At 42.7% G+C, this 72,089-nt stretch overlaps 1 protein-coding gene across 4 annotated transcripts; it reads left to right on the forward strand.

The window, feature by feature from the left end:
* Window positions 1-19,042: 19,042 nt before the first annotated feature.
* LOC121286957 (erythropoietin-like) lies at window positions 19,043-55,819 on the forward strand. Of its 4 annotated transcripts, none has more exons than XM_041204315.1 (5): window positions 19,043-20,105; window positions 20,413-20,540; window positions 33,960-34,040; window positions 38,609-38,773; window positions 52,596-55,819. In XM_041204315.1, exons 1-5 carry the CDS (start codon window positions 20,093-20,095, stop codon window positions 52,746-52,748), a joined length of 540 nt encoding a protein of 179 aa, XP_041060249.1. In that variant the 5' UTR covers window positions 19,043-20,092; the 3' UTR covers window positions 52,749-55,819. The 4 variants fall into 4 exon arrangements, with proteins under 4 accessions (XP_041060249.1, XP_041060258.1, XP_041060268.1 ...); XM_041204324.1 differs by having other exon boundaries at window positions 20,431-20,540; XM_041204334.1 differs by having other exon boundaries at window positions 19,043-19,927.
* The last annotated feature ends 16,270 nt before the right edge of the window (window positions 55,820-72,089 follow it).

Genomic DNA, 72,089 nt, shown 5'->3' on the forward strand with positions numbered 1-72,089 from the left:
CTCCACTAAATTCCCAAACCAGCCCTCAATGAGCTCTCAATGAGCTCCTTAACTACATTAATTGGCCTTATTCCAGAATCAGGCGGGTTGCCAAGTCCTGCCTTTCCCCGTCCTGAGGAAACTTGCTGGCAGCAAGAATGGCGATAGGAAACCGGCATGCCAGCTGATGATGCTTTTTTAGCTCCCAGCCTCCTCCATACCCACTCCCAACAAAACCTAAAAATCCCGCCTCAAGTCTCACATCCTGTGCAATTCTGTATCAGTTTTTTATGATTAGGCTTAAGTAACAATCTGCTTTTTCTCTAGCTTTGTTTATGTTCCAAAATTTAGCTATAGAGAGGACAAATCCTCGATACAGCACTAAACACAGAAAAATAGCTTATCAGCATTTTCAGTTGGAAGTGGCTTATTATATAAATGCATTGATTACTTCTACTAATGTTACTGAACAGAGGAAAAGGTTATATAATGTTTTTATCTACCAACTAAGTATTTCCATTATTTCAAGATTAAAGGTTGTCCACCATAAAGATAAGGGTGCATCAATAGTAGTTAATGAAATTATAGGTCCTCCACAATGGTGGCTAGCAGCTGTGACCATTTCTTTTCTTCAGTTTTGTAATAAGAGCTGAGAGGACACCTCAAGATGAAGACTCTTTCCTTTACCTGCAACAACAGGCTGCAGCTCCCTCAGCCTTGAGGGATTTCCTGTTGGCCCATCAGCTTCAAGAGCATACCCACTGTTCTTAATTGGCGAGCATGGGCTCTGGTCACTAACTAGCCAATTCTGCAAAAATCTCTGTCGGGTGATGCAGGGCCGAGATCCACATTTGATCCTGACATTGCTGACATTGGGATCCTGATTCCAAAAAAATCCTGTCCTTCAATCTAGTTTTCTGCCATGTTATGCCATTAATGAGCGTACCCCATGTCAAAATCACTTTTAGCACCTGCTCCAGCCACGTTGCACCTTCTCTTTTGGTGGTGCAGGCTGGCTTTAAGTCAGCAGGCCAGCTTTAATTTGTGCTATCTTCTCACAATTTTGAGCCCCCAGTTCAGGCATGCACCCACTCAACATTGCAGTTGGCGCTGGCTGCATGCTGCTATTATTTAAATTAGCTAAAAACACAAAGTTTGCATGCTGCATGCATCAGAAACAACGGGTGCAGTGTAATCCCCCATTGCAATCCTTGTCCCTGCTTCTGGCCTGTGTCCAATTTTGTGGGCAATGTTTTTATTTAGGAGGAGACCAGTATTTGGTTTATGGTAGGATAGATACAGAGGCCAAGATTTTCCCCTTGGTGATTTGGGGGCGGGGCCCGGTCGCCGAAGGTAAAATGACACGGGATGACATCAGGAGGAACCCCTGATATCATCCCGGTCCATTTAAATTTTTAGGAAGGCAGGCAGACAGCAAAATCAGCTGTCCATCCGCCGACCTGTCAATGGCCAACTGAGGCTATTAACAGGCTAATTAAAGTAATTAAAGACCTGCCCGGCCAAGCTTAAGGCTGGCGGGCAGGCCAGGAGACCCAGCGGGCTCCAGATTATTCATGAAACTTCATCCACTGGCGGGATGAAGTTTCATGTCCGTTTTGTAAAAAATTAATAAAGTTTATGTGTTCTTTATTAACATGTCCCATTTCGTATGACATTGTCACATGAGGGGGACATGTTAATAATTTTTTAATGTTTCTATTTTTAAAGTTTTTTCCACTGTCAGCATTCTCCCTGAGACAGGACTTTGCCTCAGGGAGAAGTGCACTCTTTGACAGATGGGGATTCTCTCTCCCCCAGAACAGGAAGCACATAGCGTTTCCTGTCGGGGATGTCGCTTAAATGGCGGCGGGCCCCATTTCAATGGCGGGGGTCGGCTGGGCATCCGCTGCCAAACCGGTGGGGACCACACGCCATCTGAGGGCAAAATTCTGCCCAGAGAAACTGTTTCCTCAGTCGGGCACTGTGATAAAGTGGAATACCATGTACTTTTAAGAGAATGCAAGTGGACTAACCATGTGACAGTACTGAACAATCAATGTTAGCACGGGCTGCTGGTTAACTGTCAGCCTAGAGCCGGAGGTGGTTGTGGGAGCATGCAAGGACTTAATGCTCTGCCCTCTGTTGCAATAAACAATAACAATTTGTTCCTATGTCGGTCTCTCTCTGTTATTGATAATGAGCATTAGCTAACAAGTATATATGAAGGCATGCAATTCAAGTTTACTCGACTAATGAACTCATAGACTAAAGACATAAAACTGGTGACGAGGATGAACATAGCAAAATTTTAAGATCCCTGAGTGAGAATCTACAAATCAAGTGAGCAAAACATTAGGAAGAGAATCTACTTTAGTTGTAAAATAGACAGCAATCAGAGCAGAAAGCAGTGCTGCAGTTTTAAATTTGAAAAAAAGAGAAAAGAAAAAAATCCCTGCAAAATCGTGATCATGGGGATCCCACCAAAACTCAAAAAGTGCAAAACCCAGCACAGAAAAGCCAACAGCTGCAGAAATGGAGCTTAAAAAAATGGTGACTGCTCTTAAAGTGGCAATACATTTAAAGAGTTACATGCAAGAAAATGACTATGGACAGAAAACTATAAGAGACCCCAGAGAGAGGGCAATTCTGTAGAAGGCAAAACAAGAAAGCCAAACACCTGAATTCGTCCTTAACTGGGGAGCCAGCGGAAACACATTCCCCTTGCAGTCATTCACATTGCCGCAGTTTGGGCGTGTCGATCCATTCAACCCCATTTCAGATGACTAGTCTCAGTATGTTTTGCAGTACATGGGTTGCCGGAGGTCCTTGTGTCCGACAAAGGGACCGCTTTTACCAGCGGGGTGTTCCACAGGTTCACGACCCTTAACAGCATTACCCATACCAAAACCTCACCCTACTAACCAGCATCAAATGGCATGGCTGAGCGGGCAGTCGAAACCTTTAAATCTGGGATGAAAAAGATGGAAGGCGATTCCACCAGCATGAGATTGTCCTGGTTCTTGTTCATGTACTGGACAATGCCACACACAACGACCAGCATTGCCCCTGCAGAACTATAATGAAGAGACATCTCCGCACCCACCAGACCCTTATCCAGCTGAATTTAGAGGGGAGGGTGGAGAAAAGCCAAGAGGTGCAGAAGTCCAAGCACGATGGTCATGGTCGCAAAAGAACTTGCACGGTGGGAGATGCGGTCCTCGTGAAGAACTTTGGAAATGGGTCCAATCGGCTGTTAGGCGAGGTGAGTGCAGTAACTGGGTCCCTCTCCTATAATATGTCGGTAAATGGCCGAATAATTAGATGACACTTGGATCACCTCTGCAAAAGAACACCAGTCACATAAGAAGAAATGCAGTCTTCATCTACACTTGAGTCTGTGCCACACTTAAGAGATAGAAGCTGGAGTAAGTCATGGTTGATCGTCTATCTCAATTCTACTTTTCTGCCCGATCCCCATGTACATCAACTCTATTTACTCATCTTTTTTTCTGTATCCCTTCACATCCTTACCCACCAAAATCTATCCATCTCATTTCTAAAACTTTCATTCGGCTTTATGTTCACAGCTATTTGGGAAAACAAGTTCCAGGTTTTCATCATCCTTTGTGTAAAGAATGTCATCTTGATTGCATTCCTAAATAGCTTAATTCTATTTTTTAATTTTGGAAGTACCGGTGGGGCCTGTGGGACCCGAGGGGGTCAGGGAGACAAACCTGCCAACTTCCACTGAGGAAGCTAGTCGACAACTGTCCCCTGAAAAGGAGGTCTCAGAAAAACCAGGCTGTTGAACTGTGACGCTCGACACGTCCAAGAAAGCCTCCTGAGAGAATTGATTTGTAAATAGTTATTAGTGTAAATAGTTCACATGTTATTAAGTTTGTCAACTATATTTTTTAAATAAAGGGGGAGAAATGTGGTAAAGTGGAGTACCATGTGCATTTAAGAGAATGCAAGTGAATTAACCATGTGACAGTACTGAACAATCATGGTACAGCACGGGCTACTGGTTAACTGTAAGTCTAGAGCTGGAGGTGGTGTAGGAGCACACAAGGATTTAGTGCTCTGCCCTCTGTTGCAATAAACAATCACAGTTTGTTCTTATGTCAGTCTTTCTCTGTTATTGATACCGAGCATCAACTAACAAGTGTATGTGAAGGCATGTAATTCAAGTTTACTCGACTAGTGAACTCATAGACTCAAGACATAAACGGCATAATCTTAAAAAATAGAATTAAGCTATTTAGGAGTGCACTCAAGATGAAATTCTTCACACAAAGGATGATGAAAACCTGGAACTTGTTTTCCCAAATGGCTGTGGACATAAAGCTGAATGAAATTTTTAGAAATGAGATGGATAGATTTTGCTGGGTAAGGATGTTAAGGGATACAGAAAAAAAGGTGAGTAAATAGAGTTGATGTACAAGGGGATCGGACAGAAAAGTAGAATTGAGGTAGACAATCAACCATGACTTACTCCAGCTTCTATCTCTAATGTTCTTATGTTCTTAGACAAGCCATAATCTAAATTGAATGGCAGAACAGGCTTGAGGGGCTGAATGGCCTACCCTGTTCAAATGGTGATAAATCATTTACATCAATTGAAATTGAATATATTGCTTTAGAAAATAAACTCCCAATCATTCTTTCTCTAGTATAAATTATGATCAGTACCTTAGACATCCTTACTCTAGCTCAGAAAAGCAAAAAGTTGGAAGAATAAAAAACAAAAGTTAAAAAAAAACCTGAATCAAACCATGTGGTCAAATTTCAGACACTGGATCCAAACATCTTGGAAGAATTTTCACACACCACAAAAGTTTGGCAAAAATAATGATCTCTATATTTTTAATATTTATTGAAATAGCATTCATTGTAACATCATTGTACAGTAGAGCTTTTGAACTCCAAATTTTCTACCTTACATCTGATAGAAAAATATTGATATTGTCTCATGACTATACTTATAAGTACACTGTTGCAACAGGGATGAAGTCAGCTCCACTCCCTGTTCTAAAATCCTTTAAGTATCTAGGAGACCAATGTCTATCCAAGAAAATTGACTCAATCATAATAGGGATGTTTGAAGGGAAGCCATTTTGGTCAATTTTAAAATATGTCTTATCTGTTTAGAAAACATTTGCTAGCCACGTTTAACTGAAACCACATCAATGGCACCGCGTTTATATAGTTAAAATTAGAACCAAGTGCTCAGGATGAAAGACAGAAGGCCACACAAAAATAATATACTTTACATGTGGTTCGTTTCAGTTCACCAGTTAGTTCATTGGAAAAGATTCTGCGCAGAAAGAAGATCTTTGTTATACAGTACATTTAAACAAATGTGACACGTTCCATCAGAGGCAATTAAATAATTATCACAGGAAACTGAATGTCAAAACCAGCTAAAAAATATAGCAGCATATTTTCTGAATCATGATGTAACCACTTAAAAAATAAATTCTTCCCGCTCATAAAAGATATGTAAATAATAAAAGCAGAAAAATAAAAATAGGGGCTTGTTAGCCACTTGTTCCTCTCTTACTGAACATTTTAATACAAAAGTGTTGGCTTTTTCTTCAAATTGGAAACACTTTGAAGAGGGTAAAACTCTCATCTAGTCACATTGCCTCTGATTTATGAGGCGCTGAATCTCTCCACGAAGTATCTTTCTATGGAAAGTAAAACAAGAATATCTTACTAAACTGACATTGTAAACCAACAGCAATTTAACTAAATAATGTTGATTTCTGTGCACACAGGAAATGTACCACCCTATCCCAGCGGGCCACGATATCTGAAGCAGTGTTTCTAATGTTAGAGAATGGAGGTGAACATCACACTATCATTATCAACATGACCTTTACATTCACACACGGCCCTGCAATGAGTTATGGTGTTAGTGCTCAGACCCCAGCTGGCTCAATGGAACAGCAGATAATCAAATGATCCAGATGTTAGTGTATGTTCTCCTGGGAAAGCTTCGACTCTTGCCATAATAAGATGTTTATATGTCAATTTTTTTTTTGTTGGAAGCTCACTTATTGTAAATCACCCTGTTGATCACAAACCATCACTGGACTCTTCTGCAATATATAAAAACCATAATCTGTTCAACAAGTGATGTCATGTAAAGGAATTGTACAATATGTCTAAACTGTTCTTTAGGTTATACATCCATATACTTCTATTGCTGAAGCCCTTCACAGCAACGTTATCAAACGGAATTTGACACCAAGCCACATAAAGAGATATGATAGGTGACCAAAAGCTTGGCCAAAGAGACCAAGAAGCAACTTTAAAGAAGCAAAGGAGGAGAGAGTTAAAAAATTGAAGAGGTTTAGGGAGGGTACTCCAGAGCTTAGGGCTTAGACAACTGAAGACATGGGCGCCAATGGTGGAGCAATGAAAATCGATGATGTGCAAGATGCCAGAGATAGAAAAGTGCAGAGAACTTGGAATGTTGTAGGGCTGCAAGAGATAACAGATATAGGGTGAGGTGAGACCATGAAGGGCTTTGAACGCAAGGATGAGAATTATAAAACTGAGACTTTGCCTGACTAGGGACCAATGTCAGTCAGGGAGTACAGGGTATTGAGTGAACAGGACTTGATATGAGTCCGGATACAGGCAACAGAGTTTTGAATAAGTTTAAGTTTACAGAAGTTGAAAGGCGGGTAGTTGACCAGAAGTACATTTGAATCTGGAAGTAACAAAGGCATGGATGAAGGTTTCAACTGCAGACGAGCTGAGGCAGGGGCAGAGATAGGTGATATTGCAGAAGGGTAATAATGTGATTTTGACATTTGAACAAAGTATTGCCACTTTAGTGTGTCAGAATTTTTTCAGCTTATCCTTAAGAATTACCATTCTCTTCTTCATTTGGGCAACATATCCATATTTGATGCATACAATAGCTTGATACATTTTTTTTCTGATTGGAAGGAATAGTGTTTATCAATAACAGCTCGCATTTATAAAATGCACTTAAAATAGAAAGATGTCCCAAGTTTCCTCACAGAAGTGTAATCATAAATAAATGAATCTTGGATAATTGATGGCATCCACTATGGATATGGTCATGGTGAATTATCCTTTCTTGTCCTCTTAATCTTTCTGTAACATTGAATTTAGGAGATCTCATAATTCTTCTAAATCACTTCTCCTCCACTCTCTAGCTACAATGGACTACACAAGTGGTTCCACTTCTATACATCTGACCATAGATAGCACATCTCCAAAAATGGCATTCTTTCGCAGCCCCACACCATTATCTCTCATGACTAGTGCTCAAGGGTAAAACATGAGCTACCTCCTCTTCCTCATTTGCATTCTATTCTCATAAATGACATCATCTACAGATACTGGGTCAGCTTCAATCTGTGTGTCAACAACATCCAGTTAATAAACTTCATTTTCAACATAAATAAAAACAAAAAACTACGGATGCTGGAAATCCAAAACAAAAACAGAATTACCTGGAAAAACTCAGCAGGTCTGGCAGCATCGGCGGAGAAGAAATGAGTTGACATTTCGAGTCCTCATGACCCTTCAACAAAACTGATTGAATGTTAGAAGAGGGGTGAAATATAAGCTGGTTTAAGGTGGTGGTGGGGTGGGGGGCGGAGGGGGGGGCTGGTGGGAGGAAGAGAAGTGGGGTGGGGTGTGGGGTGGTGTGGTTGTAGGGGCAAGCAAGCAGTGATAGGAGCAGATAATCAAAAGATGTCACAGACAATGGAACAAAGAAGTGTTGAAGGTGGTGATATTATCTAAACGAATGTGCTAATTAAGAATGGATGGCAGGGCACTCAAGGTACAGCTCTAGTGGGGGTCGGGTGGAAAGACTAGCCAGGCATACAAGATTTAAAAATAATGGAAAAAGTTGGGAAAAGAAAAATCTATATAAATTATTGGAAAAAACAAAAGGAAGGGGGAAGAAATGGAAAGGGGGTGGGGATGGAGGAGGGAGTTCAAGATCTAAAGTCGTTGAATTCAATATTCAGTGCGGAAGGCTGTAAAGTGCCTAGTCGGAAGATGAGGTGCTGTTCCTCCAGTTTACATTGGGCTTCACTGGAACAATGCAGCAAGCCAAGGACAGACATGTGGGCAAGAGAGCAGGGTGGAGTGTTAAAATGGCAAGTAACGGGGAGGTTTGGGTCTTTCTTGCGGACAGACCGCAGGTGTTCTGCAAAGTGGTCGCCCAGTTTACGTTTGGTCTCTCCAATGTAGAGGAGACCGCATTGGGAGCAACGATGCAGTAGACTAAGTTGGGGGAAATGCAAGTGAAATGCTGCTTCACTTGAAAGGAGTGTTTGGGCCCTTGGACGGTGAGGAGAGAGGAAGTGAAGGGGCAGGTGTTGCATCTTTTGCGTGGGCATGTCGAGGTGCCATAGGGAGCACCTATTGAGGAGTAGGGGGTGATGGAGGAGTGCAACACCTGCCCCTTCACTTCCCCTCTCCTCGCCGTCCAAGGGTCCAAACACTCCTTTCAAGTGAAGCAGCATTTCACTTGCATTTCCCCCAACTTAGTCTACTGCATTTGTTGCTCCCAATGCAGTCTCCTCTACATTGGAGAGATCAAATGTAAACTGGGCGACCGCTTTGCAGAACACCTGCAGTCTGTCCGCAAGAAAGACCCAAACCTCCCCGTTGCTTGCCATTTTTACACTCCACCCTGCTCTCTTGCCCACATGTCTGTCCTTGGCTTGTTGCATTGTTCCAGTGAAGCCCAACGCAAACTGGAGGAACAGCACCTCATCTTCCGACTAGGCACTTTACAGCCTTCCGCACTGAATATTGAATTCAACAACTTTAGATCTTGAACTCCCTCCTCCATCCCCACCCCCTTTCCATTTCTTCCCCCTACCTTTTGTTTTTTCCAATAATTTATATAGATTTTTCTTTTCCCACCTATTTCCATTATTTTTAAATCTTTTATGGCCTGCTAGTCTTTCCACCCCACCTCCACTAGAGTTGTACCTTGAGTGCCCTGCCATCCATTCTTAATTAGCACATTCGTTTAGATAATATCACCACCTTCAACACTTCTTTGTTCCATTGTCTGTGACATCTTTTGATTATCTGCTCCTATCACTGCTTGCTTGTCCCTACAACCACACCACCACCACCACAAGTTCTCTTTCCCCCCCTCCCCCCCCACCCCCTCCCCACCACCTTAAACCAGCTTATATTCCACCCCTCTTCTAACATTCAATCAGTTCTGTTGAAGGGTCATGAGGACTCGAAATGTCAACTCTTTTCTTCTCCGCCGATGCTGCCAGACCTGCTGAGTTTTTCCAGGTAATTCTGTTCTTGTTTTTCATTTTCAACATATCTAATCCTGGCAGGCTCCCAATTCAAAAAGTAAACCAGAATTCTGAATTATTTGCCCAAAACTGTAAAGTACAATTTCATGTTAGATCATAAGAAATAAGTGCATGTTCATGCCCTAACTATATAGTACTGTCAGTACTATAGTCAGATCATACATTGAGTGCTGCATCTACCTCTGGTCACCGAGACACTAGGAAGAAGTCAAGCTTTGGAGATGCTTCAGAGAAGAACAACAAGACTGATCCCAAACATCAGCATACCAGAGCCCTGAGTGACAGACCACAATTTCGGGGTTTCTTCATTAATTTGCATAAACACAATATCCTGAAATGCGGTCAGTTTCAGAGAGGCATTGACAGCTGATACAACTTAACACAGAGAAGTATGATGCGATGCATTTTGGTTGAAAGAATGAGGGAGAGGCAATATAAACTAAATAGTACAATTTTAATGGGGTGCAGAAACAGAGACCTGGTTGCATGCACACAAGTCTTTAAAGATGGCAGAATAAGTTGAGAAGGCTGTTAAAAAGGCATCCTGAACCCTTGATTTTATAAATAGAGACAGAGTACAACAGCAAGGCAATTGGGCTAAACCTTGATAGATAAACAGTTAGTGAGGTATTGTGTCCAGTTCTGGGTGCCAAACTTTAAAAAGGACATCAAGGCCTAAGAAAGGGTGCAGAGATTTACTACCAGGGATGCAGGACTTCAGTTACATGAACAGACAAGAGAAACTGGGATTGTTCTCCTTAGATCAGAGAAGGGGAAGGGGAATGGAGGAGCTCAAAAACCATGAATGATTTTGGTTGAGTGAGTACAGAGAACCTGTTTCCAATGGCAAAAGGGTCGATAACCAAAGGTCACAAATTTAAGGCAATTGGAAAAAGAACCAAAGGTGAGATGTGAAGAACTTTTTTACACAATGAGTTGTTATGACCTGGAATCCACTATCTGAAAGGATGGTAGAAGCAGATTTTAAAATAACTTTCAAAAGGGAATTAGATAAATACTTGAAGGGGAAAATTTCCAAGGCTATGAGGAAAGGGTAAGGGAACAGAACTAACTGAATACCTCTTCCAAAGAGCCAGCAAAGGCATGATGGACTGAATTGTCTCCTTCTGAGCTGTATCATTCTATGATGCTATAATAATCTCTGGTACTATTCGAAAAAGTGCATAAATCTATGAAAAATCTAATTCAAATTTCAACCCTAGTAGATTGAAGAGACTAATGGTGAATGTTCGGACTGGAGGAAGATAGAAATTGAGGTTGCTCAGGGATTGCTATTAGAACCACTGCTTTTAATGATCTGTATTAATTCAATTTGCAAGGCAAGATTTAAAAATTTGCGGATGACACAAAACTTGGAAGTATAATGGACTATGAGGAGGATAGTGATCAGCTTCAAGAGGTCTTAGACAGGCTGGTGGAATAGGTGGACATGTGGCAGATGAAATTTAATGCAGAGACTGTGAAGAGAAGGTCAAGAGGAGATTTGATAAAGATGTTCAAAATCATGAGGGGTCAAGAAATAGTAGATAAGGAGAAAATGGTGAAACTGAGAAATTGGCTGAAGGATCGAGAATTGGAGGGCACCGATTTAAAGCGAATAGGAAAAGAACTAAAGGCGACATGAGGAAAAATCTTTTTACACAGTGAGTGATTAGGATCTGGAATGCATCTCCTGAAAGTGTGGAGGACACAGATTGAATCATGGCTTTCAGAAGGTTATTGTATAGTTATCTGAAGAGGAAAGATTTGTGGGGCTGCGAGGAAAAGGTAGGGCTGTTGGACTTGCTGAGTTGCTCTTGCAGAAAGCTGGAATGGATATGACAGGCCAAATGGCCTCCTTCTGCACTGTAGCCATTCTATGATTCTAGCCTTCCTACTTTTCTGCTTTAAAATGTATTTAAACAATATCCAGAAGTAATATTGTACAAGAAAATAGGACCATCAAGTGCCTTTCTGCAAAGCCTTAAGTAATATTGAATAATACTTTCCAGTTTAGACAGTGGAAAAGCTCATAAGTTGTCAAAGCCCTTGTCCAAAAACATTGATTGCTGGAATAATAAGACAGCCCCCAACCTTACCCCAGACACTCTTTGACTACATCGGTCTAGCCATTAGTTTTCTTGCTAAACTACTTCAGTTAACAATGTGTCACTCAAATCTTTGGGACCTTGCCTCTGGAAATCTCCTCAAGGCTCAAGGCTCCTGGCTGAGCTCACGTGAAGAGCTGCCAGAATTTAATCAATCCAGTACTTTGAAACAAGCCGACTGTAAAACAGAAATATTTAGCCTGAGTGTGCAACCAGATGTGGATCTTTGCATAAATGAAGTCTGGCTATGCTTTCAAGCTGATTTCCTATGTACAGTCACTTCTTGCTACACTCTGTAAATCCTTTTCTCCAACTTCAGCACTTACTCAGTAATATCATTTGCATGGCCAACCATGTTACATGACAATTCAATACATAGAAAGTTTGCCATGCTGGTCCACAGTTAAATCTGGAACGCCAGCTAAGGTTTTTGCTGTGGTTATTGTCAAAGTTCGACCAAGGACAAAGGCTATTATTTGTGTCTTATGCCATCTGGTGGATAGCCTTTAAATAGAAAAATCTGTACGGCCATCACACACAAACAGAACCATACAAAATGCATGTGGTGTACCATGTTTATCTTCGTAAACCAACAAAAACAGCAAGGCATTTCTCATGCCTGATGAGTTTAGCCAATTTGAGACCAAGCATTTTCTGATGACTTGGGCATCAGTGGCCATTATAATGAAAATGATAGTGCAAAGGGAATTCCAGCCTTAAAGCAATATAGTGTGAAGGATGTTGAGGAGCACCAATGCAAGTTTCAGTCAGAGAATAGTGCCTCTTCATAGGGTTTTCGTAACTTGACACTGGTACTTTTTAACCAAAACTATTGACACTATGAGATTGTGTGCACTTACACATTATTTGCCACCAAGGGATGTTAGTTCCTCGGTGCAGCTGATCTCGTATAATGTCTTATTAACTTCATGTTAAGGATTGGAAATTTTCAGCATTAATGTAGTGGGCACTAACCTTTGTCCAAACTTATGAAATTGTTCCTGGAAATAAAATATAAATACATACGTTGAAGCATTAATCTTTGATTGGTTGTGTTTGCTTCCCAGAAGGTAATTTAATAGTTTCTTCCTAAATTCCTGAGGATCACTTTTAATGGAAATGTATCATTGATATCTGTCCTGATAGGTTCTTGATTGGTAAGGGGATCAAAGGTTATGGGGAAAAGGTGGGAGAATGGGGTTGAGAAACTTATCAGCAATGACTGAATGGCGGAGCAGATTCGAAGGGCCGAATGGCCTAATTTCTGCTCCTATGTCTTATGGTCTTATGGAAGGAATCAGCAAAGGAGAAGTCAAGGCAATTATACCGTGTTTCGACCAGTGAGGACACATTTCAGGATTCGACCTTTCTTTCCCACTCCTCGGTTGATCATAACATGTTTTTGGTAATTTATAAGGATGAAGGTATTTATTCACTATCTGTACTTAATCATTTATGTGTTGATTGCAAAGTACTCAGTCCGACAGGCTTTCTTGAATTTAAACACAAAGGGGTTAGTTTTTATTGTGTTAAAAACACACCCAGTTAAAGATATAAAGATATTAAAAAAAGGTTAATACACATCCCAAACTTTGTAACACACACACATTCACAAGCATGTAAAATTACAAATTAAGATTCAATGATAAAAGGTTAAAAAAAAGAGATCACAACATGTGTCCTTTGCTGTTGTTCGTAGCTGAAACATTTTTTTTTGTGGTGGTCTTGAAATTCCAACGGTTTTGAGGACAACGTAAATTTCAATTTCTGGAGACAGCCTCTTTTAAACCACAATCCGTCTTCCTCAAAAGTCAATGCTATTGTACCTGAGGTTACTTTTGATTGAAATTCTCTATCTCGGTGGTGGGTTCCAAAATGTAACAGAGATAGGGCTCTGAATTTGAAAACAGGGAGAGAGAGAGAGGGAGGGAGAGAATGTTTTACTGCTCCATTTGCAGATTCTTTCTTCTAGACTGCTCAAAAGCAACCAGGGTTTTGTAATAAAAGACATTTCAAAAATGGTTATTCTGGTCACATGACCTCTCTCCCATAATGAGTTGGGTATTCCATAGATGGTAACTGATTAGATAATGTCTGGACAGATCTTGGCTATTGTTTTATTGCCTAGGTGATTAATTTCTTTAATGTCTAAGATATAACTCCTGAATAGACCATTCTTCTCTGTGATGAGCTAGGAAGAACACCTTCTACATAGTTACTATGTAGACACTCTGTCTCTGCCTGAAAGTTAGCTTTCTAGAAATACAAATGGTAAGAGCCAGTTACAAGTTTCAGTTCATCTTTGAAGTAATTCTTGACATCAGGGGGTGTGATATTTCATAGGAGGTTTGCCTTGAATGCTTGTAATCCACCTTGGAAACTTCTAGAAATTGACCAACTTGTAATACCAGATATATCAGGTCATCTGTGACAGCCCTTCTTATGTCAGTGCCTTTGCTTTAAAAAAAGTATTTTTAAAGAAGTTAAATATATATTTATTTGACCAGCCAATGAAATTAAAGATTAATATAATACATGCACACATCATCATGACAATGGAATGGCAAGGTTAGTCCAGAAAACCTCAGGCCAAATTGATGCACTAGCCACACCAAAACTCAACCAATGCAAATCTTGAAGATAAAAGTTGACATTTTTATGCTAGAAGAGTATTAACTACTCTGTCAGTATTCTGGGAGGGGGAGCTAACTAAGGAAGCTAACTAAGGTTCCCTCTTTTGAACGCTATCTAGCAACTTCTGCTTTATACAATAAGGGAGTTGTGCCCTGTCTACTCTTTTGGTTTGTCTACTTCTTTGGCATCATCACTGGCAGATATGCTTTCAGTTGTACAGGTCCGAAACTTTGGCTTTCACTCCCTAAACCTCTCCATCTTTCTCTTCTCCTGTGAGACCTTCTTTAAAACCTCTTTGACCAAGTTTTTAGTGAGTCCTCCTAATATTTCATTCTTTGACTCAATTTTTGCCTGATTCCGCTACTTTGTAGTGCCTTTTGATGCGGTGTCATTTTTTTGATAGCTAAAGATCTTTCTCTAACTGTCCCTAGAAATGAGGAGGATGCTTACTATGGAACCCTTAGCAAGTACTTACATATGGAGTTTTTTAAACATGGGTAGTAGCACTGCAGCTACCACATAGTTCTGGCTGACCAGAAAACTCTCCTGCTCTTGCCACCTGCCATAGGCATATTGGAAGAATTTACAGTTTGCTAATCAACTTGCCTGGCCATGCCATGAACACACCATCTGTGGTTATCAAATCCTCATGGTGGACTTGAACCCAGAGCTTCTGCCTTACAGCTGGTATCCTTAATGTCCCTATCCACTGCGCCACAAGACCACCATGTGACCTAAAGAGCACTCCTATTTTAGCTGTTAATTTACATGATGGAATATTTTCCTTACCTTCTGCTACGTTCTACAGAAGATGGAATCAACACTGGTTTGGATGGTAATACTATCTCTGAATTATTGATTTGTATATGAACTTGGTGAGTGCGTAACCCTCAGCCACCTATTGCTATCCTCCTTTACCTCTAAAACAACAATGGACGCTTCATGCCATTAAACACCCTTTGCGCTATGACTTTCAGCCACGGTTTGGAATTTTCTGATCAACTCAGCCAACTTGGCAGCTGGGAACAGTAGCATAGTGTTATGTTACTAGACTAGTAATCCAGACACACAATGATCTGGGGACAGAGGTTCAAATCCCACAACAACAGCTGTGGACTTCAAATTCAGTTAATTAAATAAATCTGAAATTAAAATGCTATTATCAGTAACGGTGACTGTCTAGCCACCAGGTTGTCATAAAATCCCATCTGGTTCACTAATGTCCTTTAGGGAGCAAAATCTGTTATCCTTACTCAGTCTGGTACCTATTTGACTCCAGACAATGTGGTTGACTCCTAAATGATCTCTGAAACAGCCTAGAAGCCACTCACTTATCAAGCAGGCAACTCACCACCAATTTCTCAAGGGCAATTATTGGGCAATAAATGCTGGCCAGGCCAGAAATGACTACTTCCTGTGAATGCACATAAAAAATTCTGAACAAAGTAACTTGTTTCCAATATTTAACTGTGGTTCTACTATTTGTTCATTAAACTTCACCAAGCACTCCAATATGTTTTTGACCAAATAATTCCTCCTTAGACCTGGATTTTCCGGCCACGCATGGGGATCGGCGGGCCAGCCAAAAGTCCATTCACTTCATCAGGACTGGGCAATTCCGGCAGCAGACAGGGCTGGAAAATCTTGCCCCCTGATCTGGAAACGTGATCCATTGGTTAGTCATCCAAGGTTTGAGTGTCATTTGACTGTTAAACAATGCTGCTTTATTTATACAGTTCTTCATCAGTAGTATTCTCTAAAGCTTTGAGGGTCATCATGCATATACAAGCACGTATGTGTAATTGTTATAAAGACAAGTACATAGGTGGGATCTTCCCTGAATTGCACTAAGTGTGGTAGCAGGCATAAAAATTGGTGTTCTTCCTGCCAGCCGCAATGGTGGATTTTCATGCTGAATTGTCCACTTCCCACCTCATTAATTATGCAGGAACAGGAAACATGTTTTATAACTGGCGGGCAGCCTCTGATTCACCTGCCACGCCATGACCTCACCTCTTTCTCACTCTAGGTGCCACATTTAAACTGTAGCCGTGTGCAAAGTTCTCAATGTCTGCAGCCCAGGACTACTTTACTCAAGACATGGCCCCGAGAGCTTAGAAGATGGCAGCACCAGTGTTCAGTGATGCCTCACTGGTACAACTTTTGGATGCCGTGGAGGCCCACCACAATGTCCTCTGCCCGGCTTTGTCTGCAGGAGGTCCACCAACCTCACCACAAAGGCTTGGGAGGCAGTGGCAGCAGTGGTCAGTGGAGACAAGGGGCACACACTGTGGTGATATGGAAGCACACTACTTTGACAAGAGACCCATGATAGCAACATGTGCGACATGTGAGGGGGATGGACAATGGTGTGTCACCTGAATGACTGCGACACAGCTCATCATAACAAGAAGGTGTACACAAGAGATGTGGGATTAGTCTCACATGAATGAGCATCATTGCTTCACTTTCCTGATTCCCTGCACTGTCATTGAGAGGTTCCTAATATGTCTCAGCTCTGCCTCTCTCTTCATTTGGGAGGGCACAGTTCAGTTGCATGTCAATGTAATCAGCCTCACCAATGCATGCATCTGCCCTTCAATCCACCTGCAAAGCCCGCATCAGCTTCTCCCCATTTTAATTTTGCACTGTGCCATCACTGCAGGTTGGAAGACGATGGTGCAGAACTCTCACTGCCAGGCCAGTTTGGACCCTCCATATGTGAGTATGGAAACCCCTCCCATCATTCCGGAGGTTTCCCTCAGGTTTCTCTCCCTTACTGACCTCCTCATCCACACCCTGTATTCCTCGATCCCATCATGCTTCTGCTACATGTCTGTTTGTTAGCCCCTGAACATTTTGAAGTGTATGTGCCTGTGGCCCGTGTGGACCTCGCCCATCCCCATCTTGAGGCCACTTACACTGTTGAACATATACCTTCCACTCACCATCCCCCCCCAGTCATGTGTACGAGTGCAAGCTTCCCCACTCAATACTCCCAGTACAGGCCTAACCCTGCAGCCCATTAAAACCCACCCCCACCTTACCACTGGTCTAGTAGGTAGAGACTTGCCTATGACACCCCCTGAAAGTGATATGGTGCTGCCTGTGAAGCCTGGCACTGATTCCTGTGAGTGCTGTGTGATGCAAGGTAGACAAACTAACCTTGAAGTAACAAGCGAAGTGCCAGGTGCAGGTCACTTATATCCTGTTGTAAAACACATCGTTCTAATTGCACAGCAACATGGCCTGATGATCCAGCATGGGGGGATGATTCTGGCAAGCAGGGCTTATAATGTGATGCAAATGAATTAAAATGACATTCCCAAAGTGCCGTGGTAGGAAACAGGGACTGTCATTGATGGGTGGAACGCACAATCGTAAACAATCAAAAAGCAATTTATGGCCCTCTTGCCATATTTTCTGCTCCCACCCAGCATGAATAGAGGCGGGGGTGGGGGGGTGTTGCGGGGCAGGGGGGGTGGAAAGTCCCAGCCTATTTGTAATGGCAGGCTAATTTTGAAGAAAATTTGAGTGCCCCATTTGTATAATCTGGATCACAAAACAATGCACACATTTCAATCTACTTATCAGTATTAATCCAATACCTGGGCTGGGGTGGTGGTTGGGAGGTTGAATTCATGCAGGTTGGATGGGCCCAGTTTAATGTGTACTATGATACTGTGTGTATTGTATTTAATACTGTTGCTGCCTCCAGCTGTCACATTGGAACTGCAGCCTTGCTGCTGCAGACCCCTGGAAACAAAGTTATCATGTAGCGGATTTTCATTTATTTGATGCAACAATAAAACCATAATATGACAAGGGCATCGATTTCTATAGTTTTGTTGAAGATAATTCCAAGCCAATATTACTGGTAAATGTACAATTCTGCGGAGTAAGACATCTCTAATTGCTACTGCTCAAATTCTGCTTCAACATACACAATTCTGAGTGGGGTATGACACAAAAACTCTTCGACATTTGGTACAAATTGTCAAACTCACTCAATGAGGCCGCAATGATGGCCATCTTGGAAAATAGGGGAGAAAGAAGATACAATCTGAAATCAAAACTCTGGTGCAATAAAGGTGGTCTTTGAGATTTGGGGTCAAATAACATTGCTGGGATTTTGTTGCACCTGTTCCGAAAGTGTTTGTTGCTACCATTAGGTGCCTAATTAGGTCCCACACAGTACTATCTTACAAGAAGAAAACACAGTAATCAAATTTTAAAAACACCCAAAAACAAAATTCAGGCAAAGTAATTTGATTATATTCAAAAATGTTAAGTTTAATCATGCACTAAGCTTCTTTATGGCTTGGTTTCCCTGCAAGTACTGGTAGTGCAGATATTAATTAAGCTACTATGTGTGAAGTAAATTAGAATGTTTACAAATGTAATATATCCTTCAATATTGCCTTCAAATGAAAAACAGATTGATTAATAGGAATGTAATGCAATCCATGAAATATGAAAATGTCATCAATAGATGCAGTCTAGAAGTCTGAAAAATTCTGAATATTTTAGGGAGAATAACTTCCAAGCTGCATATATTGAGTGATTTGGCACATCACAACATTTTATAACAAATCCCATGAATTTATATACTAACCACGGGTAGGGTGATTTGCAGCTCAACCACTGTAATTTTATAGAAAAGTCCTGGAGACAATTAAAATAATGGTTTATTTCCAGATCTAAGTGATTGGGAAAACACGCAATAAATCATTTGCCCTACTTTCTACATACAAACCATTTAAAAGAGTAATTTTACGCCAAATTTAGAATTGTTGTGAAGCGGTTTTTTTTTCAATGCTGAAGATCAAACATAACCAAGATGTCAGATCGGGAAAGTGAAACTCCCAGTTGCTGAGATTTCAAACCCAAACTGCTGAGTACTGACTATTGCGCACATGTAGGTGGTCAGCAGCAGTAGACGTTCCAAAATCCTAACCCCAGAAGACGGAGCATCAAAGCCTTGAAAAGCAGCATTACATAGAAATTACCGCCAGTCCATGTTGATGTTTGTATTTCACATGTGCATTAGTCCTAATCTCATGTGCTCACCTCAGTGAAGATTTCCACAGCAAGAACAAGCTTATCTTGCTCACCAGCGGATGTTCGCAGGATTCCGACTCTATGTGAAACGTCAGGAAGAATGTTTACTGTTTTACTAACTACCAGAAGTTGGAGATAACATTTTCTTTATTTGATTGGCAGTAAACAAGATGTAAATATAACATTTTGGTGCCATGGTTTGGATTTTTAGCTTCTTTCACCCAACGGGCTAATATTGAAATCGATTTATTCGTTCTTAGACCGAGGTGTCAACTTGAAGAACAAAATGACAAGCATTTGTCTTAATGACCTGCAGCGAACTGAACTCTTAACTCCGACAACAAGTCGCTTCCTTGGTAAAGAATTGATTTTCATAAGGAGTCGCTGAGGCAGACAACAGTATTTTTGGGAGAATACAATGAGCACGCTATATCGCGCCTTGGACGCCACATCTTTTCGCCCAGTCCAAGATCCCCCAGTATATTAAACCTATGTGTTATTGTGTGGAACAAATGTTGTAATGAGCTTTACAGTGCTATTAAACCCTGAAGAGACTGGCGTGCGGCACACTGCAGTGCTGAAATGAACTGCAGTTTTCTTCAGAGAACTGCTCCAGCCTGTAAAATATTAAATTTGTCCGTTTAGCTTCGGGATGTACTTGCACCATATAAATTGGAACGTCTTTCATCTCTGCTCTTCTCCTGACGTTGCGGAAAGTTAGTGAGATCACGGAGTTTGTTGAGATGTCACTCGGTTCAGATATGCAGAACAATTTAATAACCGGAAGTCTAACAATTTATTGTAAGTGATAAGATAAAAATCGCCTTTCCAATTTTGAACGCGAAAGTAAAACAAAATCCTGCGAAATTTTGGGGCTCTTCCTATCTCTCACACTATATAAATGGAAAACAGATTCAGACATGTGGGATCAAGGCGTGTAAAAGAAGAGTGTAGAACCCGCTGGTTATGGATTTAAGTAGTAAGTACCTGGAGAATGTTTTAACGATTAAAAATGAAGCATTTCATTGTTTGCTCTCGTTACTAGGTTAAGCTGCATCCAGAAAATTAGATTTTGCTAATTAATCATTTGAATAATGCACTTTCTCACCACTAAGTAGAGGAAGCGCATGGATTTAATTCAGATCGTTAATGTTGCCTTCGGCTCTATCAGAGACATTGTAACGTTTGAATGTATTATTTTGAAAAAAAAAACTAAGCTGAAAGTGCACTTTGCGTGGATCAAGGGCTACTAACTACCCCTTGTAACTTAATATACTGATTTGCAGGACTTTTGCTCCTCTTAGTATGCCTTGTACAGACCAGGCTTGCAAAGATGATACCGTTACGCCCTCTGTGTGACAGTCGCGTAATGGACAGATACATCAGAGAAGCTAAGGATCTGCTGAATGCACCGGTAAGAGCACTCTTAAGTTTTTGTACTGAACTGGATGCTGTATATTTTCAGTCGCCGCCGCTTTTCGAGTTTCCTATTCGTTTTCTGCAAGAAACCGAGCCAAGCCTGCTCACAATGATATTGGAGTCAAAAAAGAAAAAAAATGCAAAGTGAAGAGTAACTGTTATGTACCACACGTTGCACAGAAAGTGCTCATTAAACTGTTGGTTGTGGCCAGATTTCAAGATTTTAATTAGTCTGCCAACCGTTTAAACGTTGGCTGCGTAAAGCCGGGTAGGGGGCGACATAGGGACTTGATAAAGCAATCGGTATCCAGGACCTATCAACGAAAGCCCAGATAAATAAACCGAAGCGGTGTGATTGTTGGAAGTGCCCAGGGGTTCGACATTCCTTTTCTCGAACGTAATTGCCAAAATAAATATGATTTTTAGTGTCTGTAAAATATATGAAATGTTAGAAACGGCCAGCTGGTAAAATGCGAACCAGGTGAGGGAAGCATGAAATATGTGGTCGGATCGGACACGTCCTCAGATTTCAGTGAATTCAAGATGTGCTTGGGGGAAACAAAGGGAATCACTTCTAGTGTGGCCGGTCAGAGTGACACATGCAGCCTGTCCTTTCAGTGAACACATCTTCCCCGTTTGATCCGTTCGTGCGCCGTTTATTTTTGTCTTGTAGAATCGAACTTTTTATGTTGGGATATAAATACAGTGTGACGCGAAAGCATCAGTCAGAACTGAGTAAGACAGATTTGCTAGTTCAGCAATATTTGTTCAATTAACTCAATAATTCCCGGTTCGAGCGGTTTTCCTATTTCCACTTAAAATGTTTCCTGTCTTACATGGTTTTAATATTTTGATCTCTAGAAGTATTTCCAGATTCGGACATTTTTTTTCAATTATTCGTTCTCCTGACGCTGATTCTTGCTGGGGTGAGAGATGCATCAGCGTCCTCACACTTCTTGGCCGAAATGAACACAGACTGTGCCTCCAGAACCTCCATCCTGTCATCGCTCCCATTTATCCTTCAAACAGCATCACTGAAATAGATGATCGCGTTATTTATTTCATTGCTGTTACTGGGAGCTTTATTGTGCTGCGTTTGCTCAGTGGGTAGCATTCTGGCCTCCTAGGCAGAAGGATATGTGCTGGAGTCCCATTTCAGAGAATGGAACACAAAAATCTCTGCTGACACTCCAGTGCCGTACAGAGGGAGTGTTCCCCTCTCAGAGCTGCGTTCCTTCTGATGAAATATTAAACTGAGGCCAGATCTGTTCTTTCAGGTGGGTGTAAAAGATCCCATGGCACTGTTTGGTAGAAGTTATTGGCCATTACTTACCCCTCAAACAATATCGCAAAAATTATTTGATCATTATCACGTTGCTGTTTATGGGAGCTTGCTGGTTGCCACCTTTCCTATATTGCAACAGTGACCACAATTCAAAAGCTCTTAATTCGTCCTAAAGTACTTTGGGATAACTGGAGATTGAGAGATTCAGGAAGGATTCTAGGAAGGGGATAAACCAACCATAGTTAACCAAGGAAGTTAAAGATAATATCAGATTGATAGAAAATACATACAATGTGGCAAAGATTAGTGGTATGCCTGAGGATTGGGAATGTTGTAAAAACCAACAAAAGATGACCAAAAAAGAGAGAAAATAAACTTTTGAGGGTAAGCTGGTAAGTAATATAAAAATGGACAATAAAAGATTCTTTGAATATATAGAAAGGAATAGGGAGGTCAAAGTAAACATAGGCCTCTTAGAGAATGTGGCAGGGAGAATAATTATGGGGAACCAGGAAATGGCAGAGGAGCTGAAGAAATACTTTGCTTCAGTCTTCACGGTAGAAGACACGAATAGCATTCCAAAAATACTAAACAATCAAGGGGTAAAAGGAGGTTTGTGGGGTGGGGGGGGGGGAGGAAATATATACAATAACTATCACTGGAGAAAAAGTACTAGGGAAACTAATGAGGCTAAAGGCCGATAAGTCCCCTGGACCTGATGGGTTGCATCCTAGGATATTAAAGGAAGTAGCTACAGAAATAGTGGATGCTCTGGTAGTAATCTTCCAAGAATCCTTAGATTCTGGAAAAGCCCCAGAGAATCGGGGAAACTGCCAATGTAACTCCCTTATTTGAAAAGGGAGACAAAAAAACAGGTAACTATAGGCCAGTTAGCTTAACATCTATTATTGGAAAAATGTTGGAGTCTATTATGAAGGATGTAACAGCAGAGCATTTAGAAATACATAATATAATCAAGCAGAATCAGCATAGCTTCATGAAGGGGAAAGCATGCCTGACTAATTTATTAGAATTATTTGAGAAGGTAACAAGCAGGATAGATAAAGGAGAACCAGTAGATGTAATATATTGGATTTCCAAAAGGCATTCGATAAGATACCACACATAAGCTACTTAATAAGATACGAGCCCATGGTGTTTGAGCTAGTATATTAGCATGGATAGAGGATTTGATTAACTAATAGAAGACAGAGAGTTGGGATAAGGGGGGCATTTTCAGAATGGCAACCTGTAACTAGTGGAGTGCTGCAGGGATCAGTGCTGTGGCCACATTTATTTACAATATATACTAATGACTTGGATGAGGGAAGTGAATTCACTATTGTCAAGTTTGTGGATGAAACAAATATAGGTGGGAAGGCAAGTGGTAAGAATGACACAAAGAGTCTATAGAGGGATATAGGCAGGTTAAGTGAGTGCACAAAAAATTGTCAGGTGGAATATAATGTGGGAAAATGTGAGTTTATGCCCTTTGGCAGGAATAATAGATGAGCTGAATATTATTTAAATGAGAAAGGCTGCAGAAAGCTGCAGCACAGAGGGATTGGGGGTCCTTGTGCATGAATCTCAAAAAGCTAGCATACAAGTTCAACAGGTAATAGGGAAGGCAAATGGAATGTTGGCCTTTATTTCAAAGGGAATGGAGTATAAAAATAGGGAAATATTGCTAAAACTATACAAGGCACTAGTTAGAATACTGTGGACAGTTTTGGTCCCCTTATCTAAAGAAAGATATATTGGCATTGGAGGTGATCCAGAGAAAGTTCATTAGGTTAATCCTGGGTATGGAGGGATTTTCTTATGAGGAGAGGTTGAGTAGGTTGGGCCTATACTCATTGGAGTTCAGAAGGATGAGAGGCAACCTTATTGAAACCTTCTTAGGGGGCTTGACAGGGTAGATGCTGGGAGGTTGTTTCCCTTTGTGGGAGAGTCTGTGACCAGAGGGCATAATCTCAGAGTAAGGGGTCGCCCATTTAAGACAGAGATGAGAGGAGGAATTTCTTCTTTCAGAGGATAGTGAATCTGTGGAATTCTTTACTGCAGAGGGTTGTGGAAGCTGGGGAGATGAGGAGGAATTTCTTCTGTCGGAGGGTAGTGAATCTGTGGAATTCTTTACTGCAGTTGGCTGTAAAGGCTGAGACAGACAGATTTTTTAATCAGTAAGGGAATCAAGGGTTATGGGGCAGGAAAAGGCAGGAAAGTGAAGTTGAGGATTATCAGATTAGCCATACTCTCATTGAATGGCGGAGCAGACTCAATGGGCAGAATGGTCTACTTCTGCTCCTACATCTTATGGTCTTATGGTTGTGAAGGGTGCTTTATAAATGCAAGCAGAAAATGCTCAAAATACTCAAGGGGTCTGGCAGCATCTTTGGAGAGAGAAACAGAGTTAATGTTTCAGATCAGAGACCTGAACAAAGGGTCCCCGAACTGAAATGAGGACTGGTTCTCTAGCTGCCAGACTAGTTGAGTACTTTTAAGTATTTTCTGCTGGTTCTCTAGTTGCCAGACTAGCTGAGTACTTTAAGTATTTTCTGCTTTTATTTCAGATTTCCAGCATTTCCAGTGATTTGTGTTTACTCATAAATGCAAAGATCTGTTTTTTAACAACAGTGGCTACACTTTAAAAGTACTTCAATGAAATGAACTGCAATAAGAACAGAAAGTGCCGCTTATGTGGAGAAAGGAACAGCTGAAGTTTCAGGTTGATGATCTTCCATCAGAACTGGAAGGTGTCATAGGTTAACATTTTTAAGCAAGTATAAAGCCAGGGTAAATGGAAAGAAGAGAAAAAGAAACAAATGTTTGATGGGATGGAGGGCAGGAATGATTAAATGAAACAAATGGATGACGGTGCAAGGTAAAATGGAGCTGGTAATGGGATAATTACAAAAACAAAACATAGATCCAGAGCAGGTGTAAATGACTACAACAAAACTATTACCAACACGTGCTGTCTAGAACAGTGTTGATGATTTAAAATGAGGCACTGATCCTCAAGTTTGCTTGGTCACAGCTAGGACAGAGATGTAGACACTATAGTCTGCTTCAGTGTCCCCAAATCAGGAAGAAGGAAATCAGTTTGGCGTCGCACTCCTGGTTGCTATTCAGTTATAAATTGTATGTGTGTCAGCATCAGGTAAAAACAGGACTGAAATTATACTATAATTATACCATAATTCATTCATTTGGGTAGTTTATTACTACTCACTACCTGGGTTTATATATAAAAAGTGATGATGGGCCAATTAGTAAACAGACATAGCAGAGCCATATCCTAGGTCTCCAGGCAAGGAGAAAACTGAAGGGAAATAATCCACACTGGGTAAAATTGCTTGCTCAAAGCTAGAGAAAGTAAATGATAAATTCAGGTAGTAGCTTGACATTACTCCATGTGAAGGCCAATATCGCATGTCTGAGTGCTCCGAGGTCAGGAAAGATACTGAGCAAATGCAACTTCTTTCTTTTATTTTCTAGTCCCCCCTCAACCTTCTGCTCCTGATCAACTCACAATATGCAGCCAAGAAGCAGACAAATGATCTGCTCTCACACTCACACAATTCCATCAGCAAGAATGAGAGCAGCTGAGTGAAGGCTACTTATGGTTTTCCTCTTCGTTCACTGTGTGAAATTGTCACTGTTCAGAATTACTGCTCCAGAATGATGCTACATCTGAAATTAATTACTTAATGTACTAGGAATCATGGACATAAACTGGAGCTCAATTATTCTATAACACAGCTCCAACAAACTACTTCACCATTTCTTAACCATTATTTTAATAGTCTATGGATGCATCTGTACTACAGCTGCAGTGTCAGGAAAGCTATTCACTCTGCATCAATTACATTGCAATTTAACTGTAAATGTGACCAGAATTCAGAATTGGGGCCTAACTTAATACTGAATTAAAGTGGAGTGAGTCTTCTTACAGGAAGGAGTCTTGCTCCACTTCACTTCAGAATCAGTGAACATAGGGCAGGATTTGCCCCTCGACAGGTGGATGTGGCAAGCAGCCACAAAATGGTCTGCCACCCGTGATTGGGCCCCAACCGTGATTTCGCAATGGCTGGCCAATTTATGAATCAGTCACATGAAGAGGGACATGTTAAAAATGAGACAGACTGGCCTGTAGACTTGAATGTAGAAGGGTTGTTCGGTAAGTTCGCGGATGACACGAAAATTGGTAGGGTGGTACATAGTGAGGAAGATAGTCTTAGATTACAGGAAAATATAGGCAGGCTGGTTAGATGGGCTGATCAGTGGCAAATGGAATTTAATCCGGATAAGTGTAAGGTGATGGACTTGGGAAGGACAAACAAGGCACGGGAATACACGATGAGTGGTAGGACCCTGGGAAGTACCGAGGATCAGAAGGACCTTGGTGTGCATGTCCAGGTAGATAAGGTGGTTAAGAAGACATATGGGATATTTGCCTTTATTATCCGAGGCATAGAATATAAGAGCAGGGAGTTATGCTGGAACTGTATAAAATGCTGGTTAGGCCACAGCTAGAGTATTGCGTGCAGTTCTAAAGTCCACATTATAGAAAGGATGTGATTGCACTAGAGAGAGTGCAGAGGAGATTTACCAGGATGTTGCCTGAGCTGGAGAGTTTTAGTTATGAGGAGAGATTGGATAAACTGGGGTTATTTTCCTTGGAGCAGAGGAGATCGAGGGGGAACATGACTGAGGTGTATAAAATTATGAGGGGCATAGAAAAGGTAGACAGGAAGGAACTTTTCCTCTTGGTGGAGGGATCAATAATTTAATAGATTTAAGGTAAGGGGCACAAGGTTTAGAGGGGATGTGAGGAAAGACTTTTTCACCCAGAGGGTGGTTGGAATCTGGAACTCACTGCCTGAAAGGGTGGTAGAGGCAGAAACCCTCATAACATTTAAGAAGTATTTGGATGTGCACTTGCGATGTCATAGCATACTAGGCTATGGGCCTAGTGCTGGAAAATGGGATTAGGATAGTTAGGTACTTGTTTGACCATCTGAAGGGCCTTTTTCTGTGTTGTAGACCTCTATGACTCTATGACACCTCTCCTGTGGCCAGAGGGGTATTGAAAATTATTGCCAGTGCCCCTGCTATCTGCTCCCTTGCCTCATTCACTCAGCCTGGGATACATTTCATCCGGGCCTGGAGATTTATCTACTTTTAAGCCTGCCAGACCACTTTGAACTTCCTCCCTTTCTATGCTAATTTCTTTAATTATATCAGAGTTCTTCTGCCTGATTTCCATTGCCACATTGACCCTCTCACTTGTGAACACCAAAACAATGCATTACACATTTCTTATGTTGCTCCTTATGTTCTTATTAAATGATTTGTATCATGGTAAAATATTGACTGGAAATTCAACAAAATTAATTAAAGTCAGTTCCTGTAGGGTTGATATTCTCATCTTGCAAAGGCCAAGCACTGTGTTTCCAACCTTCAGAAAACATCAGTAGGTGCTTCTTTATGGATAAATATGCTTAAATTGATTGGCAGGGGATGGGAACTTGAGGGGAAATTCAAAGTGGAAAGGGAAAAACTAGCAGTGGGAAGTAGCGAAGTATTAACTGGTAAGTAGTATATATCAGACAGTTGTATAAAGTTAAATAGAATACTTGGAGAGAGCTTGATAGAATTTGAGTAGGCAATAGTAATTAGATGGGGTCAGAATAAGGTGGAAAGTTAAAAAGCCTAAATCAGGGCTAATGTGCATGTATGTGGATGCATTGAGTGTGATTAATAAGATTGGTGAACTGCAAGCACAGGTTGACAAATGGAATTATGATATTATTGCTATAACAGAGACCTGGCTCAAAGAAGGACAGGAATGGGTGTTAAATATTCCTGGGTACAAGGTGTTTAAGAGAGACAGGAAAGGAAGAAAAGGGGTGTGGAGGAGGTGGGGTGGGGGGTGGGGTGGTGGCAGTGGGTTGGCACTATTGATTAAAGATTGCATTACAGTACTCGAGAGAGGATATTCCAGTGTAGTCAAGGATGGAATCTCTCTGGCTAGAGGTAAGGAATGAAAAAATTGCAATAACGTTGATCAGTGTATTATAAAGACCACCAACTAGTCGACGGGATGTAGAGAAACAAATTTGCAAAGAAATTAAAGAGAGGTGCAAGAATTATAGAACAATTATAATGGGGGTCTTCAATTATCCAAATATTGACTGGGATAGGAATAGTGCAAAGGGACAAGAGGGGTGAGAGTTCCTGGAATGTGTTCAAGATAATTTTCTGCAGCAGTATGTTTCCGGTCTAACGAGAGAGCAGGCACTGTTGGACCTGGGTCCTGGGAATGAGTTGGCCCAAGTGGATCAAATATCAGTGGGCAAGCATTTAGGGGACAGTGACCATTGTATCATAAGGTTTAGTTTGGCCATGAAAAAGGACAAGGAACAATCCAGAGCAGGGTAGTTAATTGGATAAAAGCCAACTTCAATGGGATGAGGATGCATCTGAGTCAAGTGGGTTGGAATACTGGTAGAAAAGACAGTAGCTGAACAATGGGCCATCTTCAAAGAAAAAGTATTGCAGGCAATGTCAAGGTATATTTGCTTGAAGGGGAAAGGTAGGGCAAATAAATCCAGAGTGCCCTGGATGACGGGAGATATAGAGTTGAGGATGAAAAGAAAGAAGCGCATGTATGATGATGTCAGGTAGAAAATACAATGGAGAATCAGGGTGAATATAGAAGGACCAGAGGGGAAGTGAAAAAACTAATAAGAAAAGCAAGGAGAGAGCATGAAAAGAGACTAGCAGCTAACATAAAAGGGAATTCCAAGGTCTTCAATAAGCAAATAATAAAAGGGTGATAAAAGAAAGAGTAAGGCTGATCAGGGATAAAAAAGGGGACTTGCATGTGGAGGCAGGAGAAACAGTAGAGGTAATTAACCAATGCTTTGCAACTGTCTTTAAAAAGGAAGAAGATGCTGCCCAGGCCAAGGTGAGAGAGGAGGTAACTTATACACTAGGAGAATTTACATTTAGAAAGAGGAAGTGCCAGAAAGACTATCTTTACTTAAAATAAATAAGGTGCCAGGATTGGATGAGATGCTTCCAAGGGTACTGAGGAAAGTGAGAGTGGAAATTGCAGAGGCACTAGTGATAATCTTCCTGTCTTCCTTAGACACAGGGGAGGTGCCAGAGGATTGGAGACTTGCGAATATTACACCCGTGTTCAAAAAGGGGTGCAAGGATAAAGCCAGCAACTACAGACCAGTCAGTTTAACTTCAGTGGAAGAGAAACATCTGGAAACTATAGTTCAGGACAAAATGAATAGCTACTTAGACAAGTGCAGGATAATTAAGGAAAGCTGGTGTGGATTAATTAAGGGAAAATCGTGTTTGCTGGAGTTTTTTGAGGAGGTGACAGAGAAGGCTGATAAGGGCAACTCTGTTAATGTGTATATGGATTTTCAAAAGACGTTTGATACAGTGCCACACAACAAACTTATGAGCAAAATTCTAGCCCATGGAATAAAAGGGAAAGTAGGCACTTGGCTAAGAAATTAACTGAGTGACAGGAAATAGAGAGTCATGATAAATAGTTATTTTTCAGATTGGAGGGAGGTTTGCACTGGAGTTCCCCAGGGGTCAGTATTGGGACCCTTTCTCTTCCTGATATATATTAATGACTTAAGCTGTGGTGTTCAGGGCATGATTTCAAAATTTGCAGATGATACGAAGATTGGAAACATTATCAGCTATGGTGAGGGTAGTCTTGAACTTCAAAAGGATATAGGCGTGTTGGTGGATTGGGCAGATAAGGGGCAGATGAAGTTCAGAGCAGAGAATTGTGAGGTGATTCATTTTGGCAGGAAGAATATGGTAACTAAAGAGAGAAACTTTAAAGGAGATGCAGGAACAGAGGGACCTTAGTGTATATGTACATAAGTTATTGAAGGTGGCAAGGCATCTTGAGAGAGCAGTAAACAAAGCACATAATAACTTAGGCTTTATTGATAGGGGCATTGAGTACAAGAGTAAGGAGGTCATGTTGAACTTGTATAAGATACTAGTTAGGCATCATCAAGAGTCCAGCATCCAGTTCTGGGTGCCATACTTGAGGAAGGATGTGAAGGCATTGGAGAGAGTACAGAGGGGATTCACAAGAATGATTCCAGGACTAAAGAACTGTAGCTATGAAGATAAATTGGAGAGGCTGGGTCTGTTTCCCTTGGAGAAAAGAAGGCTGAGAGGAGACTTGATAAAAGTATTTAGGATCCTGAAGAAAATGGACAGGGTAAATAGAGAGAAATGGTTCCCACTCAAGAGAGCATCAAGAACTAAAGGGCACAGATTCAAAATAATTCACAAAAGGAGTAAAAGTGATGTGAGGAAACATTTTGTCACCCAGAGGGTGGTTGGAGTCTGCAACGAACTTCCTGAGAGGATGGCACATGCCAGTTTGATGGGGGTATTCAAAAGGGAATTGGTTTGCTATCTGAAAAGAGAATGTGCAAAGTTATGGGGATAAGACAGGGGAGTGGGACAAAGTAGAATGCTCTTTCAGAGAGCCAGTGCAGACTCGATGGGCCAAATGGCCTCCTTCTGCATTGTAAAGATTCTGTGATTCTGTGATTGAAAATTCCATCAGCTACATCTGTAAGAGCATAGAAATATTAATTGCTGAAAAAAGCGACATATCTAAGCTTTTCATCTTGCACTCATCAGGACACTCGGAAGAATGTCAATATAAGGGGGGAAACAACAATTTATACTGTATGTGAAAAGAGTGCTGATTGCTTGGCAAGTGGCATTGCCATGGAGAATGCACCACTGATGGTGACTGATAATTAACTGCCAAGCATTGTTTGAAATTTAAACCAGGCAGCTTGACCCTGATTGGTCAAGGCATTGCCCTGAGGCTGTCACTTGTTTTGTTTAGCTGAAACTGGCACAATGTATGTGCATGTTCTTTCTGTCTGCAAAGAACAGGGCCCTGTCTATTAATGTATGTAGCTTCCAGTGCACGCAAATGCTTCACATTGCGAGCTCAACCAACTGCAAGTGTCCTGATGAGTGCAAGGTGAAAAGCTTAGACATGTCCCTTTTTTCAGTAATACTCAAGTTCTGTACTACCAAATGACTATGAATAACAATATATAATCAAAAAAATATATAATCAAAAAAAACATAAAAAGTATTAGTCATGCCATGTATGCTCCGCTCAAAGGCAGCTCCTTGAATCATTGTCTGCTGATGCTTCATCCTGAGCTATTTTCTTGGCAGTTTTTGTCAGTGATGATTTGCCATTGCCTTCCACGCTCAGGGACAGGGTGAGGAGGCAGGTCCCAAGTCTTCCTCAGCCAGAAAGGAAATCAAACACATGCCATTGGCATTATTCTAAACCACACCCTAGCAATCTGGCCAATTGAGCTAACCGGCCCCTGCTTAAATAGTATAAGTAACAAGCATATGAATAACAAAAATATAGACCTTTAACATAATTACCACCAATTTTGCTTGTTTGCTTTATAGCAAAGCTGTTCTTGTGCGGCAAATTTCCAGCAAATTTGTGAGATTGTAGAATTTCAGCTGATCATGCATATATGGGAATCATTTACTCCAACCAGATCTCAGAATGAAAATACCCATATGTTCCCCTCAGAGCAATCTGAAGCAGGAATTCAAGAAATTCACACCAAGCTAGTGGAACCACCTAAAATAAATCACATTCAGATTTTAGCTGGAAATCTAAACTCAGGATATCGTATGTTAGGCAGCTGAATTAATACCTTCTGCATATGAATTGCATTGGGATTGTCCCTGAGTGGAAACCATAGAGATTGCATGTGCTGTCTGCAGAATTGAAAGTATAATTGGAGCTTTGAGTTAGCTATTTAATAAACTGCAGGTAGGAATGGTAAACATTTGTCCTAGGGATAAATATTTGACAGAGATCAGTTGAGCAATAAGAAATGTACTTCTGTCTATCTTATGTTGAAGGAGGGTTATTAAAAAGCATCAGGTACTGCTAAGGGGCCAGGAGAACAGGAGTGTTGCGCCTTGTAATTCCAGCCCACTTGCAGCTCATCCTAGGTACACCCCCATATCCCCAGAACCAGGATGCAGGAACACCTGCCCCTCCCCTTTCCTAGACTCTGACTGTCGGCTGGCTCAGGATGGGAGCCCGATGATTTCTCATCCTCCCACAACCTGAGAGTTGGAAGAGGCCCTCAGTTTGCTACCTGTAGGTCGCTGCTGCTGTGTAAACGTGGCCCAGACCTCACAAAATAGCAACAATGAATGTAGGAGTATTCTGCCTGCTGCCCTCTGCCTGCCTGTTACCATCTGAAGTGAAAATCTGTCCTGCAATGCCTCAGTGTGATGATTTTATGATGAGTGAACTGTTTGCATTTAATTTGACTCTCTAAGAATAAGACATTCTTTAAATTTAATTATTCAATCTTGTTTTACACTGTGAAACTTATCACACTTTGCAATTTGTACTCTTTGAGACATTTAATTAGCCTGCAATGCTATTGCACTACCTGCACGTTTGAATAGGAATCAGTTTGTGTTTGTGTGTACGGCTGACACCATTCTGAAATTGGTTTCTGTATCACGTGATGCATAACAATCTGGCAGTACGGGCACTACAACTGGCTTTAGTGTCTTTATGTTAGGAAAGGGGAACTATTTTATATGTCTAGTGCTGATTGCTGTGCATCAACCCTTGCTGAAAGTGTAGATGTGTATATAAGGTGAGTATAGGATTTGGGATTGGCTTTTATATCCATGAATGAATAGCTTGGTAATCATCACTATCAAGACTTACACAAGAATAATTGCCCTTAAGTGAAATGCCTGAAAGTATCCAGCACCAATGAGACTGTACACCAGTAACAAATAAATTCCTTTTAAAGAGGATGGGAACAGAGATGGCAGGGATAGAGATATTAATGACAATAAAGTTGTTGAATACATATTTAACAAGTAAAATTTAAAGCCTGAATTTCATTGTCCAACTATTCTGAATACAAGAACTGTCAAAGTCAATCTTAGACTTTGGGGGCAACATAATGAAAATACTTCACAGTCTGCTATAAAACCTCCACTTATAGTATATGAAAACTTAATAGTCCAATAAAAGATTACAATTATAATTTAATTGAACTGGTAATCCTGGTATTCGCATCATTAATAAGTTCAAAGAAAATGTATTTTGGAATTGGGGTGATATTTTACTGTGTACAAGTTTTTTTTAATGTTTGATCATTATACTGCATGAGAAATTAGTACTGTTGATGATCTTCGTGAATGAATCCATAAGATATTAGAAGGATGTTCCACTAGCTGTTACTTTAATGGTGATACAAATCTATTTATTGTAAGTGGATAAAATAATTAATGCCTCTGTTAAAGTAGTCCAGTTAACCTGACTTGAATTAGCTGATATTTCCAAGGTTGAATCATTTTAATCAGCCCATCATACTCTATGTGCAGTCCAACCTTATAGCAGGGGCTGGCAGCTGGAAACAGGGCACAAGTTCAACTGCTGCTGCAGGCCTAAGAGGCCTATAGCAGCTATAATAGTTCATAGCTGCTGTGCACAAAACATACACAGAAAGCCTACAACTTTGAGTCTTCCTGTTGGAATAAAAAGTGACACTTCCTTTTTGTAGCTTCCTTGTCACTGCTGCTTACTGCAGCAACTCTAATGTGAGGGGGCTGAGTACAAGTATTAAGATCCTCTGATTGCAGTTGGGACTCTGACCAGTGAAGGTCCATGGAAAAATGATTGAGATAGCATGGAGATGCCATGCCTGTCTTATTTGCTTGAATCTGTACCATTTGGCCTATCCTTGGGTGAACCCTGAAAGGATAAGGGCAACACTAAAAAGGGGCAGCTAATTTTAAGATTTGGATATGAATAAAGGTCATTTGAGGGTGTATCAAATGGAGACTATTTGAACCATACTCCAGTAAGGGAGACAACGTCCTTGGAGAAAAAGAGAATGGGGAAAAATTTAAGAGAAATAATTTTCACAATGAAAGTCCAAATTTACACTCAGATTATGTAAAATTATCTGCTGAGTGCATGATATCCTATCCAAAATGATTCCAATAGTCTTCTCTATTTTGTTTTTCATGCAGTGTAACAAGATATTTCAATTTCCTAATGCAATTCCTCTTCCAAATACTGGTCTAAATCTGCGAACATGGAGGTCCAAAAGTGTAAGTACTCAAATGATTAAAGCGTTTTTTTAAAATTTGTTCATGGGATATCAGCATTGCTGGCAAGACCAGTATATATTGACCATCTCTAATTGCTCTAGAGACAGTGGTGGTGAGCCGCCTTCTTAATTTGCTGCAGTCCTGTGGTGTAGCTACACCCACAATGCTGTCAGGGAGGAGTTTCCAGCTTTTTGACCATGCAATGATGAAAGAATGGCAATATAGTTCCAGATCAGAATGGTGAGTGACTTGGAGGGGAACTTGCGGGTGGTGGTATTTCCATTCATCTGCTGCCCTTCTTCTAGGTGGTAGAGGTCATGGGTTTGGAAGTGGCTGTCATAGCAGCCTTGGCGAGTTGCTGCAGTGCCTCTTGTAGATGGTACTCACTGCTGCCATTGTGCGCCAATGGTGAGGGGAGTGAATGTTTAAGGTGGTAGATAGGGTGTCATTCAAGGGGGCTGCTTTGTTTTAGATGGTATCAAGTTTCTTGAGTTTTGTTGAAGCTGCATTCATCCAGACAAGTGGAAAGTATTACATCACATTCCTGACTTATGTATTGTAGATGGTGGACAGGCTATGGGGAGTCAAGAAGTGATTTACTCACCACAGAATTCCCAACTTCTGACCTGTTCTTGTTGCCATTGTAGTTATATGGCTGGTCCAATTAAGTTTCTGCTCAATGCTAATCTCCAGGATGTTGATGGTGGGGGTTAAGCAATGGTAAAGCCTTCGAATGTTAAGAAGAGATTTCCACTATTGTGGAAAATGTTATTGCCTGACACTTGTATGACATGAATGTCACTTGCCACTGATACGCCCAAGCCTGAATGCATGCGGGCAGCTCTACTTGAATATCTGAGGAGATGTGAATGGTATTGCATATCCCCTCTTCTGGTCTTATGTTGGAGGGAAGGCCATTGATGAAGCATCTGAAGATGGTTGCACCTAGGACACTACCCTGAGGAACTCCTGCAAAGAGTCCAGGAGCTAAGATGATTGTTCTCCAATAACCATAACAGTCTTCATTTGTGCTCATAGGATTTCAACGAATGGAGTGTTTTCCCCTGATTCCTATTAACTTCAATTTTGCTAGTGCTCCTTGTTGTTATACTTAGTCAAATGCATCCTTTGGTCAAGAGCATGACTGTCACCTCACTGGAATTCAGCTCTTTTGTCGATAGTTGGAGCAATGTTGTCATGAAGTCTGGAGCTGAGTGACCCCGGTGGAACCCCAACTGAGCATCGGTGAACAGGTTGTTGCTGAATAAGGTTGATAGCACTATCAACGACACCTTCCATTACTTTGCTGATGATTGAGCATAGACTAATGAGGCAGTAATTGGAATTTGGGTTCAATTTGTCCAGCATTTTTGTGGCTATGGGTGAGGCTAGTTCTGGAGCACAGGTGTTCATTACTACGACTGGGATATTGTTAGAGCCTAAAGCCTTTGCTGTCCCTGATGCCTTTAGTCATTTCTTGATATCACATGAAATGAATCAAATTATCTGAATACTGGCATCTAAGATAGTGAGGACCTCAGGAGGAGGTCAAGGTCGATAATTCCTCAGCACTTCTAGCTGAAGATGGTTGCAAATGCATCAGCCTTGACTTTTGCACTGATATGCTGGGCTCCCACATCAGTGAAGATGGAGATGCTTTTGAAAGCCTCCAGTTAGTTGTTAAAGTGTCCACCACCATTTACCACTGGATGTGGCAAGACTGCAGAGCTTTGATCTGATCTGTTGGTTGTGGAATTGCTTAGCTCTGTCTATTGCATGCTGCTACTGCTGTATAGCATGCATGCCATTCTGTGTTGTAGCTTTAACAGGCTAGCACTTAATTTTTAGGTATATCTGGTGCTGCTCCTCACATGCTTTCCCATACTCTTCATTAAACCAAGCTGGTCCTCCAGCTTGATGGAAATGATAAATTGACGGATATGCTGGGTCATGAGGTTACGGATTGTGGTTGAATATAATTCTGCTGTTGCTGATTGCCCACAGCTACTTATAAGTGCCCAGCTTCGAGCTGCTAGATCTGTTCTGAGTCTATTCCATTTGGCACAATTGTCGTGCCACACAACATAATGGATGGTGTCCTCAGTGTTAAGATGGGGTCATCTTCAGTAGGGTTGTGTGGCGATCATTCCTACCAATATTGTCATGAACAGATGCATCTGCAGCAGGTAGGTTTGTGAAGATGAGGTCAAGTAAGTTTTTTCCCTCTTGTTGGTTCTATCACCACCTGCCACAGGCCCAGTGAAGTAGATATGCCCTTTAGGACTCAGCCAGCTCAGTCAGTAGTGGTGCAACCAAACAAATCTTGTACATTCGGTGCCCTTACTACCCTCAATGCTTCTTGCAAGTGGTGTTGAACATAGAGCAGCACTGATCCATCAGCTATGGGAGGGAAGGTGTTGGTAATCAGCAAGAGATTTCCTTGCTTGTGTTTGACCTGATGCCATGAGATTTCACGGGGTCTGGAGTCAATGTTGAGAACTCTTACAGCCACTTCCACCTTTGGTAGTTCTTCCCTGCTGGTGGGATAGAACATACTCAAGGTGGTGAGGGAGGAGTATGGGACATTGCATGTAAGGCATGGTTCGTTGAGTATAACTATGTCAGGCTGTTGCTCGACTAGTCTGTGGGACAGCTCTCTCAATTTTAGCACAAGTCCCCAGATGTTGGTGAGGAGGAATTTACAGGGTCAAATGGGAAAAGTGTGCTTTGGTTGTTTCTGGTGACTAGGTCAATTCCAGGTGGTTCATCCATTTTTATTTTCATTTTGACTTTTCGTAATGATTTAATAAGCTTACTAGGCCATTTCAGAGGGCAGTTAAGTCTCAACCACACAGCTGTGCATCTGGAGTCATAAGGATTTGGGTAAGGATGGCAGATTTCCTCCCCTGAAGGGCAATAATGAACCAGATGGATTATTTTTTACAACCAGTGGTTTCATGATTATTATTAATGAGACTAGCATTTTATTCCAGATTTATTAAATAATTGAATTTAAATTCGCCTAGCTGTCATGGTGGGATTTGAACTCATGTCTCCAGAGCATCAGTTCAGGCCACTGTGTTGGCAGTATGTCCACAACATTACCATTATGCTACTGTTCCCCAGGATTAAAATATTTATCCAGTAATAACTTGTGTAATTAATACAGGGCTTTAAAAAAAATAATCACAAGAATTCCTGGCAGGATATGTTTTAACATTGCAGTTGTTTATAGTATCTAGAAGGGGGCATAAACAATTTCTCTCAACATTAAAAATGCAATTTCTTAAAACACGATAAAAGTTAAATGGAGTTTTTATACTCTTTCAGTTCTCCATGCACTTCACATGTAGAATGTTGCACCTGAATTGACTGTTATGGGAAAAAAGGTAACAAATTCTTTAATAATGTTATACTACCTCCAATCTTGGCCCTCTTCTAGGTAATAGTAGCATCCCGACTATCCTGCTGGCAAATACAAGATTTCTTCCAAGAGAGAATTTATTGCAGGAGAATTAAATAAGAATAGTACCTACCATGGGGAAGCAAGTAGATGCCAGCATTGCAGACCTCACATTTTAACATGGTGTCATATTTAAGTTTTAGGATATCACTGTATAATTTAATATCATAACACATACCCTTTCATAGGAACACCGATCTGGAATCAACAATGCAATGACCTCATAATTATACACTTCCAGAGCCATTAGTGGCAGTCTGATCACTGCCAAACCAGCTCAAGAGGAACTTGCAAATGGAGCAGCATGTAGCTAATTGCGTTGTGTATCTATAAACTGTAAGGTGAACTTGAGACCTGAGGCTGGATTTTCTGTTTGGGGTTTGGACCAAATGTGGATCCTGTGCCATAAGTAGTCACCAAACAACAAATTTTGCAGGATTGGTCAACTAATGACCAGAGGGTGAGCTTGTTGTCCAATTAAAGATAGCGAGCGGGCTCCCAAGGCTGGAGGGCCAAAAGGAGGCCCTCCGGAAATGACACATGGGCAACAGATTGGTTGAGGTGGGAGCTGCTAGTACCTATATAGAAAGAGAGAAAGAGAGAGGGCACCTCAAGATGGAGGCAGTATATGAAGACCAGGTGATAAAATGTAAATGGAAGAAAAATGCACAGATGACTAGCTGTGATCATGGAAGGGCAACCCTTCCAATTGAAGGCCAGATGCTGCAGCTCTGGCCCGATGGATAGGGTTCTCCGTTGAAATGAAGGGTAACCCCGCTTCTCAGGGAGGTGGCCTTGTTTAACTGGCCAGGATTTGGCTGCAGTATGGAGCTTACCACCAGCTGGAAAACCCCAGTCGGTGCAAGAAACAGGACTTAATAGGCTTCTTATCTAGGCTAATTGGCAGGTGGATGGTGATCTTGTCCCCATCTTGCCTTTTACAAAATAGCTCTGGGTCAGAGCCATTCCAGCAAGCAGGCACGCCAGCCAGCAATAGGGATTTCCAGGCCATTCCACTTCTGGTCCCGCCTCATCTGGCCTCAAAAATCCAGCCCATGAAGTCACTTAAACACTTACTTCTTTCTAATATTATTTTGTTTTGCAGAAACGTATGAAAAATGAAGAAATTAAGGCAGGCCTTATTATGCTCTCTAATGCAACACAGACGGCAAAACATTTTATCACTAATAATTCCACAGTACCACTCTTAGATAAGATTTACAGGAATACTAGGACCTTTATTCACATCCTACAACTGATGAATGTGCCGGTAAGTATTTAACTAAGAAATTATCCATTCCTTATGTGTTACTGATAAATGAGACATGTCTAACCTTTTGGTCTTGCACTCATCAGGATACTCGCAAGAATACCAATATAAAGGAAAACAACAATTTATACAGTATGTTAAGAGAGTGCTGATTGGTTGGCAAGTGACGTTGCCATGAGGAATGGACCACGATGGTGACTGACAGTTAACTGTCAAGCATTGTTTGAAATTTAAACCAGGCAGTTTGACCCTGGTTGGCCAAGGCATCGTCCTGAGGAATGACTCTGTGAATGGCTGTCACTTATTTTGTTTAGCTGAAACAGGCGCAATGTATGTACATGTTCTTTCTGTCTGCAAAGAACAGGACCCTATTTATTAATATATCTAGATTCCAGTACAGGCAACTGTGCCACTTTGCAAGTCTGACTGACAATCTTAAATTGGTTGTTAACATAAATCTTTTCTGCACCCACTTTAAAACCATCACATCTTTCCTAAAGGGTGGTGTCATGAATTAGGCACAATACTTCAGTTGAAACCGAACCTCCTTGCTTTTGTGCTCTATGAATGGAATTCAATACCTGCACCCCCCATCCCATGGCAGGAAGACCCATATGACCCAGGATCAGTCTTTCCGTCCCACCATTATTTGAGGCCCTTAAGTGGGCAACTATTATTAACCCAGGATTAACCCAGTGGTGGGCATGGGGCTTGGCATGTGAGGGACACGCAACAAGCAAACCCGTACAAGCTTGGTTAAAGAGATAGATTTTAAGGAGCACCTAAAGGAGAAAAGTGCAGTAGAGTTTTTGGGCAATCAGTAATTTTCTCCTCATTACTGCGTTTATAATTCTTTGTGCTTCAGCTAACATATGGACCGGGAGCGGGGTGGGGGGGGAAATTGGATGGTCAATAGTTTAGTGGGAATAGAGTCAAAGGAGCAGGATGAGGGTCCCATAGTCAGGTGAGCTCAGGGAAAATATGAAGGGAGATAGGAGAGAAACTAGAAGGTGCAAATCCAGTGCTGGGCCAGGGGTGGTGGGTGGGGTGGGGGGGGTGGGGAGTGGGGGGCGGGGGGAGGAATCTTAGAGGAAGTTTGGCACAGTGGACAGGAGGAAGGAAAAGGGTAGCAGAGGTAACTGATTGGATGGTCTCAATCTTAGTGACAAAGAAGTCCATAAGCTCCTCAAACCTGTTGAAGATGAGGGTGGAGGAGATGAGGATTGGTGTTTAAGAAGAAAATTTGCAGGTTAAGAAAATAATCCAGGGGTTATCTTTGCATTTCAGGGTGATCCTGGAATAGTGAGCAATTTTAGCAAACAAGAGCAGGACTCATTACTGTTTATGTGGCCCAGCCAAATCGGACGGTGAAAGGCTAAACTAGTTTCCCACCATATAAAAATGTGCAACAACATTGTTGCAAGGTGTTGGAAGATGAGAACCTCATATTAAACAGAACATGAGTAGAATTTCCAACTTAAAAGTACCCTTTCTTTTTCTTTAAAACTTCCTTGAGATATTTTTGTTTCAGCTGTCCTCAAAAATCTGAGGGAACTCTGGACTGAAAAATTGCTTAAATGTTGCCATGAATCTTTTTAAATTTTATTATTTACAATGCAAACATTTACTTTACTACCAAAAGCCTGCATCTAATTTAGAGATAAAGAGAAGCTGAGCAATCTGCCTGCCTCTTTTAATATCCCATTGTTTCTGTTATCCACCATGGAATGTAAAACAGTTTTTAAAATAGTTATGTGAAATACTTCTTAGGTCCTGAGCCCTAATACATCCTCCAATGATAGATATGTTGAAATGTTCAAAGCTGATGAAAGACAAAGAATTGAAAATACAGTAATGGGAAGAAAATCACTGATGCCCCAAAAATTGTGTTTTCCCTTTCTTCTTCAACAGCATGAATGTTTGCATTTGGAAAATGGGTAAATTGATTTAAATTCCTTGTAAATATTGGCAGTGAGAATATTTTCTGATATTGGGTTTAAAGTATAAAGTCATTAACATCTTTATGCAAAGATCCAATCCCTAGTACTGTTTCAAAATGACAAATATTTTGGTCCTTAAATTACACTATAAGCTAATAGGATATGAGTCCCCAACACATTCTTCTGAAATTCCCATTTTATGATGCCAGATATAATTTTTGCCCCATTTAAACAAAGGCTCTTAAATTATACTTCAGAATATCAAAGAACAAAGGGTTAGGGCGGAATCATCCCAGATTTGCACAAAGGAAGGAAAAGGGACATTTTACCCATTGGCCACAATGGTGGGTTTTCGTGTTGTATCGTCCCAATCCTGCCTCATTAATCAAGTATTCCTGGGAAACACACCATTTCACTGGTGGGCGGCCTCCAATTCACCCGCCATGCAGTCACCTCGCCGCTTCCTCATGCTGGACACCATATTTAAAGTGCAGCCACGTGCACACCTCTCAGTGCTTCCAGCTCAGGACTCCAGCGCAGAAGACATGGCCCTGAAAGGTAAGAAGACTGCATGCCCCCCAAATCCATGACGCGTCTCTGGAATGCTTTTTGGATGCCCTAGAGGCCTGCCATGATGTCATCTAACCCCACTCTGGCCGCAGAGGGGCAGCAACATCACCAATCCAGTTTGGAAGACGGTGGCAGTGGTGGTCAGTGCCACTGCTGCCCACAACAGGTCGGCCATCCAGTGCAGAAAGAGGATGAATGATCTCATCTGTGCTGCCAGGGTAAGTCAGCCATCACATCACTCTAACCTCACACATTCACAAGCTCATCACACATTCACTGGCATCTCATTCACTGCCAGCTCAAGGGACATCACCACTCACTCTCTCACACACACCCTCACATCTCCATCTGACCTCATCTCCTCTGGAGATCGCTGCCTCATCCCGTCCATTCCGCTCCACTCAGCACACGCACATTTACAGCTGGCATCCTTCTCATTTGGCCGGGCATGCACCTTGCTCACACTCTCTCCATCTGCCTTTTTGCAGGACAAGATCCCGCACAATAAAAGGGAGAGGTCCCAGAGTGGGTGGTGGAGTGCCGGACATCGAGGTCCTCACTCCCTTCGAAGATATTAGAGCTGGCCGAAGAGGACGTGGACTGTTCCTGTGGTGACAGTGAGGTGGGCTTCAAGAATCCAAGTGAGGATCATGCAACAGATCATCCCTCTGGCAACTCAAACTTGAGTCCACTGTTCTGTGTACCGTGATGGCCATGCACTAACAATCTCCACTTTCTCTCATGGCACATCTGCCACATCATCCTCAGGCAACTTGGCCCCAACTCCAGCGCTGATAGCACCTCAGATGAGGATCCTAAAGACAGCACCCTTGAAGATCCATCACAGCACTCACCCACACCCTCCAGCGCCACAGCGACACACACCTCGGTGGGACCTACATGTACAGCATATTGAGTTCACTATCTGGTGAGCACAGTACACAATCTGTCCCACAGTAGTCAGAGGCAGGGACACCTGAGATCACTAGCATTCAGAGGACTGCTGGAAGAAAGGGATCTGTTGAGTCCGAGTCAGATGATGAGTCTCTGGACTTGGTCCTCAATCAGTTGCTGGAGTGACAGTGACAATCATGAGAACAGCAGGAAGGAATAACAGCCGCACTTCTCAGATTGCAAGGTACAAGGAGGAGTCCATCAGCCTTCAGTTCGAGGTGATCGCGCTGTCATGCCAACACACCGAGGTCAACACTGGTAGCATGACAGCCGCCAAGGGGACCATGGTCCAGGACATCAGTCCTGCACTGCTGCACGGGCTGAACTCCATCGCTGACGCCATTGTTGGCCTCCAACAGTGTTAATGTGAGAGGACTGCAGGGCAGCTCAATCTCATTCCAGCTTCCCCTTCTCAAGGAATCAGCCTGGGGCACCCTTAGGGAGGAAGATCAGCAGGTGCACACCCTGGGGCTATCCACCCAGGCCGAGGAGGGTGCTACTGCCACACTGCAGGACTTCGAAAGCAGCCGGGGCCCTCCAGGTCTTGGCCCTCCAGCTGACGCCTGTCAAGGTCATCACAGACAGGGCGTAGCAGTTAGCAGGCTGCCTCCACCTCAGCTGTGGATGTCGGGGGAGCACCAAGACATAGTGGCAAGGTTAGGAAGGTTAAGAAGATGTAGTTGCACAGCCTGGGCACGGATGTTAATCAATTGTACATAATGTTCACTATTATAAATAAACTCCCAAGAATGTCTCCTTGCCTGTGGTTCCTTGTTCTGATGAGCAGTGTTTGTGTCACTCACATTTGAAACCTTGGTCCTGACACAAGATAAAGGCAGGTGTCTCAGTCCAGGGCCGCCTCGTCTGCTTTGTTCAATCTTCCCAGCACACTGATGGTGCACCTTCACAGTCATTGGACACATCAGTCATGCCTGCACCTCAATGGGACTTGTCATTGCTGCCAGATTGTCCTGGACCGGTGGCACAGAGTTCCATCATTCTCTCTGTGTGCTCTCAGCACCTTTGAGGTGCAGCTGACCCCCCATTTCATCAGCACCTATGTCCAGTGACAGCATGGTCCTGAAGGGTTCAGCTCACAAAGGATGTCATGGGATCAGGAGAAGTTAAATTTTCACCACTGCATCTCCATGGCATGACCCTGTTTACACAGCGAAAGTGAGCAGCCATCAGACAGACACGAATCAGACATTCAGATAAGCTATGTGAGGATCTATGGAATGTCCTCACCGCATGTCATCCTCCTGGAATGTAGGGACTATGGGCATCTATGGCAAGAGCCTTATCACAGAGGGTATATACACTACCATCAGCCAGACAGGAGTCAAACGTTCACAGATGCAATGCGAGAATCAATGGTGTCTCCTCACTGCATGTCGCATCATCCTCCACAAATCTAGCAGCCATGAGGGCCTCCAAAGCATGCCTATCTCATCTGGCAGTGCAATGGTCTCATCGCCGCCATCCTCGACTTCAAGGACCTCCTCATCCTCTTCACTGTCAATGTTCTCCTCATCAGAGGAGACCTCCAGCTTCTCCATCTCCTCCTCAGCCAGCTCCTCTCCCCATTGCAGCGCCAGGTTGTAAAAGGCTCAGCAGGTGACAACAATGCTTAACACCCTCTGTGGACTATTGCAGGGCTCCACCAAACTGGTCCAGGCAATGGAACCTGGTTTGCTCCATCAAAGTGTGAGTTGCAGCATGAGCCTCATTGTATCCTCTCGTTTCTACACTCTGAGGCCACCATAAGAGTGTCACCAGCTACGTCCTCTGCGCATAGCCCTTGTTCCCAAGGAATCATCCCTGCAGACTCTCTGGACCCTGGAAGATGTCAGGGATCTGAGACCTACTGAGAATTTAGGAGTTGTGGATGCTCTCTGGGAACCATGCGCAGATAGGATGCGTTTGTGGTGGTCGTACACCAGCTGAACATTCAGTGAGTGGAAGCCCTTGCAGTTGATGTAGTTGACTGCTTGTTGCCATGGAGGTCTGATCGCCACGTGAGTGCAGTTGATGGCACCCTGCACCTGTGGGAAAACTGAGATTTGGGCTCTTGCTTACTGGCTTTCCTGATCCAAACTGCACTAAGTTGTGTGCCTTCGCGAATATGGTGTCCGTGGCCTCATGGATGCATTTGTATGTGGAGGCTTGTAATATCTCACAGAAGTCGCCTGTGGAGCCCTGGAAGGAGCCACTGGCATAAAAATTGAGTGCCGCGGTCACTTTCACAGCCGTTGGCTGTGGATGCCCTCCATGTCCACGTGGTGCCAAATCCTGCAGCAGGTGGACTGACTAGTTCCCTGGACATGCAGTCTTCAGTGACACTGGCTCTCAGTCATCTGCAGGAATGACAAACGCTGTCTATAGACCCTGGGTCTAGCTAGACACCGACCAGCGACAGCTCGCTGTGGCTCTTCAGTGGCGTGTGTGGAACCCCAGCTACCCCTTCTTCATGAGGGTGCCACTCCTCCCTCTATCCAGCCAGGTGCCTCCATCATTCTCATCTCCTTCGTCTCCGCTCCTTGTAAGCCATGAGGCAAACAGCTAGGTCACCAGGCTTCATGCACCTGATGTACTCTTCTGGCAGGATGAAAGAGAGTGATGCATGGGTTAACATGGAACCTCTCTTGGTTAAGTCTGAAGGCCCCTTAAAACATCCTAGAGAGTGCTGGCCACCACTTGTATAGCCAGAGTTTAGTGCGCTGCATGGCTGCCCGAAATCCCATCTACCTCCACCCCACTCCACTTGACCAATTGGCGGCAGCTTCATCCATTGGACTTCATGCTGTGTTCTCAGCTCAGGCACAGGCATTCTCTTAACCCACACTGCAAGGCTGCACCGTTAGCATGAACCATGGGGGAGACTGGCCCAAACTGGGATGATGACATTGCAAGGGGCTGTGAGCACCTCCACCAGTGACTGCTCCATGGTCAGCTTTCGCAAGGAAATTGTATAATGTGCCCAGTCGTCCAACTGTTCTGCAGTCCACTAAAATACTCATTACTTTGCAGTCTGTGCCCAAGAGGTGAAAAACTCTGGAGCATTTGATGGAACTTTCATGCCTGTGTGTTGCTTGAATGGGCACATAAGCTAGAGGCCCAACTCCAAGCATGGCAATGTGGCTGCGCCTGAACTGTCTCAGCTGTGGAGGAATGGTCACTTCATACAAGCTTTCCCTAATGCTTGGCCGCTTACCATCCCCCCAACCCCCCTGCTTGTGCTTGTGCACTACCATCAGACTTGGCTGCCTTGCTCCCCACTGACTCGCCTCAGACGCAGTGCGGCCCTTGCGCCGCACATCCCCCCAGCCCCACAATTCGCCTCACAGTTTGCTGCCTTGCACCCCCCAACTCGCCCAAACTTCAGTGCAGCCCTTGCCCCGGCACCACACTTTCAGCCAGCCAGGAAAAAGCGACTTGCCTGTGCCTTCACCTGAATGCGGGCAACTCAACCTTAAAATCCAATGGGCGACCCACGCAAGCGGAGCGCAACATTAGTGAGCACTCACCTCCGAGTTCCCCTCCAAGTGCAGCTTGCCAGATGCACTTACAATGGCCTTGTAAATGTGCCTGGATGATCCAGCATGGTGGGATGATTCCAGAAAGCAGGGCTCATAATGATATGCAGATGTATTAAAGTCACGTTCCCAACATCCGGCCACGAGAAACCCAGCCTGCCAATGACAGGCGGAGCAGATGATCGCAAACTGGTTTCATGACGGCATGGAACTGATTTTTGGCCTTCCCACCACATTGTCCACTCACGGCGAACACATCCGATGCCAAAAGGCACGGAAAATTCCGCCCTTAATGCATTCATCTGAATTTTCTATCTCTACTATTTTCATGGAGGCACCAAGCTTTTTAAAAGTAATGGGTTAATTTTTTGGCTATTACAGCAAAGAAGAATTTAGAGCAAATGCATTAAGCATTTAAATCCTAATATTCCTCAGAGTGGTTTCAGGGCCAAAGTATTTCACAGTCATTTTGAAGTAACACGTGTCACTTGAGGAATCAGCAATATATGGAGAAATCAATGCACTCACCATTTGCTGTCCAAACTATCAGCTGTGAAATACTTTTCTTCTTTTAAGGCTGGAACTCTTATGATAGGCATTGAACTCTCACGATAGGCATTGTTTTCTGTTGCAATGTTAAACTTTAATAAACTATATTATTAAGTAAAAATCAAAAAACTAGATTGTAGGATTTAACATTCTGTCAATATTTTTAAGACTGCAAATATTGACAGCACACAGTGTAATTAAGAGGATTTCTAGTTGTACACGCCAGCAAGTAGGAGGACAATAATCACCCAACACTTAGGCTGGAATGTGTAATTTGATGCAGTCAACATTACCGAATGGGATTTTTCAAGAGGCCCAACTCTGGCGCTCTTCCATTACAATTCTGTGGGATGTTAACCATAACCCTGACATTCAGGAGAGATGGTGAGAAAGATTCTGTGTGCAAATGGCTGTTTCATTACACAGCTATATGGTTAATAGAGAAGTGTGATGTGTAATTTGATGCGCATGCTGCAGGCTGACAATACTACATTGAAGTTCTCGACATGGCTAAGTGCAGAACTCAGGAATGTATAGCACTATAGCTTAGGCCAGGTTTGAGCAACTGATCAATGTAATTGGCCTGGCAGCATTGTCAATTGTTACTCAATGCTTTTAATTATAATTAGAATTAGAAATTATTATTAGGAAAATTTGAACAAGCTTTCTAGTGCCTCAGTGATTAAGTATTAATAGCTGGAAATACTCAGCAGATCTGGCAGCATATGGTGAAAGAGAAACAGAGTTTATGGACTGAATTTTACACTGGGGTAGGGTCCCTATCCCCTTATGTAAAAGTCAGGGTCAAGCCCACCGCTGGTTTGGCCATCAGAGAGGAAGTCCCACCTCTCTGGTCCCAGGCGCCAAACTTCAAGGTGAGTCCAGGTCATCGCTGGGGCCAGGCTAGCAGGCCTCGGCGATGGGATGGCATACAGGGATGGACAAGTCAGGGGGTAGGGGAAATGCAGAGGGGAGTACCTTGGGCAAAGGGGACCCAAAAAGGTGACAAACCTTTTGCCCAGCCAAGGGTCACATTTCACTAAACGTGCTGGGCACTATTTGCCGGCCTGGTGAAATCCCAGCAGCAGCAGGAGGAGGCCTTTAAGTGGCAATTAATTGTCCATGGATGAACAGCCTCCAGAAGCCTCCTCCATCACTGGTAAAATTGCAGCGTTGTAGGGGCATGGGGCAGGGGCAGGTGGGTAGGCACTGGGAACAGCACCAATAGCATGATGCTCAATTTTACAGCCCTCTCCTTTGCCTGACAACCCATCCCCAGAGGGCCATAAACTTAAGCCCATCATTTCAGATCTGTGACCTTTCATCAGTCCTGAGAAAAGTTAAAAATGTAATATATTTTAAGCAAGTGAAAGGGGGAAGAGTGGAAAGAAGAACATAAGATAAGATCTGTGATAGGATGGAAGGCAGGAGAGATTAAGTGACAAAAGTTTTCATGGTGCAATGCCAAAGGGAGTGGTTATGGGACAAGTAAAGAAACAAAATTTGTGTCTAGAGGGGGTGTGAATGGCAGGATAGCAGCCATCCAAATGCTAAGTAATTCAGAAAGAAACAAGAGAGAAAAAACAAACCAGCAAAAACAGAATACAAAACAAAATGGAGGCACACGTTATGATCTAAAATTGTTGAACTCATTGTTGAGACCAGCAGTCTGTAAAGTGATCAGTCGAAAGATGAGGTGCTGTTCCTCGAGCTTGCATTGACCTTCACTGGAACAACTGTAGATGGTCAAGAACAGAGTGGGAGCAAGGTGAATAATTAAAATGACAAGCGACTGAAAGCTCAGGAATATGCTTGCAGACTAAACAGAGGTGTTCTGCAAAGTTGTCACCTAATCTGTTTGGTCGCCCCAGCGTAGAAGAGACCACATTGTGAGTAGCAAATACAGTTATGTGAAATTGAAAGAAGAACAAGTAAATTTCTCTTTACCTGGAAGGAGTCTGGGGCCTTGGACAGTGAGAAGAGGGGAGATAAAAGGGCAGGTGTTGCACCTTTTGTGCCTGTATGGAACGGTGCCAAGGTAAGGGAGGCATGCTGGGGGCGACTGAGGAGTGGGCCAGGGTGTCACAGATGGAATGGTCCCTTTGGAATGTTTAAAAGGGCGGGGGGAGGTAGATGCGTTTGATGGCAGCGTCACACAGCAGTTGGCAGAAATGGTGGAGGATGATCTGTTGAATACAGAGGCTGGTGGGGTGGAAGCCGAGACACGGGGAACCCTATTGTGGTTCTGTGAGGGAGGAGAAGGGGTGAAAGCATTAGTACCTGAAATAGAATGGACATGATTAAGGGCCCTGTCAACCAAGCTGGGGCGGGCGTTGGGCAAGTGGGGTGGAATCCTCAGTTGAATAAAAGGAAGATATATTTGATACACTAGTAAGGAAGGTTGCATCATCCGACAGAGAAACTGGGAGAATAAGAAAGAGTCCTACATTAAACAGGGTGTGAGGAAGTGTAATCAAGGTAGCTATGGGAGTCAGTTGACTTATCATGAATATTGGTTGATAACCTACCCCTAGAAATGGAGACAGAGAAGTTAAGGAAGGGAAGGGAAGAGTTGGAGATGAACCACGTGAAGTTAAGAGAAGGGTGAAAATTGTAAACAAAATCAATGATATTTTCCAGTTCAGAGTGAGAATTAGAAACAGCACTAATCCAGTCATCAATGTACTGGATAAAGAGGTGAGGCAGGTGGCCAGAGTAGGACTGGAACAAAGGGCAAAATTCTCCCCCCACTGGGGGGAAAGTGCAGGAGCGGGCGTGGATGGGCGGCCCTACAATTGGCGCCCCCGATCAGGGGCTTGCCGCCATTTTTCGTGGGTGGGCCAATTAAGGCCCACCCAGCGTGACGTCCCCACGGAAGCGATGTGCACTCCCTGTGTGGGAGGGGAGTGGGGGGAGAATGGCAAATGCGGAAGTGAGCTCCGATCTCCCTGAGACTAGGTGCTGTCTCAGGGAGATTGGTCCCCAAAGGAAAAAAGTTATTCTTTCAAAAATTTCATTAACCATCCACGTCATGGACATAACTTTAAGTAAAAGTTAATCTTAATTTTTTAATTCAGTCATGAAACTTCATCCCACCCATGGAACAGGTTTCATGCTTTTTCAGGTGGCCGCCAGTGATCCCGACCTGCCCGCCAACCTTAAGGTTGGACGGGCAGGTTCACCAATTGCTTTAATTGCTTTTTGAATGGCCTCAATAGGCCGTTGACAGGTCGGCGGGTGCACAGCTGACTTGGCTGCGCCCCTGCCGACCTGAAAATGTAAGTGATGCAAGATGACATCGAGAGTCCTGTCCCCACTCGCTGACGGCAAAATTTTTGCCAAAGAATGTTCCACTTAACCCACAAAAAGGCAGGCATAACTAGGACCTATGTGGATACCAATAGCAACACCTTTTATTTGGAGGAAGTGAGTGGCATTAAAGGAGAAGTTGTTCAATGTGAGAACAAGTTCTGCCAGGTAAAGGAGAGTGGTGATAGATGGGGAGGTTGGGCCTCCATTTAAGGAAGAAACAGAGTGCTCAGACCATTCTATTGGGGATGGAGATGTAAGGAATTGGACGTCTTTGGTGAAAAGGAGGTGGTTAGAGTCAAGAAAATAGAAACTGTTGGGGATAGATACCATTGGAAGAGTCACTAATGTGGGTGGGAAAGGCCTGGACAAGAACAGAAAAATAGAATTGAGATAGAAATAAATTAGTTCAGTGGGGCAGGTACTGACAGAAATGATTGGTCTACCAGTGCATTCCTGTTTGTAGATTTGGGAAGGAAATAGAAGTGGGCTGTTCAAGGTTGGGGGGACTGAGGTTGCAGGGGTTGGGGGGCTGAGGTTGGAGGAGGTGGAGGCATCTCTCTAGGGGGGATGAAGTCAGCGACAACCTGGAGATGACAGTTTACTATTCAGTGATGAGATTATGGTCCAGAGGAAGGTAGGAGGAGGTGTCAGAGAGTGTGGTCTGGCCTCTGCTAGGTAGAGGGCAGTATGCCGGACAACAACAGCAACACACTTGTCAGTAGATTTGATGATGATGTTAGGGTTGCACCTAAGAGAAGGGAGTGCAGCAAGGTCACAGGAAGACACTCTGTGAGTGAGGGGAGCAGAGAAATTGAGGCTGGTGATTTCACAGCGACAATTCTCAATGAAACAATCTAGTGAGGGTAAGAGGCCAGGGGGAAGGGTCCAGTTGGAGGGAAAATACTGGAGAAATGTGAAAGGGTTCGCTGAGCAGCAGAAAGATTCCTGGCAAAAGAAGTGGGTACGGAGGTGAAGGCGACACAAGAAGAATTCAGCATCATGCCAAACTTGAGGTGGGGGAGATGAGTGTAAGGAGATGAAGCTGAGGCCTTTGTTTAAGGACAGAGCTTTTGTTCTTGTGTTCTTGGATCATTCAGAGTCAAGAAGGGGAAGATCGGAGGGTACCATGAATATATGGCAAGGGGTGAAATTCGAGGAAGATATGGGGTCGGATGGAAGAGAAGGGGAGGAAGGATCCAGAGGTGTATTAGTATCCGTGATTGTTGAAACTTGTAACTCTTCAAACCTGAAAGGAAGATAAAAAGTTTTTTTGTTAAAGTGCAGGTGATGCAAAGGATCAAGTGAAACTGTGGACCAGGACAGCTTTGAGATAATGAGTCCATGGTGCTTACAGAGGTTGAAAGCGTGCATGTGCTGGCACTTGGCTTGAGTGTGAATCCCAGGATACGGCAAGAACAGCGATTCGATTGTCTAGGACAGAGCTGTAATCATGGGTGAATCCAAAACACGGATAGTGGAATTTCAGTTGGAATCCATGTGGAATAAGTTGGGGCTGGACACAGTTGCAGAGGAAGGAGATGTGTCTATGAAAGTGATTTTTGGCAGATACCCTATCAAATATGAAAAGGGAAATAGAGAGCAAAGAGGGGAAACAAGGTAGAAGAGAGAAATGGAAATCCTGTCGGTGAGGACAGCAAAACTTCTTCAAATTGGGCATTCCTGGAAGAGAAGTGGCAGTGAATTAAACATTAATACAAAAGCAAACCCATTACCACTCCCTTTGGCCTTGCACCATAAAACCTTTTGTCATTTAATATCTCCTGCCTTCCACCATATCATTGACCTCCCTTTTGTTCTTCTTCTCACCCTTCCCCCTTTCACTTGTTCAAAACCTATTACATTTTCCCAAATCTGAGGAAAGGTCACAGGCCTGAAATATTAACTCTGTTACTTTCTCCACAGATGCTGCCAGACCTGCTTAATATTTCTGGCACTTTTTGTTTTTATTTCAGATTCCCAGCATCCACAGTATTTTTCTCACTGTTAGTTGTGTACTAAGCCATATAGATCCATTGTTGATCTACTTTCAGCGATTCCCACTGGTTTTTAGTTTGTGTGAACATTGAGTGAGGAAAAGATTAGACACTTGGCCCAGAGTATTCTTGTCTAAGCTCATAAAAGAATGTCTACTCAGTTGAGGAAAGATAAGACTGCTGACATTGAAAATTTTGCTTCACTGTGAATCCTTGCTTTCTGGAAAGGAAGAAGGGTGAAAAAGGGAAATGTATCAACATTTTAACAGATGTGATCTGAAAGAATAGATTTTGCTTATCGTTGAAAGTCAAAAAGGTCTTTTGGTGATCAAAGGTCTTTTATATTAGGAAATATGTTGTTGGTTTTTAGCATATGAACTCTGAGACTAGTAAAAAAGGAATGCAATTATAACAACAGAATAACGAGTGCTCTTAATTCAATCAATATAACTTGCTTTACTATTAATGTGATTCTATACATCTTGCTTATGCTTATTCTGTTTGTAATTGATCTAGTCCTAATATAACAAAATAATGCATTTTTGGCAATCCAACATCAATTATGCTTTACGGGACTGCTTCGTGAAATGAGGTCAAAATATTTCCTATACATCTCCTTTTAGATATAGGGAGGAAAATGAATAGGAACAGATGTTACACGTTAAAATCATATTAAGTTGTGAGTGGCCTTGTCCTGATTGATTACTTTGTTTATCCTAGGAAAGTGGCTAAAATGTTGGTATTTTTATTGTTTTAGTTGGAATTGTTCTCTTCTGTTTTCAGTGGAAATGATTCAATTTCAGTTCAGAGATTTAATTCTGCAAAGACAGAACAGTATTCAGCACAGTCCAGATGAACCATTGTCAGTTCTGTAGCATGTTGCTAAGTTCCAACAGGCCTGATGGGGAATACTGGTGAAATTTAATCAAACCACTTACATGTCATAAACTTCTGTGGTTCCTTACAGGACACATCAAACCAGTTGCATGGACGTACAAAGCCATTTATGGGAAGAACTATCCAGAACGTATTATACACATACACTCGCTTGATGCACGGAAAAATTAACATCTTTTACCGAGAAATGGCAGAAGAATATTGTAAGCAAAGGAAGAGGTGACAATGGCCAGATTCATGCATGTGGGTGCACTTTGTGGAGCTCAGCACTGAAATTTTGAACTGTCGTGTGCAATGCAAGAAAAAGAAAATGCAAGTTCTATGTTTAGGACAAGTTACCAAATCCAGTTCCTGTTTGTTGCAGTGCCAGCAAATTCCGAGATATCATTCGGATGCAAGAGGACATGGCTACAGTTCAAGTTATAGAAACTATGCTACCCATGACTGGCTACAAATCAACTTACATTGGCAGTTTTCCATTCATTTTGACAGTTTTTAGCCCCAGTGATTTTGTTATAGTTTAATGCTTTGTATAACCGAAACAACATAAGTGAACTTTCTTCAACCTTGACCAAAAAAAGACTATTGCAATTTATCATTCAGAATAATCCTTTTTTTATTGAGTCAGCTCTATCAATATATTATAGATGACATATTATTAATGATTGGTAGGAAGAACCAATCCTTCCTGCATACAATTTATTAGTATTATGATATTTGCCAAGTACTGCAGTAGAATCACATGTACATCCTACAAACTGAGAAGGCAAATAGACTTTCAAACTGGTTATATTCAATTAATAGGCATAAAGTGGGCAGAACTGATTAAAAAATGGATGGAAATCCGTCACATCTGATTTCTGTATATTTAGCCCCCATCCAATTTTTCAGTCAGGTTTTGTACTGACACCAGATGTGCCTGCCAGTTTACAGTTCATTTTTAAATTAATGTCATTTAGATGTCATTTAGACGTCCTCGCAATTTACAGTTGTAGTGCTCAATCAATTACCACCTCAGATAAAATAGTTGACTGTGACTTCCAGGGGTGTGCTGTTTATAGAAGTACATTTAAAGAGTCCTAGACTAAGATTTCTAACAATATTTTGAGGATATTTATGATTTTTTTCTCTTGTTTCTTTTCTTTTTCAACCAAGGTTTGTGCCATGTGTTCTGCATAGGCATTGTTCTGGTACAAGCACGATAGTGGGCTTGTCTTTACTTATATTTTTGAAGAAAGAAAAAGAGCAATGGAGGGATCTAGATAGGTCAGGCACCTGAGCAGACTGCACTCACTATTGGCTTCCTTCTAAACTACCTTTATGGGTAGAAGCCCACTATCTGGCAATGACCATTTAGAACTGGCTATAGAGCTTTTAGATCAGGAGACACCAGATGCAGAGGTGTACAACCTGTTACAAGCACACCTGTTGGCAATGCCAGCAAGCAGCAGGATCTTTTTCACTGCCTTCCACTGCCATCCTAGGGGGAGGATGGCCTGGACTGGCAAGTAAGAGCCTCTTTCTTGCTGCCAACTCATTCTGCGCCACCTCCACTTAACAAGTCACTAAATGGGGGGTTGGAGTGTTGCACCAATCCACCAAGACGGATTTGGTTTCACGCCTCTACATTTATTGTGTCTGCCATTACATTTGCCAGGTATATTTGTTACCTAAACCGTCTGTACAAAGGCACATGCCTTTATCAAAAATATTAGCAGTCTTTGTTAAAGACAACCAATATTCTGTAGACACATCTTTAAGCAGCCGCATCCCTTTAAATTCATTCACCATTATTAAGGAGTCTCTTAATGTCATTTTGTGTTCTCTCATCCCTCAGTATTCATCCAGTCCCAGATCCAAAATCGGCTGCAAGATCAACCACACCACATGAAAAGAAGCAGATAGCACAGAATTAGATGTATTACCAATTAATGACAAATCAGAAGCTGGATCAAAAACTGGGTTGGTGGACAGGTTGCTAAGATCACCCAGGAGACTTATCTGCTAATGTTCCACTCCTTTCCTGCTCAATTCAATTTTAACCTGCTCTTCTGAGCAGGTAGAAAGAATATACTGGAAACCAGCTGAGTCCTTCTTTAAATATGCAGATCAGGCTTTGGTGATGTCTTTGGACATCAACTGCTATTTTAACCCATGGCTTGAGCAAGGAAGGCATATAAGGTAAAATCAGCAGGAAGAGGTATCAGAACCAGGAGAAGCTCAAAGAAGTCATTTTCTAAAAAAAATGTTTGTTTATTGTGGAGGACCTGAAGGAGAAGGAGTGTTCCTCCAATCTCCACAAGGGAAGTTTTGTCATCTCCTGCCTGTGGCTTTTCTCAATCCATGACTTATCTGACTGCCAGGGACTGTTCCTTAAGTCTCCAGCCGTAGCCTTTTGCCTCTTGGCATTACCCAGCCCACTGGCCAACTGTTGCTTCCTGCAGTTTTGGACAAGCAGCATGCAAATGAGCCCCAGAAGTTAAAATCATCTAATATTGCCAAGGCCAGGATGGTTTTCTGCTCACCTTGACCCCCACCCTAAGTTAAAATTGAGGCTATATTATCTCAGTCTCCTGGTGAGAAGAGATAAAGTTACACCCCGGCAGAAACAGAAGTCTCTAAAAGCGAATACATGTTATGCTCAGCTCTTTAATGTTTCTTTTGCATAGTTGTTTTAAAGGTTCAATTTAAGAAATAAGACTGTGGTTTTAAAAATAGGGCCCTGTGTTTCTGAACAAACCAAATTTGTTCTATAATAGGCACCATTGTTTTGGAAGAAAAAATAAGCTGAGCCCAACTGTTCACCCAGTATTAATAATACTGATTGGGTGTTGTAGTACTTGCCTTATTCAGGTATGGTTATCCTTATGGGATCAAAGCAGTGAGATCTAACATTTCTGTGAACTTACAGTTCATTTGCTGTATCTGATTAGAAAATAATCTTCCACTGAAGTGAGCAGCTTTTTGTAGAGTAAGATCTCCAATGTAAAGAAAATTACTGTTGAAACTCAGTTTCTGCCTGCCCTTATGGAAAGTGCAATTAAGTCGCAGCCATTTCAATTCACATATTTTCTTAAAACCATGTGGGAATTTTTGTTTGATTGTCATGCCTTTGAGGTACAAATGTTCCTTTTGCACTATAAGTACTTTAAGGGTGAAAACTGAGTCATGAACAATAAAAATTACTTCAAGCTCACAGCAGTGAAAAGTAAGCTATTAATTAAATGAAATTAGTTTTCTTGTGATATACATTTCTTTGTTAAAGGTCGTTAAATAAAATTATAAGAAAATGTGCTTGCAATAGCTTCATGTTGTTTATGGGAAACTAAGGTTGAGGAATACCCTGCTGAGTACTTTCAGCATTCTCTGTTTTTATCTGAATCATTCAATATTAGTTCCAGCTACTGCAGCAATGTCACACATAGCAAAACTGCAGAAAGTGATCTCTTCAGTCTGCATGAAATTCCAGTCACGCTATGCTTTCTAGTACAATAAATTTAGACCTCTTTCACCTTTTTTCTCTTCTGTATCTTTCCTGAACAATTTGCACACTGAACTTGATCTGCTGCATGAGAATAGAAATACAGTAATTATTTTTCTGTTGTCTGAATAATGAATCAAAATATTGTTCAGCACGATTATTTTTATCAAAGTTTCCACCCTGTTCTCTCCATCTTTTCTTCATACAATGCTCCAATGAATCTCTGTGCAAGCTCAAGGAACAGCATCAGGGTCATCCATAATATTTTCGCTAATATTTATTAATTTCAATTGTTCTTTGATTCATTTTGTCATGCATTACATTCCTAATATAAACAGTATATACAATATAGCAATATTAGTACATTGTGGTATGCTACCAACATTAATTAAAAAGCTACCCTAGAAAAATGTCAATATTCATTCACAGGGCGTGGGCTTCGCTGGCTGGGCCAGCATTTATTGCTCATCCCTAGTTGCCCTTGAGAAGGTGGTGGGAGCTGCCTTCTTGAACCGCTGCAGTCCATGTGGTGTAGGTACACCTACAGTGCTGTTAGGAAGGGAGTTCCAGGATTTTGACCCAGCGACAGTGAAGGAACAGCAATATATTTCCAAGTCAGGACATGAGTGACTTGGAGGGAAACTTCCAGGTGGTGGTATTCCCATCTATCTGCTGCCCTTGTCCTTCTAGACGGTAGTGGTCGTGAGTTTGGAAGGTGTTGTTGAAGGAGCCTTGGTGAATTCCTGCATCTTGTAGATGGTACACGCTGCTGCTACAGTGCGTTGGTGGTGGAGGGAGTGAAAGCTTGTGGATGTGGTGCAATTCAAGCAGGCTGCATGGATGATGTCAAGCTTCTTGAGCGTTGTGGGAGCTGCACTCATCCAGGCAAGTGGGGAGTAGAACTATAGAAAAGTTACAGCACAGAAGGAGGCCATTCGGCCCATCTTGTCCATGCCAGCCCGAGGACACCCAGGTGCCCTTTCTAATCCCACCTTCCTGCACCTGGCCCATAGCCCTGCAGCTTACAGCACTTTTGATGCAGATCCAGGTACTTATTAAAAGCGTTTAAAGTTTCTGCCTCTACCACCAACTTGGGCAGCAATGCCAGACACCCACAACTTTCCATTCACAAAGGCATCCATCGACCATTACCCTTTGTTTCCTGTTACAAAGCCAAACGTTTATCCAGTTTGCCACATTACCCTGAATCCCATGGGCTTTTACTTTCCTGACCAGTCTGCCATGTGCGACCTTGTCAAATACCTTGCTAAAATCCATGTACACAACATCCACTGAACAACCCTTCTTGTCACTTCCTCAAAGAATTCATTCAAATTTGTGAGGCAAGGCCTTCCTTTAACAAATCCATGCTGACCATCCCTGACTAGTCCATGCCTTTCCACATGACAGTTAATCCTATCTCTCAGGATTGATTCTACTAATTTGCTCACCACTGATGTTAGACTAACCGGCCTATAATTGTTTGGCATTTCCTTTGATCCCTTTTTAAACAATGGAACTACGTTTGCATTTCCCCAGTCCTCCAGTATCTCCCCTGTATCTAGTAAAGATTGGAAAATCATCCTCAGAGCATCTGCTATCTCCTCCCTGACTTCCTTCAGCAGCCTCAGAAACAATCCATCTGGCCCTGTATTCCAACACACTCCTGACTTGTGCCTTGTAGATGGTGGACAGGCTTTGGGGAGTCAGGAGTCGAGTGACCTGCTACAGAATTCCTAGCCTCTGGCCTGCTCTTCTAGCCACAGTATTTATGTGGCTAGTCCAGTTCAATTCTGGTCAATGATAACCCCCAAGATTTTGATAGTGGGGGAGTCAGTGATGGAAATGCTGTTGAATGTCAAAGGACAATGGTTAGATTTTCTCTTGTTGGAGAAGGTCATTGCCTGGCATTTTTGTGGCACAAATGTTACTTGCCACTTGTCAGCCCAAGCCTGGATATTGTCCAGGTCTTGCTGCATTTGGACATGGACTGCTTCAGTATCTGAAGAGTCGCGAATGGTGCTGAACATTGAACAATCATCAGCAAACATCCCACTTCTGACCTTATGATGGGAGGAAGGTCATTGATGAAGCAGCTGAAGATGATTGGGCTGAGGAGACTACTCTGAGGAACTCCTGCAGTGATGTCCTGGAGCTGAGGTTACTGACCTCCAACAACCACAACTATCTTCCTTTGTGTTAGATATGACTGCAACCTGTGGAGAGTTTTCTCCTGATTCCCATTGACTCTAAATTTGCTATGGTTCCTGGATGCCACAATCAGTCAAATGTGGCCCTGAGGTCAAGGGCAGTCACTCTTACCTCACCTCGGCAGCTCAGCTCTTTTGTCCATGTTTTAACCAAGGATGTAATGAGGTCAAGAGTTGAGTGGACCTGGCGGATTCCAAACTGAGCATCAGTGAGCAGGATATCACTAAGCAAGTGCCGCTTGACGGTACCTTTGATGACCCCTTCCATTACTTTCCTGATGATCAACAGTAGACTGATGGGACGGTAATTGGCCGGGTTGGTTTGGTCCTGCTTTTTGTATACACGACATACCGGGGCAGTTTTCCACGTAGCCAGGCAGATGCCAGTGTTGTAACTGTACTGGAAAAGCTTGGCTAAGGGCGTAGCAAGTTCTGGAGCACAAGTCTTCAGTACTATTGCCGGAATATTGTCAGGGCCCTTGGCTTTTGCAGTATCCAATGCCTTCAGCCGTTTCTTGATATCACATGGAGTGAATCAAATTTGCTGAAGACTGACATCTGTGATGCTGGGGATTCCAGAGGAGGCTGAGATGGGTCATCCACCCGGCACTTCTGGCTGAAGATTGTAGCAAATGCTTCAGTCTATCTTTTACGCTGATATGCTGGGCTCCTCCATCATTGAGGATGGGGATATTTATGGAGCCATAGAGTCATAGTGCCTCCTCTTCCAGTGAGTTGTTTAATTTTCCACCACCATTCATGACTGGATGTGGCAGGGCTGCAGAGCTCAGATCTGATCCATTGGTTGTAGGATCACTTAGTTTTGTCTATCACATGCTGCTTATGCTGTTTGGCACGCAAGGAGTCCTATGTTATAGCTTCACCAGGTTGACACCTCATTTTAGGTATGTCTGGTGCTGCTCCTGGCATGCTCTCCTGCACTCTTCATTAAACCAGGCTTGATCGCCTGGGACTTAGTCTCCACAAGGACTGTGCAGTGGTCATTCCTACGGATGCTGTTATGGACAGATGCATCTGCGACAGGCAGATTGGTGAGGATGAGGTCAAGTATATTTTTCCCTCTTGTTGGTTCCCTCAACACTTGCCACAGAGCCAGTCTAGCAGCTATCTCATTTAGGACTTGGCCATCTCAGTCAGTAAAGGTGGTACTGAGCTACTCTTGGTGATGGACATTGAAGTCACCCACCCAGTGTACATTCTGCGCCCTTACTACCCTCAGTGCTTCCTCCAAGTGGTGTTCAACATGGAGGACCACTGATTCATCAGCTGAGGGAGGGCAGTACATGGTAATCAGCAGGATAATCAACAGGTAATCCTTGCCCATCTTTGACCTAATGCCATGAGACTTCATGGGGGGCCTGAGTCGATGTTGAGGACTCCCAGGGCAACACCCTCCTGTCTGTATACCACTGTGCTGCCACCTCTGCTGGGTCTGTCTTGCCAGTGGGATAGGACACACCCACAGATGGTGATGGTAGTATCTGGGACGATATCTGTAAGTATGATTCCGTGAGAATGACTATGTCAGGCTGTTGCTTGACTAGTCTGTGAGACAGCTCTCCCAATTTTGGCACTAGCTCCCAAATATTAGTAAGGAGGACTTTGCAGGGTCGACTAGGCTGAGATTGTCATTGTTGTTTCCAGTGCCTAGGTCGATACTGAGTGGTCCATCTGGTTTCATTCCTTTTTTTTGCTACATCTAATCATTGGAATATTCAGGATTTTTGTGCTATAAAAACAATTTGTTAAGTTTTCACATCCTCTCCTATAAACACTGACTTGGTTTAAAAACCATTAGACCAAAATGGCTATTCTTTCTTTTCTTTTTCCTTCATGTGAGATCCCAGATAATCAATATCCATAAGTTACTTGACATGAAGACCATCAAATCTTGTACATATGCACACTATCCAACACAGAGAATTAAATAAGAGATTTTTTGGTATGGACTAGAGCTACACAAAGTCAGGTGTTTACCGACCAAGACATCAGGAAGACAAAGAAACATGAACTACATAAAACTTGTAATTTGCCTGATCAGATAACAAAACTGGCAATATCTATCTACTTCATTAAAAATGATGTACATGACATGTTCTATCTATCCATCAATCTTACTTCCAGTTTCCATGATATTTGGTGACACTCTTGTGTCAAAATTCCACTGTCAATATTAACATTGGATTTATCTGCTGCATCAAGTTCCTCTGTCATGATTGCAGCCTTTGAGCACTAGGTGGTTCTGCATTAAATTTTGCAAGGTCTGGATTTTACAGCCCCCACCGAGTGTGTTTTTGGCAGGGAGCATATCAAATATAATGGGAGGCTAGCCCACTGCCTTCTTGCCAGATCCCTGCCCCAACCCCACCGGACCTGTTCTCCATAAAACTATAGCCAGAACGGCGATGAAATTGGCAGCCTATCCACCATTTTAAAAAAAATTAACAGGCAATTGAGCTTGTTAATAAATCAATTAACCTGAATATTACGCTTCCCATGCCATAATATGGTTGGCGTGAGCAGGCAGGCAGAAGTGAGCAGGCCGTTTTTAACCAAACTGGTTAAAAGGCAGGAAGGAAGGGGAGGTAGCATACTTCGTGAGGGTACCTTATGCACATCGGGACACCCCTCTCCCCCAAGATGTTACTCTTCCCCTTTGATACTTTCTACATGACTACCAAAACACATCCCTCCACCACTTTGCATCCCCCTCCCTAGGGTCCCCTATCCCTCCACAACCAATAACCGCAGACTTACTTCTAAGTCTGGCATTCATGATCTTTCTTTCAGGACTGCTTGCAGATGTTTTATGTTGCTCATGGGAAATTAAGGTTGGGGAATACCCTGCTGAGTATTTTCAACATTCTCTGTTTTCATCTGAAGCATTCACCATTGGTCCCAGCTACTGGGTTTATCTTTGTTATAAATTATTATATTATAACAATTATAATTCTTTGTAAATCCACGATTGAGTTCTGGTCCTGCATGCAAAAGAGAAGTCCCACTTTCATCTACTTAAAGTCACCCGGAGTGCATTATGGCTGTGGAGTGAACTTGTTTAAAATCAGTTTAGCCTGGACCAACATTTCTTCCGGTAAGGCAGTACATCCCCCCAACCCCCATAAAATTCATCCCCAAATCTTTGCCCAGCTCCCTTGAATTCTACGCAGGTAATTTTAGAAATAAAAATTATGTTTCTCTCATATTTAATTGAAATGTAGTTATTTACTTTCTAATCTTAATTGTCCAATGTGGGGACTTTTAATCAATCACACTACACTCCATCCCCACCAGGATGGTCCTGGAGCCATCTATTCTTCCTTGAATAGAGGCCCAACCAATCCCTATCCACCACTGCCCTCCATTGCCCAACTGAACTTGTTCTCACATTAAACAACTTCTCCTTCAACTCAACTCATCAAATGAAAGGTGTTGCTATGGTTACCAGCGTAGGCCCTAGCTGTGCCTGCCTTTTTGTGGGGTATGTGGAACATTCAAGTGTCCTGGTCAACATTTGTCCCTCAATCAACATCACTAAAAATAGAGTATATAATTATTATTACCTTGCTGTTTGTGGAAGTTTGCAGAGCGCAAAATTGTCTGCCGTGTTTTTACATTACAAGACTGAATACACTTCAAAATTACTTCATTGGCTGCGAAGTGCATTAGGATGCCCTGAGGTCCTGAGAGGTGCTTTATAAATACAGGTCTTTCCTTTTAGAGCTGGTGAGCCCCAGCTTATTCAGGACATGCTGGAGCAAGCATCAGTTTGCCTTTATTTTACATAAAGAAAGTATTAGCCATGGTAATGCCACATGCATCTTAACCAGAATACTGAATGTGCAGAAATCCCTAAATGTAGCCCTACCAGAACCCTAAAAAATAATTGGGTCTTTGCAAACTTCTCCTCACCTTTTCATCGAATGATAAATCCAACTTAATACACCAGAATTATCTCAAGATTCAGTGATATATTTTCCAAGCATCTTATATTTGAATAAAACTTTGTACAGTTTAGTAATAAGATAGCACCACCTAGTGACATTTCTGGTGCATAAGTATATTTGGGCAGAATTTTTCAAAAGACCTAACATTGACCTGAATTTTATGAAAACATTGCGGATTTGAGTGTGGAAACTGTCAACATTTGTATCATTACACTTCTGAACTGAGAGAAACTTCTGAAATCTGCACATGCGCAGTTAAACATAAAATCCAGAATTTGCTGTCAGTGATTCTCGCAGTTTCTCCATGCAGTGCACTGTTGACGTCCCTGCAGATTTTAATAAATTAGAAATCACTGAACTGATTAGAATGTGTCGTTTTATACCATATTATCACTAAAAACCCCACCATAGCCCAAAAATGTCATGTCTTGATGATGAGGTGTAACTGGATTTTTACTGGTACTAGGTCATAATTAATGTTGGAGAACCATTCTGGCCCTGGAAAACTAAATTTGTATTTGTACAATGTCAAATATTTCCTTACAGATAAAACCTCCAAGTTTTTTTAATACAGAATTTTTAAAAAGTTTATCTAAGATGTTTCAGCTTTTAATGTTTATATCCCAATCATTTATTTCACTCATTGGAAAAATTTTCAAAATAATCAAGCCATTTTTCTTACCACTTTGTTGTCTATGAAAATACTTCAATGAGATTGGTTGCTTACTTTGCTTGATTACATCACTGTTGTTGGATACCTGGAGATTCCATGAATTTGGGCGCCAGATTGAAATTAACATTGAGAACGTGAAAGCCACACCACCAAGATCTCTGGATCTTTGTGGGCAGCTTTCTTTGAAGTCAGCAGTAAGCACCATCACTTTGCCACTGACCACAAAATCTGGGCCAGCGTATAAAAATGTTTTAAATTGAATGATGAGTTCAATACATGCTTTCTCTTCTCATTTGTGTTACTATGATTATGTGTGGTGCAAAATTAGGTCAAGGAAAACATCAACATCCTGCAGAAAACATCATAAGCGTAACCCACACCGTGACAACCGAGTCAATAAATTCACATTCAGATCCCCCACCCCCAGCGGAGACATCTCCTTCCCTTGCCCCATCTCCCTCCTCTCCTGCCCCCTTCCCTTTTTTGCTCCCTTCCCCTCTTTCTTTCCCAGACCCACTTCCATCTCTTTTTCACTTCCACTGATTTTCCTTCCCATCCCTTGTTCTACTTCCCACCCCACCTGTCTCCTCTTCCCATCTTGTCTACCCTTTCTGTCCCCCATCTCTTCCTTCCTCTTGTCTCCCCACTTCTCTGCCATTTTACTCATATCTCTGTTCACCTTGACTGCAACACTCCTCCTCCTCCTCTTTTCTCCCCCACCCTTCTTTTTTCTCTTCCTCACTCCATTCTAATACTCCTCCCAATTCACTTTCTCTGCCCTTCCCTGTTCCTTCCCCTCTCTCTTTTTCCCTCCTCACATCTCTCTACCCTTTCCAATCTGCTTCTTCTCCCTTCCCTGCCCAAGTTCAATTATGTTGCATTCTAATATTGCTGACCTTAGTCTTGATTCCACATGTACAGCACCAAGACAGTTCATTTAATTAATAGAGAATTTCTTGTAAAGTTCACATGTTACAAGCTTTACAATTTTAAAATAATAGAAAATAGTTTAATGAATAATTGGTAACTGTAACTTTTATTTGTATTGTCTGTCTATTGACCAAAATATGCAAACCATAAGGCCATAATCCCCGGGGCCTGATAATCTACATCCCAGAGTATTTAAGGAAGTGGCCCTAGAAATAGTGGATGCATTGGTGATCAACTTCCGAGATTCTATAGACTCTGGAACAGTTCCAACAGATTGGAGGGTAGCTAATGTAACCCCGCTATTTAAAAAGGGTGCCTTGTTAAACTAGTGCCTTGTATAGCTTTAGCTCTAACTAGTGCCTTGTATAGTTTTAGATCTAACTAATACCTTGTATGGTTTTAGCAATTATTAACTGAAAACATTCACTTTACAGATCAAGAAATCTATCTTCCTCTGGTTACAAGTGTGAAATCATGTGTCCTGATGTATTTTATTAGGTGTATTAAGTGCTAATATTATTTTTCATATCTGTTTAAACTGCAGAGAATGCTTCATTTTGTGTTTGTGAATGGTAAGTGCTATTGTGCTTTTAATCTTTGAGGTGTAACCACTTCCTTTGCCCATCTTCTGTAATTTTTCTTCAAATTACTTGGATATTTTAGATTCTAATGAGACCTAATTGGATCAGACGTAAAAGAATACTGAACTCGTTGCTGCAGTTAAAATGACTTAAGTTGATACGGAACCTGGGAAGTGAAAACATGTGGTCGAAGAGGTTGAACATTATCCAGGGTACAGTGGTGTGGTGGATATGTTAATGGACTAAGTAATCCAGAGACCTGGACTAACAATCTGTAGACAATGGTGGACCTGAATTTCCTCAGAGAAGCAATCAGAATCCGATTGCCACTCTGCTCCTCGTTTTTACCTTAAACTTTATTCCATCCTATCTCACGCAACTTTCTGACTCAGGCTGAGTGAGATCCTAGTAGTGCATTGTGTCCCCAGGGCCTAGCATCGAAGGGCAGCTCAGTCGAAGGGAATGAGACCGTGCCCCCTTTTTTATGGCATTTGCTGCCGTAAACCAGGTACATTTAAAGATCCTAGGAGGTGAGGTGAGGGTGGCTGTTGGGTCAGGTCAGGTCAGGTCAGGCCTGGGGGGGGATGGGTGGGGGGGGATGAGAGCTGGGCTTGGCTGCAGTGGGGCGGGGTGAGGGTCAGGCCTGGCAGGTATGAGGGGGAAGAGTCCCCGTGGGGCTGGGTGTATCCCATGGCAGGATTGCAGAGCTTTGGCCTGATCTGCTGGCTGTGGAGTTGTATCACACTGGGTTGGGGAGTTCCATCGGGTGGTGTAGCCCCTGGAGATGGGGAGGGTCTCCCATTGGGAGGGTAGTCAGGGGGTGGTGGGGGGGACACCTGGGGGCTTGGGGGTTGGGGGGAGCCTCCTGGGGCTTTGGGGTGTGGGGGTGTCCCATGGGGCTTGGAGGGCTTGGTCTATGTCTGTACAATAGTTGCCCAGAAGTTAGAAGAGATTTTAATTCTTCTTTTTCTGGGTAACTATTAATATAACCCAGTTCCAACCATTTGAAGTTTGAGATTTCAATCGTGTTTTCAGATGGTTCCCAGTGCAGGGCAATTGCCCACAGTAAGTTTGTATTTCTGGGCAATTGTCATGCAAATCTTACCTGTGAACTTCTGAAGGTAGCTGCCCCCCACCAATACGATGCCCTGGAACTTGGAATTTACAGGCCAATGTGTTCAAATCAGTTTGTGAATTCAAACTCAGTTGAAAAAAAGACAGTCAAATAAATCTGGAATAAAATGGCAGTATCAGTGGATTGTCATAAAAATACAACTGGTTCACTAATGTCCTTTAGGAGGAAACCTTACTTATCCTTAACAAAAACAGAATTACCTGGAAAAACTCAGCAGGTCTGGCAGCATCGGCAGAGAAGAAAAGAATTGACGTTTCGAGTCCTCATGACCCTTCAACAGACTTGTTCTGGCCTAAATAGTACGTGACTCGTGGCCCACAGAACAGGAACAGCACCTGAAAAAGATGAGCAAATCTGGTGAAGCTACAACACAAGATAATTTTTTAAAAAGCATACTAAACACAGAGTGAAACAACTCCACAGCCAGCAGATCAGACCAAAGCTCTGCAATCCTGCCATATCCAGTCATGGATGGCAGTGGACAATAGAAGGAGGCTCAATGAACATCACATCCTTGGTAATAGTTGAGCCCGGCACACAAGTGCTAAAACAAGGCTGAAGCAACCTTGAAAAAATATCACCAACCTTTAGTGCCAAGTGGTTGATCCATATTGGCCTCGCCTAAGGTTCCCACCATCACAGATGGCACTCAGCCAATTAGATTAATTCCACGTGATTTCCAGAAACATCCAAGCACACTCCTAACAGCAAAGGTCCTGACAACATCCCAATTGTAGTGTTGAAAACTTGTGTTCCAGAACCAGCTGTGTTTCTAGTCAAGCTATTTCAGTATATCAACAGCACTGCCATCTAAAGATATTTGACAAAGTGGAAAATTGCCCAGAGGTATGTCCTGTGGAGATAAGTTTGAATCCCAAACTAGGTTATGTTTCAGAATATTCTTTATTTGTACGTGACCAAATCCAGATACACACACTGGGCTGGATTTTATGCAATTTGGTGGGAACGAAGGCCACTGGGCACAGTTAATCGTGGAAGAGGCCCCGTGTCAGTTTCCCAGAGGGAACCCCCAGACTAAGTCAAAGGCAGGAAGGGATCGATGTGGGATTCCTGGCCACTGCCAGAGGGATGTCAATAGGGCTAATTAATGAGCCAATTGTCACCCATTATCTCTGAGCCCACCCAATTTAGTGGTGGAGGCAGCTTGGGGCTCCAGAGGCGTCCCAGGACTTGCTGGGCGGGGGGGGGGTTCCTCGCTTTTATTCACTTTGTGCCTGATCAAGGGCCCTGGCATGGGGCAGGGGAGTGGTCACTGAAAGCCAACACCCCTGCTCTTTCCTCTGATCCCTCTCTTCCCCTCTCCTGCCCTCTCCCACCCTACAACTCCCATCCCGCCTTTACTCACCTTTGGCTCGGGGTTGCTCCACAATCCTGGTCCTTGGTAGGTGCAGTGCTGCCAGCAGCCACCGCTGGTACCGATGCTGGCAGCAATGACGAGACCTCTGATTGGCTGGCAGCTCACAGCAAGCAGGACTTCTGCCACCGGGAACCTCCATCACAGGGAAGGCCATGAACTGCACTTGATTCACTTGGACCTCCCCTGTGGAATTGATAGTGGTTCCTTGCCATCTTCGAACAGTGGGTAAGACTCCCGTTGGCTGGATCCCAACCAATATCTTTAAACAGTAGACATGCAGAGAAATAAGCCAATGCAACTGTGGATAGGATTTTCCATTCTGGGCCTAAGTCCCAAAGCAGGGCCAGGAACTGGGAGTGATTCCTGCCGCAGAGCCCAAAGGGAATTTGTGCTGAATTGCGCCATGCTGGGCTCATTAATTATGCAGTCAGGGGTTTCCTGACATATTGTGCGGGGGGGGGGGGGGGGAGTAAGTTGGATGACACACGTACCACCATCATATTAGGGCGCCATATTTAAAAGACGCCTGGACATCAACTTCTTTGTCACAAACTCACTGTGGAAGGAGGAGATGGCCTGCAGATCCCAGGGTGCTTCGGCCCCCAGATTCCATGACATTTCCCTTCGTGTGCTGCTCAATACAGTGGAGGCCAGGAGGGGCGTCCTTACCCCAGGGCTGGAAGGAGGAGGCTGACCCATTTGACCAATCCTGCAGGGAAGGAAGTTGCCAGGGTGGCCAGTGCCCAATGACCTCATCTGTGCTGCCAGGGTAAGTGAACCCTCAACTGCTCACACTCACCTCCCTGAATGGTAGAGAGGACATGGGCCTCAGTAGCAAGGGCACAATCCATGCAGCCCATGCATAAAAGAGCTACTCATTGTGATAAGGTAGCCCCACTGCAGTTCATCTAGTCTGCAGGTGGAGAGGCCACTGCGAGTCCCTGACCATTCCACACAGAGAGATCAGATGTCTGGGATGTTGGGGGATGGGGAAGGGGGTTAGGCATTGAGGGCACCAGTAAGCACCACTAATGATATGCCTCTGTGAACCTTAGTCTATCCTTCTATGTGCATGGGCTCACTGCTCTGGAAGGTGCTGCCCCAGAATCCTTGTGGACAATCTGCAGTGCATCAACCACGTGGCACGCAACAATCCTCATGAGAAAGATACCTGAAACCTAATTGCTCTCTTTGCACAGGAAAACTTACGGCATAACAGGAGAGAGAGAGAGAAAATCAGAGGGGGCCTGCCTGAACTGAAGAGTTCGAGAAGCGAGCAACCGAGCTGGCATGGGAGGAACCAAGACCAAGCCTGTGTAGACAAAGAACTCAGCAGGCAGCCTCCATCCAGTAAGGATCTGTGCATAATGTAGTCACAAAGAAACCTAAGGGTCACATGTTCCTTCATGTTGGAGGGAGCTCATGCAGTCACTCGCTCTCTCCTTTCTTACCTACAAGTGCCAGCAGGAAGAGCGGAAGGCTAGAAGAAGAAGCCCTGACCAGCAGTACCTCCAGGCAACAAAGGACCAAGGACACTGGGAGGTGGAAGAAAGTGCACCTGTAGAGCCATCACAGTAGTCACCTGCACCCTCCACCAGTCTTTATTACAGAGAGCTTTTCAGGTGCTACATGCTTGATCAGGACTCTCTTCAGGAAGCCCCACTCTCTGGATTTCTCGCGCTTAGGACTCAATGGTCAGAGCCTCTCAGAACATCATGTGACCCCTAGACAGCAGGAGGGGCTATACCTTTAGTTACTACATTTTCTCCCCCTTTAGCTTTTTTATATTTTCTATTCACAGGGAAACATTTGAAGATCCAACAACATATACACATATACAACTTCAGGTGATTAAAGATTAAGTCTCTGAGGTGCTCTCCTTATACGGCTAGAGCACCGTAGCTCTACCATTTCAGGTTCCTCAACAGGATTAACAGGATCTGGAACTGCAGTGTGAGACACATCATTAGAAAGCGGCAGTTCAGTGTTTGGCAAATCTACAGAGACCTTGGGTACATCTATTCTAGGTCGATCATTCGCCTCAGGAATTGACGGTCCTACATTAATCACAGGCAGAATAGTTGGTTGTTGGAATGTCTCTAGCATGAGTATGATCTACATGCTAATGGATGATTCTATCTTCCACTTGCACTTGGATAGATAATGGACCAGTCTCTGAGACAATGGTTCCTGGAACCCAACAAGGTCCACTTCCGAAATTTCACACAAATAATATGTCACCTACACTGAATGTGCAAGCTTTTCTGTGTAAATTGTGAGTAAATTTTTGATTACTCTGATTCCACTCTACCTTCCCCTCTAAATTTGGAAACACCAGGCTTAACCATGTACATAGGTGGTGTTTCATCAATAATTCAGACAGTGATGAACCTGTAGTTGAATATGATGTTGTACAATAACTGAGAAGAAAATGGGAAAGTTGAGATTCTAGAGCACCTTCTGATAAACTTTTCATACCAGACTTGAAAATTTGTACAGCTCTCTCGGCTAAATCATTTAATGAGGGATGGTAAGGGACTGTTTTAATAAGTGTGGTTCCATTCAGATTCATGAATTTCTGAAACTCTGGACTGGTAAAGACTGTACCATTATCAGAAATGACAATTTCAGGTAGGCCATGTATGCTAAAACAGTGACGCAACTTCTCAATAGTTACACTCGATGTTGGTGATTTGACTTTGTATACATCCATCCGTTTAGAATGTGCACTGACAATCAACAAAAACATGGTACCTAAGAATGGTTCTACATAATCAATATGTAGTCTAACGCAAAGTCAACCAAACCACTCCCACTGATGCAGCAGAGCTGAAACAGGCAACTTCTGTTGTTGCTGACAGTGGAGACAGTGCTTGACCATGCTTTCAATGTTACTGTCAATGCCTGGCCACCAGACATAGTTTCGTGCAAGCATTTTCATCTTTGACATACCTGGATGTGCACTGTGAAGCTCTGTCAAGAGTGGTTCTATTGTGATGAGATGATAACTCTTGATCCCCACAACAAAATTCCACCTTGACAACTTAACTCTGTGTCTCTGGCATGGAATGGTCTCAAATCTTCAGGTACAGGCGAATTTGACCACCTTGCAAAACAAAGTCTCTGACTTTCGACAATATTGGATCTCTGTTCATCCAATTTCTAATTTGCTTCGCATACACAGGTGAAGAATCCAAGAAATTCAGTAATAGCACAAATTCTTGTGGAACAGGAGCATGTTCAATGGCAATGGGAGACAACTGAGTGCATCTCATGATTTGCAATGTGTAAGCCAGGGCAGTACATAACAGTATACTCATAGGCAGATAATGTCAGAACCCAACGTTGTATTCTTGCTGATGCTATTGGCGGAATGGCCTTATCCTCAGTGAATAAACCCATTAATGATTTATGGTCCAAAACAATGGTGAAAAGTCGTCCATGGTGGAATTTTTTCACCCCAAATACCACCGATAAACCTTCATTTTCTACTTGGAATAAGCCTTTTTGGCTGTGGAGAGGGCTCTCGAAACATAGCCAAAAGGTCTTTTCAATCCATTGTCCATTCTATGTGATAACATGGCTCCGACACCATAAGGAGAGGCATCATATGTTAATACCAACTCTTTCGATGAGTTGTAGTGTACCAGTAAACACAACGAATGCAACAGTTTCTTTACTTTCACAAAGGCTTTTTCCTGTTGTGAATTCCACAACCACGGTGATTCTTTTTTAACAAGCGTAATGGTGCCAACACATTGATAAGTTAGGCAAGGAGTGACTATAGTAGTTGATCATACCCAGGAAGGACTTGAGTTTGGTTACATTGGATGGTGAGGGTTCATCTTTTATTGCCCGAACTTTCTCTTCTATCGGATACAAACCAGGGCTCAAAATGTGCATTTGTGCATTTTTCCTTCTTTAACCATGCGCCAACTTCCATGAATCTTCTTAGCACCTCCTCCAGGTTGGCCAAGAGTTCGGTCTCGGTTGACCCTGTGATCAGAACATCATCTAGGTATACTACCACTCAGGGAAGTCCTTGCAAAAGACTCCATTGTTCTCTGGTAGATAGCTCATGCAGACAATACTCCAAAGAGTAGGCAACTGTACTGATAAAGACCCTTGTGTGTGTTAATAGCCACGTATTCTCTCGATATGCTATCCAGTTCTAATCGTTGGTAGGCATAGCTCATATCCAATTTTGCATAGGGCTTCCCTCTGGCCAGCTTTGCATATAAGTTATCTATCCTTGGAATGGGCTACTTGTCTAGTTTTGATGTCTTATTTACGGTCAATTTATAGCCCCTACAAATGCGTATGGTTTGTTCAGGCTTAAGCACTGCAACTATAGGTGCTGCTGATTCCAAGAATTGGGGAGGTTGGATGATGCCCAGCTTTTCTAACTGGCACAGTTCTGCATCCACCTTCTCTTTTAGCATATAAGGCACAGGTCTAGGCTTAAAGAAAGATGGTGTCGCATGAGGATCCACATAAATCTTGGCCTGCACGCCTTTTAACTTTCCTAATTCATCCTGAAAAACCATGTTATATTTCCTTAGCAGTTCATGAACTCATCCTGTTTCCATGTGAAATATCTCAGACCTGTCAAGCTTGATCTTCCATTGCCAGTCTCAGCCTAAAAGACTGGGTCCTTCTCCTTTCACTATTATTATAGGCAGCCATGCAACTGGACTGTCTGTTGCCTGTAAGACACTGGTACTGTGGCGATGCACTTTATCTGAATAGATTCTCCCATGTATGTCTTTAATTTGACGGTTGTCCTGATCTCCACGAACTATTGGTCCCGCAGCGTATCATTTAATGTGTTCCTGAAGTCGCAGTGTTCTGTCAACTGATTAAGGTTTGCTACATAGGTTGTGATGGACTCTTCTGGGGCCCTAACTCTGGAATTAAATTTAAAATGCTGCATTATTATGGGTGGCTTTGACTGGAAGTGCGTTTTCACGAGGTCCAATAATTCATTATAGGATTTTGAATTGGGGGTGCTCGGGGCCGTCAGGTTGTGAATGAGATTGTATGTTTTACTGCCACATACACTTAAGAGCTAAGTGCTCTGAAGAAGAGTCATATGGACTCGAAACATAAACTCTGTTTCTCTCTCCACAGATGCTGTCAGACCTGCCAAGTTTTTCCAGCATTTTCTGTTTTTATTTTAGAGTTCCATCATCCACAGTATTTTGCTTT

The sequence above is a fragment of the Carcharodon carcharias genome, chromosome 2, assembly GCF_017639515.1.
Source record: "Carcharodon carcharias isolate sCarCar2 chromosome 2, sCarCar2.pri, whole genome shotgun sequence".
Classification (NCBI taxonomy): domain Eukaryota; kingdom Metazoa; phylum Chordata; class Chondrichthyes; order Lamniformes; family Lamnidae; genus Carcharodon; species Carcharodon carcharias.

Coding starts and splice junctions, on each gene's coding strand:
- LOC121286957 (XM_041204306.1), top strand. CDS start 19,870: ATGTCACTCGGTTCAGATATGCAGAACAATTTAATAACCGGAAGTCTA. Junction 20,541..33,959: donor AGGATCTGCTGAATGCACCG/GTAAGAGCACTC, acceptor TTTTTCATGCAG/TGTAACAAGATATTTCAATT. Junction 34,041..38,608: donor GAACATGGAGGTCCAAAAGT/GTAAGTACTCAA, acceptor TTTGTTTTGCAG/AAACGTATGAAAAATGAAGA.